The 68,544-nt window shown below is 33.3% G+C and overlaps 9 protein-coding genes, 1 non-coding gene and 1 pseudogene across 13 annotated transcripts; 3 read left to right on the top strand and 8 right to left on the bottom strand.

Annotated features, from left to right (window-relative positions):
• The first annotated feature begins 8,114 nt into the window (after positions 1-8,114).
• On the top strand, positions 8,115-9,195 carry LOC110229031 (annotated as a pseudogene).
• Positions 9,196-9,310: 115 nt separating this feature from the next.
• LOC9314694 (glycine-rich domain-containing protein 1) lies at positions 9,311-13,091 on the bottom strand. The gene is made up of 9 exons (XM_021028325.1): positions 12,975-13,091; positions 12,547-12,713; positions 12,344-12,464; positions 12,001-12,255; positions 11,455-11,910; positions 10,828-11,372; positions 10,517-10,709; positions 10,262-10,417; positions 9,311-10,178 (listed from the first exon to the last, which is right to left on the bottom strand). The coding sequence occupies exons 2-9, from the start codon at positions 12,708-12,710 to the stop codon at positions 9,531-9,533; spliced, it is 2,538 nt and encodes an 845-aa protein (XP_020883984.1). The 5' UTR covers positions 12,711-12,713; positions 12,975-13,091; the 3' UTR covers positions 9,311-9,530.
• Positions 13,092-14,148: 1,057 nt separating this feature from the next.
• On the bottom strand, positions 14,149-15,304 carry LOC110229561 (protein BRICK 1). Its single transcript, XM_021030117.1, has 2 exons — positions 14,952-15,304; positions 14,149-14,515 (listed from the first exon to the last, which is right to left on the bottom strand). Exons 1-2 carry the CDS (start codon positions 15,082-15,084, stop codon positions 14,391-14,393), a joined length of 258 nt encoding a protein of 85 aa, XP_020885776.1. The 5' UTR covers positions 15,085-15,304; the 3' UTR covers positions 14,149-14,390.
• Positions 15,305-16,730: 1,426 nt separating this feature from the next.
• On the bottom strand, positions 16,731-25,867 carry LOC9316521 (agamous-like MADS-box protein AGL17). Its single transcript, XM_002878580.2, has 8 exons — positions 25,428-25,867; positions 24,180-24,258; positions 23,970-24,031; positions 18,130-18,229; positions 17,969-18,010; positions 17,559-17,642; positions 17,040-17,197; positions 16,731-16,937 (listed from the first exon to the last, which is right to left on the bottom strand). Exons 1-7 carry the CDS (start codon positions 25,607-25,609, stop codon positions 17,063-17,065), a joined length of 684 nt encoding a protein of 227 aa, XP_002878626.1. The 5' UTR covers positions 25,610-25,867; the 3' UTR covers positions 16,731-16,937; positions 17,040-17,062.
• Positions 25,868-40,182: 14,315 nt separating this feature from the next.
• Positions 40,183-46,297, top strand: LOC9314693 (probable rhamnogalacturonate lyase B). 3 transcript variants are annotated; one of them, XM_021028581.1, is made up of 16 exons: positions 40,183-40,259; positions 40,441-40,568; positions 42,219-42,300; positions 42,380-42,495; positions 42,648-42,698; positions 42,949-43,068; positions 43,174-43,293; positions 43,394-43,529; positions 43,808-43,978; positions 44,152-44,307; positions 44,423-44,529; positions 44,631-44,721; positions 44,834-44,975; positions 45,271-45,430; positions 45,604-45,720; positions 45,816-46,297. In XM_021028581.1, exons 2-16 carry the CDS (start codon positions 40,456-40,458, stop codon positions 46,177-46,179), a joined length of 2,046 nt encoding a protein of 681 aa, XP_020884240.1. In that variant the 5' UTR covers positions 40,183-40,259; positions 40,441-40,455; the 3' UTR covers positions 46,180-46,297. The 3 variants fall into 3 exon arrangements, with proteins under 3 accessions (XP_020884240.1, XP_020884241.1, XP_020884242.1); XM_021028582.1 differs by having other exon boundaries at positions 40,436-40,568; XM_021028583.1 differs by lacking the exons at positions 40,183-40,259; positions 40,441-40,568; positions 42,219-42,300 and having other exon boundaries at positions 42,404-42,495; positions 42,954-43,068.
• Positions 46,288-51,513, bottom strand: LOC110229181 (kinesin-like protein KIN-14R). 2 transcript variants are annotated; one of them, XM_021028578.1, is made up of 19 exons: positions 51,163-51,513; positions 50,709-51,007; positions 50,439-50,610; positions 50,277-50,347; positions 49,997-50,180; positions 49,747-49,856; positions 49,556-49,655; positions 49,379-49,465; positions 49,113-49,289; positions 48,755-49,028; positions 48,506-48,667; positions 48,199-48,414; positions 48,087-48,124; positions 47,832-47,995; positions 47,492-47,734; positions 47,343-47,408; positions 47,136-47,261; positions 46,985-47,050; positions 46,288-46,909 (listed from the first exon to the last, which is right to left on the bottom strand). In XM_021028578.1, exons 1-19 carry the CDS (start codon positions 51,383-51,385, stop codon positions 46,436-46,438), a joined length of 3,252 nt encoding a protein of 1,083 aa, XP_020884237.1. In that variant the 5' UTR covers positions 51,386-51,513; the 3' UTR covers positions 46,288-46,435. The 2 variants fall into 2 exon arrangements, with proteins under 2 accessions (XP_020884237.1, XP_020884238.1); XM_021028579.1 differs by having other exon boundaries at positions 47,199-47,261.
• Positions 51,514-51,821: 308 nt separating this feature from the next.
• Positions 51,822-54,974, bottom strand: LOC9314692 (KH domain-containing protein HEN4). Its single transcript, XM_021028577.1, has 7 exons — positions 53,939-54,974; positions 53,344-53,763; positions 52,988-53,254; positions 52,714-52,881; positions 52,407-52,642; positions 52,208-52,316; positions 51,822-52,125 (listed from the first exon to the last, which is right to left on the bottom strand). Exons 1-7 carry the CDS (start codon positions 54,506-54,508, stop codon positions 51,997-51,999), a joined length of 1,899 nt encoding a protein of 632 aa, XP_020884236.1. The 5' UTR covers positions 54,509-54,974; the 3' UTR covers positions 51,822-51,996.
• Positions 54,975-57,555: 2,581 nt separating this feature from the next.
• Positions 57,556-59,542, bottom strand: LOC9316520 (UDP-glycosyltransferase 91A1). Its single transcript, XM_021029238.1, is given in 4 exon segments — positions 57,556-58,422; positions 58,424-58,602; positions 58,605-58,972; positions 59,227-59,542. Coding segments are annotated over 4 exon segments (1,407 nt in total). The 5' UTR covers positions 59,360-59,542; the 3' UTR covers positions 57,556-57,695.
• Positions 59,543-60,657: 1,115 nt separating this feature from the next.
• TRNAA-CGC lies at positions 60,658-60,730 on the bottom strand. Its single transcript has one exon. It is a non-coding gene; the product is annotated as a tRNA-Ala (tRNA).
• Positions 60,731-60,816: 86 nt separating this feature from the next.
• LOC9314691 (nicotinamidase 1) lies at positions 60,817-62,305 on the top strand. Its single transcript, XM_002880406.2, has 5 exons — positions 60,817-61,027; positions 61,245-61,428; positions 61,520-61,653; positions 61,765-61,950; positions 62,051-62,305. The coding sequence occupies exons 1-5, from the start codon at positions 60,878-60,880 to the stop codon at positions 62,129-62,131; spliced, it is 735 nt and encodes a 244-aa protein (XP_002880452.1). The 5' UTR covers positions 60,817-60,877; the 3' UTR covers positions 62,132-62,305.
• Positions 62,306-62,568: 263 nt separating this feature from the next.
• LOC9316519 (protein NETWORKED 2D) lies at positions 62,569-66,403 on the bottom strand. The gene is made up of 3 exons (XM_021028538.1): positions 65,776-66,403; positions 62,926-65,642; positions 62,569-62,855 (listed from the first exon to the last, which is right to left on the bottom strand). The coding sequence occupies exons 1-2, from the start codon at positions 65,867-65,869 to the stop codon at positions 62,926-62,928; spliced, it is 2,811 nt and encodes a 936-aa protein (XP_020884197.1). The 5' UTR covers positions 65,870-66,403; the 3' UTR covers positions 62,569-62,855.
• Positions 66,404-68,544: the final 2,141 nt, after the last annotated feature.

Here is a 68,544-nt window from a genome sequence, read left to right as displayed (position 1 = left end):
GGTATATGATTTTGATATTTTGTTGTTAAAATGATTTAAATAGAAATGGGACCATCCAATATTTAAGAGGCTGAGTGGTCTAAAATACCTATTAAATTTAATACTTTTTCCATTATAATCAGAGTTTCAATAGTTATGGGACCACGTATCAGTTTAAATTTTGTCCGTCTAAAAATATGCATATCTCCAATGAAAATTGCCAAGGGAAAAAAAAAGTAAGACAGAGCATTTAACAAGTGGTAAGAAATGAAAAATTACGATAAAGTTAAAGAGTAAATTACTACTCTTTCGGTTTCATATTATACATGTTTTAGACTTTTTTTTTTTTGTTTCATAATGATGTTTTGAAGAAACAATTCAAATTTTTATGCAAACATTAAATTAAACAGTTTTTTGACTATTTATATTCTACAGTAAATTATATCATTGGTCAAATTATTTTTAATAGGTATTAATTTATATTTTTAATATAAAAAATTCAAAATTAATTACTTTTTTAAACTTTATGCTTTATCTAAAATATCTAATATTGCAAAACAGAGAAAGTAGTAATTAAGTAATTAAGGGATTTATAATTAAGTAATGAGCTGAGAAATTAGAAAAGGGGTGTGAGGAAAGCAGAGACAAGAAATCAGCAATTTATATATTCTCTTCGTATTCTGAATAATCAAATAAGACCAACATATTTTTCATTTATATTATCTTCCCTATGTTTTAAATGAAATATTAGTCTACTTATGGATTAACGGGTGATCAATTTTAGAAGGTTTAGTTAGATTTTTTTTGGCAGTTATATAGAAGACAATGTGGTTAGATATGGTCATATGGACATATGGTAAATTAAGGGATAAATCTTTTATAAATAAAATTGATTATAATGTATTTAAATAATAAAACTAAAAAAAGCTATTATTAAATGCACTAAAAGAAAAACAAGTTCATTTTAAGACGGTACACTCGTCTTTGTGTGTATTTATTTGCTACTATATGAATTCATCCAATAAGATGAGTTCTAATAAAAAAATGAGTCGAACTAGATAATTTGAGTAAAATGTTCATCCAAATCATTTTCGTAACCTAAAACTTTGTAGTTCATCATGTCAATAGTATATTTTGGTTTTTGTTTGTTATATATTGTTTACATATATTTCTAAAATTTACGAAGATTGATTGAAATACCCAAAATTTATTTTTACAAAATCTGTGAATATGTAACTTCGTTTCTTAAAAATAATAAGATATTAACAGTGTAAAATCTGTGAATATGTAACTTAATTTTTCGTTTCTTAAAAATAATAACATATTAACAATGTGATAGTTATGAAATGCACAATAATAGATACAATAATTTATGTAGACTACAAGTCTACAACAAAAACCAAAAATATAATTTTTTTTTATCAACATCAAAATATAATTATTTAGTTAAACACTTAAACTAGTGAGGCGATTGCACGAGGAACAAAATTCTAAGAACACAATCAATGTGAAAATGAGAGCAATAGTATTTGTTTTATAAGAAAAAACAAGTGAAGTAGTGTAGTTTGAAGAAGAAGGTCATGATCAAAGAGACACGTTGGAAGCACGCTTAAAGAGAAGGGAAACAAACAAATCAGGCTTTGCAGCTTCACTGTTGACATGCCTGTCACCTAATTCCATCATCACCCGCTCTCCTCTCCTCTCTTCCTTTCTTTCACATCATACGTCACCGTCCCGTTGCTATACCATTTATCACCCCTTGTCTCCCACTCTTTTCTTGTTTTTTTTTTTTTTTTGTATGTTCATTACTCCAAGTTTTTTTTTTTTGTCTCAATGAACAAAAATTAATAAATTATTCTTTCCTTGCATAATGACTCCGATCGGTAACAGGTATAATGACAAAATAAAATGTTTTCTAATGTAATTACGCAAAAAAAATTATCAATCAAGAAAGTCTATTAACAAACGAAAGATTTGTATTTCGCCTTAAAATTACAAGTAAAAACTGATAGATGCAAATATTTGGATATATAATTGTTTATGCTAAAAACTTATTATGTTATTCTGTAAATCTATCTAATTGGCACAAAATTTTATTTTACAAATTTTCGTTCTGCAAAATTGGAGAGGGTGGGATATTCTTTTCATTTAAAACATTCACGTCATAATTGAAATCATGATAGAAATTTAAACTTTAGTTCTCCACAGCCATGATAAATGATTCAACTACTATAATACGTATAATATACTATCATGAATTAAATTATTCAAATTTAATGACTTTATAAAAATATGAATCCAATAACTCAAGATTTATGAAGATTTTAGATTACTTTTTACAAATCTTAAACTAATAACACCAAACTTTAACAAATTTTTAAAAAATTTTGATTGAATAACAACAGATTCTACCTAACATTTAAAGTCACTAAAATTCTATTTAAATCACAAACCAATAACATTCTCTAAGAAGACTCCATGCATTTTTTTCATTCGTTATCAATTAATTAGTGTATATTGATCGTACACAATATAATGCGGGCTTTCATGATCATATCTTTTACACATTATGCTCTAAAAGAAAGACGTGGCCAACAAAAAGCTAAGCTACGCATGACTTTTTCATCCTGTTTATAGCTAAATTTAAGGACTACGATTTTGCCATTTGAGTATATATAGTAAGTTTATACAGTATAGGTTACGGATTTTTCGTTCGTAAATAAGAAAATAACTGCGAATAAATATTAGAAGTCATGATAAATCAATGAATAAACTTTATAAAATGTGATTGTGTATCTCTTGTTGAGATTGTTTAATCTTATTAATAACTAAAAGAGTAAATTCTTTTTCAAAAAAAAAAAAAAAACTAAAAGAGTAAATATAATATACATTGATTTACGGTATTTTTAAATTTATATTGAAATTTTAGTGCTAATTTTAAATTTTTATTATAAGTGTATTTAACAAAAAAAAATTGAAAATTATCTTTATCTCTTTTTTGGCTAAAGATATACAAACCTTGAAAAGAACATATATAACATTAACACAATCAAAATGAATCAGCATCGTAATAATTCAAGATGATTAAAAAAGATACCCGATGATCAGTGATCAGCATCTCCAATGGTGAATACTCTTTATGGATATTAAAATTCTACTTCCATTGGTGAGATATCTTTATGGATATCTCATTAATATAATATTTATACTTTTATATTAAATTTAATTTTTCAATAATATTTTGAGACATATCAAATTACATTTTAAATATAGTCATTCAAACTAAATAATTTTATTTATTTATAGAAATAAATAATATAATGAATATTAATAATTTTAAAAGCAACAATTAATAGTACTATTAATTATAAATAATATATTAAAGAGATTATTATTTTTAAAACCACAATTAAACATAAATTGAACTTTAAACTACATATAAAACCATAATAAAGATAGATAAATTAAAGAGGCAATTAGCTGTATGCTAGTTTTTTGAGAAATAATTAGCTCTCACATACACAAGTTTTTTTCTTTGCAAAACAAGAGAGAGAAAGTGCTATAGTAACAAATTCTGGACGAAAATACCCTCCAAAATATAAAGGAGATAATTTCATAAGAGACAGATACGACATGGACTCTATAGTGGACCACCACTTATTAAATGTCTGCATCAATAGTATATTCTGCTATGCAATTATGTATCGTGATATCTTGTTTTTTATCGAATACATGGATATATATCTTACATCGTAATATTTCAATAATGCTTATGGTGGATGTGGAGGATGAGTGAAGTAAATAAGACATTGTAGTTGATTGTATCTTAGTGAAGATTGATGGTGATGTGAGCGGAGAATATGTTAGCGGTGGAGAAGGAGGATGTGGTGGTGGGATGTGAAAGAGAGTATAGTGAGACAACATAAGTGGAATACGGTGACAACAAACGAATTGTGAGGTAAATATGTTTATCCATCACTGGTCGATGATAGCATCGCCGGTTTGATGGTGTCCTATATCATTTCTGATATATGTCCATCGATAACATGAACGACATCAAATTCGCGACGTCTTTGTACCGAGAATTTTCTAAGGTTTATTGAGTGCATTCTGATCAGAAAAATACAACGAATTTAATGAATTAAAAATATCATAATTTTATATGCAATCAGTTTCACAATTAAGAAGAATCATTTGTTTGGGGTTTTCATAAAGTAAAAAGAAAAGAAAAAAAAAGAAATAATAAAAGGAAAGAGAAACGAAGAAAGAAGGAAGAAGGAATGAATCGTTTGGTTTTGGGGGCATTTCTGTCTTTTTGTCATGTTTTCAAAGGATCACTTATTTACAAGTTTGCCACTGATCCTTTGACTTAAATACTTCTCGGTCTTAGGGTATGCAGTGTAATTACTCTAAATTAAACATAAAATTACATAGAAAACCATGATAACATAAATTAAAATGCAAATAAAAACATACAAAACCAAAATAGATAATACAAGTTTTACTCTTCACTTGATGATGCGCCAAACTTTTGCCATATATGCTCAACTAAGTCGGATTTTAGTTGTTGGTGTATATCTCTATCACGAACTCGAATTCGATTGCCGAGAATGTTGCCCAAATTAGTAGGTGAGATTGGAAATTTACAGAAATGCTTATGTAAGCTTGAAGATAGTTTTGCATTATTTCATGAGATTAAATTTTAAATACATATATCTGAAATCACAATTATATATTAATTTAAAAATTATTGGAAAATATAAATTTTAATTTTTAAATTTGATTTTATAATATAATACTATTTTATTAATTAAAGCAATATGAATTTAATATTATGTATTAAGTTTAACTAACACCAATTTAAAATAATATTATTATATAATTTAAAGTTATACATAATGGAGCTTGTAATATAGATAATTTTATTTTATAATTTTTAAAAAAAGTTAAATTAAAAAATAACAAACATATAAAGTATTTAGTTAATGTTATAAACTACAAATTATTTGATTTGTTACAAAGAAAACTAAACTAATAAGAAAGTGACATGTAGAAGAAAGAAAGAGAGAGTTACTCATGGTTTCTCAAATGAGAAATGTTTCTAAACAAAATTGACTGAAATAATATTATTTAAATGTTTTTTATTTAATTTTAATGAGAGAAACTTGGTGAGACACTACCAATGGAGATGGTCTAACAGAATCATTATACTCGTGAAGAGATTATTAAAAACTTATAAATCCGTAATGAGTAGCAAAAAAAAAGTAATTACTCCTTCCGTTTCAATTTAGTTGTCGTTTTAGGATTTAAATTTTGTTTTATAATAGTTGTCGTTTTAGGTTTTCAATGCAAATGTTTGGTGAAAATTCCAGTTTTATCCCTACTATTTTAATGTTTTGGCCAATGAAATTTTTTATAAAATATATTAATAAAGGGTAAAACAGAAAATTTAATGTTTTTCTTAATTTGTGTGTAAAAACCTTAAACGATAACTAAAACGAAACGGAAGAAGTAAATAAATAGAGAAAACCTTTGCTTTGAGCCACAGGTTTTGCGGGGCAGTGCGACGACAATTGGACCCACTGCTTCCGCTTATGCCGGTCACACCTTTGTTATTCATCTTTGATTTAGTAATTAAATTAATGACAAATTAACAACAAAGTTAAGCCATAGCCGTAGGATTAAGTAATTTGCTTAATCAAGACGAACAAATAACCGACAAGTGTCCACATGTAAAACGTCTCTCTCTAATGAGCATGTGTCTACTGGATAAAGGAAAAATAAGTCAAAGATCCTGTGTGCGATCATCACGTGTGAGTATCCTATGTATCCAGGACACGTGTTGAGTACCATATAAGCACTTGCATGAGGTTGAAATCTGATTTTTAGGTTGTATTGTATCGTGAAATGAAATGTGTAGGTTCAAAAACCGGTACTTCTAACAATATTTACCAATTAAAATCCAAAACAAAATGTGTGATTGATTAATTTAATAAAATTGTTTGGACGAAAAATAAACGATTTGTCTAGAATCTACGACAAACTCAAAGAAATATGCAAGAGCAAGAGAGACGCGTGAATCAATTAATTCTTTGTCATCTAACATAATTCATAAATTGATTTATTGGATCTTGGCATCTGTTAGAGATTCTTGGAATGGTAATGGGTTCTTTTATGATGACATATTCTTCTTTTTTACCGTAATCATTTATAAGCATAAGATCAGTTTCTTGAGGATTGTTGAATTCTCAAGTAAGTAACTCACTAGTTTCCAGAGCTGGCCATGAGGCCAAGCAAGCTAAGCATGGGCTTGCGGCCTTCGAAAATATTATATAGTTTTCCGGCCTCTTACTTACCAAAAATTCTCGTTAGTGTAGTGCTTATGTCTCATTTTAGGGTAGATGAGGGCAGAGTTCGAGTACCCTTATTACAAATCTTTTTCTTATTTGTAAACACACTATTAGAGGCCCATATATTTTTTTGGGCTTATGGCTTTTATTTTGTTAGGAACGGTTCTGTAGTTTCATCTTCAGTGTGCCTCCTTTCAATTGCCTATCTATCTCATCAACATACTCGAGATGATATAAAATGTTTAGACAGGGCCGGCCCAAAGTATTTACTTGTTTAAAGCAGATTTTTTTTTAGTCTAATTAACACAAATGTAAAAAATCACAAAAAAAAACCATCAATATATGAAAGCTCCATCTTAAGACATGTTGCTTACTGAAAATCAAACACTGCCACTACACTACATGTATTTTTCTGTAAATGATGCCTTAAAAATAATGATATACTTTTGGTGCCTAAAGCACCAGCTTCATTTGCATTAGTTCATGGTCAAGCATGTGCTTAGGTCCGGACACAATATTAATTCCCATACTCTCCAGACATGTAGTAGATCCCTGCTTGTAAGAAACACAAGTTCAACATATGATACTTTCACCATTTGATCAAAGAAACATAAGTGCAATGGTTTAAGAAACAAAAACTCAAATAGTATTTGCATCATATAAAGCCATTTCACCAATAAGAAGTTAGCATTTGTTGTTCATGAAAAAGCAACATATATGAATTGAGTTTTAGCAATGCAAAAGACTAATAAAAATAATAATAAACGCTTGGGACGAAACTAATATTACATAATGTGGTTTCGGGCCTGTGGGGATTACGGGCTTTGATCCAGAACCTCCAAGTATAAAAAAAAAAAAAAAACTAATAATAACATTTCGTATCAAATGACTTGTTTTCTTTTGTATAGCAAAACTTGGGGCTTACAATATTGCTTAAAAAGACACGGAAGAAATTTTGACGTCTAAAAAATCCCATTAGCCCATTATTAGCCCAATTACGTGATCAACAATTGCATGCAAAAATCATGCAACGATGACGTTTTGGGTTTCTAAAGACGGATAACCGAATCGAAATAAACCGGGTTTTACTCTTGAGAAGCCCTCGTTTTGATTTTTCGTTTCCATTATTCTTCGACTCTACATTTTGCGTCGGCAAAATTTCATGGACAAAGCTGGAGCAAAACGACGATTGGTTGATAAAGTTGATAGGATAAGCAATTTGCCAGAATCATTACTATGTAAGATACTCTTGAATCTTCCCACTAAGGTTGTGGTGAAGACTAGCCTTTTATCTTCTAGTTGGAGACATCTCTGTAAATGCGTACCTTGATTGGATTTGGCTAGTTCTCATCATTTCAAAGAAAACTACTCCATATTCGTGATCTTTGTCGATAGATTCCTGGCTTTTAATACTGACTTCTGCTTGGAAAGTTTCAAGTTAAGATATGGTGATGAGAAACGTGAGCGTGATTTTCATCTTCTCATCCGTTGTTTCAACACTGTCTTTAACCTCAATGTTAAAATTGTAGATTTTACCGACTGTTCATCGAGGCGTGGCGCGTTTCATGTACCACAAGCTATTTACACTTGTGAGAAATTGGTATCCTTAAAGCTCTGTATGGTACCGGCTCACCCATAAAGCAGCCAAAGCATCTGCTTTAGGCCACAAAATATAACAAAGATTTTAGACCCATATTATTAAGAAACTTCTTTAGTCTAGTGGTTATGTAGTCTCTAAAGTAGTGTCTTGGGAATTTACTATTGAAGTATGCTTTAGGCCCCTAATATCCAAGGACCGGGCCTAGTCTCAAGTTTGTTTCTTTACCTCTTCTGAGAAGTATCATACTAGCTTTAGTTAAGTTTGTCGACAATTCGGATTTAGAGACACTTATCTCCGGTTGTGTTTCTCTCGAAACATAATTGGTTTTGAGGACATATATATGTCATCGTGTACCAGTTCTACGAGTGTGTTCTCAGTCTCTGTTGAGCTTCACTCATGACGTGTGCACAGGTTTGGTTGACAATGATCTAATAGTTGAAATTGATGCTCCCAAGCTTGAGCATCTGAGGCTCAGTGATCATCGAACTGCAAGTTTCATATTGAAAAATCATGGTTCCCTTGTTACGGTAGATATCGATGTTGGGTTTAACTTGTTTATCCGTAGGAGGTCGAGATTTGACCCGAGTGATCTACCAAAGAGAAATATGATTCGTAAGTTTTTCGTTGGGATCTCTCGCGTCAAAAATATGACCATCACTTCACGTACTCTTGAGGTAATCTATGTTTGAAATCGATATTTGAAATGCTTCACTTTATCCTATTAAGTTTTTTTTTTGCTTTCTTGCAGGTCATCTATGATTACTCAAGATGTGAACCATTACCCTTATTCTGTAACCTATCTTTCTTGCGTGTTCTGTTCTACGACTACAGGTGGGAAATGTTGCCAACCTTTCTTGAGAGCTGCCCAAATCTAAAATCCTGCGTCTTGGTTAGGATTTTTTACTGACCTTTGTTTATAATGCAAATGGTGAACTTAACTTGTTTCCTTCACTCGAATGTACTTGCAGGGATCTACTAAAAAACTGAGGAAAGGATTTAATGTTTTTCCCGGACCTCGAGGTTTCCTACCATCACTTGAGTATGTTGAGATAAAGAGGCCATTGAAATTGAAAGGGGAGGTGATGGAGATGAAACTAGTGAGTTACTTTCTTGAGAAATCAACAATCCTTAAGAAACTAACCCTATGCTTGGATGATTCCATAAAGAAGGAAGAATCTGTCATTCTTAAGGAACTCCTTGCCATTCCAAGAGTCTCTACCTCATGCCAAGTTGTGGTTCTCTGATCCTTCTAGTCGTTGGTGACGATGACACAAGCTTGTCTTTTGATTAATGTGAACTCTCTATGTTTCTTCTTTGTTTCTGTTTTCATGATAATTGTAGCTTATAAGAGAATCTCAAGTTTGGTACTTGACAACTCAAGTTTACATAAACAAACCATTCATTGCATAAACAAACAACAAGTACAAACTTTATTTGTAATTTACAGTTTTGCTATTAAGCCACAAAAAGCGTCTTTAGGGCGTTTGCTTTACCACTTTCACTAGTCAAGCAAACTCATGCCACCGCAACCGCCTCCATTGCACCGTCACTGTTCACCACATTTCTGCGTTCTCTACTAGGTCACCACCACAACTACCAGATTAGGCTGCTTTCACCATGTTTCCGCATTCACCATTACAACCACCGCCGCAGCCGCTAGCATTTGCTGCTTTCACCATGTCTCCGCATCCACCGCCACAACCACCGCCGCAACCACTAGCTTTGGCTGCTTTCACCATGTCTCCGCATCCACCGCCACAACCACCACCACAACCACTGCCGCAACCGCTAGCTTTCGCTGCTTTCACCATGTCTCCGCATTCTCCACTGCAACCACTGCCGCAACCGCTAGCGTTTTCTGCTTTCACCATATTTCCACATTCACCGCTACAGCCACTACCACAGCCACTAGCAGTTGCATCTGATTTCACCATGTCTCCGCATTCTCCACTACAACTACTCCCACAACCGCTAGCATTAGCTGCTTTTACCATGTTTCCGCATTCACCACTACAGCCACCACCGCAACCGCTGCCTTTTTTAGGAGCTGTGATAGCAGCTGCAGTCTCCACATTCGTAGAGTATGCATTCAATTTATTTTCTGTCGCAGCAACAAGTTTAGTCGGTTTGCTTTCCTCTTTTATTTCTTTGGTTGTGACATTGAAGCCATCAAAAACTCCTTTCTTCAGAACAGTATGGAGTATGAAAGCAGATACGATTCCGGGCAAAACCAACCAATTCTCTTTCACCTACATATCGAATAACAGAGTCAAAATGAGCATGGTGAAGATAAGAAGTAACATTCTAGGTTAAATCAAGCTTTCACACTTGCCTCAATGGAACCAAATCTCATATCAACCAATCCCACAGCTTTCCCATATGGATGTTGCTTGGAAAATTCCACAAGCGTCATGAAATCTTGATCACTTCTAAGGTTTGCGCAGTGTTTTGGTTCATAATCCAGCTTCCTCCCCGAGAAAATGTTCACCTGCAAATTAATAAAAAGCATTGCATCATTGAAGTGCATTACGTTGTCAAAAACAAGAAGATTAATCTCTTTTTAATGGAGTGAAATGGTGGAATATACCACTCGAGGACCCAAAAGCTCAAAGAGAGGATTATCTGCAGTAGAGGCATTTGTTTGCTTAAGTGACCATTTCGAGTCCAATAAAGACCAGAAACTACCAGCATAATCCGCAAGCACTCGAGTTTCACCAGAGTCTATCACACCAATAACTTGTCTTTGATCATCTTTAAGTTTTGCTCCATCAATGGAGTTCCTAAAACACGACAAAGCAAGAATGTAAAATCATGTATATAACTGGTTTGAGTTTTATCAGAACAGAATCAATGAATGCGTTTATATATCGAGAGAGAATTTTGTTTAGATTGTCATACCTAATTTGAAGTGTGATCACCTCTGTTTGGGTTTCATCAACAATGTGTGTTGAACTCTTAGCAAGACGGGACTTTCCCATAATTGGAAAGAAGCAAGAGCCTTTCCACAATGGTCTTGATTGAACCATGTGTAAGACTGATGGACTGCGTATTGGTGGAGTAAACGAGACAGCGACTCGCAGGCTTATAGGTTTTTGATCTGCTTTGCTACCTTTACTGGGTGTTAACTCCAACCACTTCTCAACAGAGAGTTGAGTAATAACTGGAAATAGAAACTCCTTTAGTGATAAAGAAGCAAAACCCAAGTTTTTAGGCTCTCTTGAAACTGGTATCTTAGACGGTGAAGAGGAAATAAGTTTGAAAACAAGCTCTCCTGTAGGTTCACACTGGAAAGTAGCTACTTGCTTTTCCCCAACCTCGGATAAAATGGTCAGTCTACGTTCAGCATTGAAAAGAGAATCAGGCCGAGTTTTACTGAACATAACCGAGATCTTTCCCTTATGTCCATCCGGTAAGTTTCTAATCCCGATAATCTCCAAGAGAACCTGAAGGATACAAAAGGATCACATAACTGTAATTACCTCAATATGGAAGAGACAACCACGGAGAAAGGACAAAAAGAATTACCTCAACAACTTCCACCTCTGGAAATTGGATTAAATTCTGGATATCCTCTTTTGCAGTTGGTACTTTGACCAAAACATCAGAAGCATCAGGAGAAGTTGTGACAGGTGCAGGTGTCTTGCCTCTATGCATTGCACCGGCTTTCCAGTACCTTGTACCAAACATCCCCTCCCATTGTGCAGTAGTCTTAGAAAAACCGGTATCGAGTTTCTTACCTTTGCCTCGGTCAGAATCTGTGTCATCATGCTCCAACACCTTACCAATGAGCTTCTCCATATCATCACAGTAAGAAACTGGATGCAGCTGATGTGTGTGCCAGATAAGGTCAACATCATAAGTCGGAACACAAAACCGTTTTAAAGACCTTTCTCTGTTCGTCTTAATCAGATAGAGAAACCCCTTATATCTAGCAACAGCTTCTTGTAGAAAAACTTCATTGTTTACATGGGATCTCGAAACCTGTAGCAACGAACACACAGAAATAGAATCAGGACGAAAAATCCGTATTTGCCGTTATGATGATTCAATGAAAAATCATTCTGAAGTTACCTGGTAGTAAAATGGACTCTGCCTCTTAACAGCTGAAACTAGATCATAATTGGTGCATTTCTCAAGAGCTGAAGATTTCTTAGAGATGTCCTCCGAGTCTACCTTATTCAAGTCTAGCTCATAAGGTTCCTCAGGATACAATCTTTTCCACAAATCTTCAGTTTTCAATTTGCAGTTCCCATTAACAGAAGATAAAACTCCAGAATTGTCGAGAACTCTCCCGTAAAATTGCTCACAGTCAGACTTATACCTCACCTGGATTTAAACATCATGAAGAAATCACTCAAAACATCTAACAACAAAGTCAAAGTTTTTCCTATCGATAATTCCGTTTTTAACTTACCGGATTAAGCCTGTGGCAATGCCAAATCCATTCAGAATCAAGAGGAGGGACCAAAGACCTTTCACTAACAGATGATGACTCAGAGTATTTGGCAAGCAAAGGAAGCCAACAAGCATTGTACCTGAGATCACCAAAATCAACTCATCAAGCTGTGCAAAAGATTCACTTATATAAAAGCAAACAAAGAATCTAGTTATATTAACCTGTAGATAGCTTTTTCGAGTGCAGGACCATCGTAGAGCCATCGATTTCTATCAACAGTAGCGAGGAACAGAAGCTGTTGTTTGGCTGCAGCTAATAAGTCAACGCTTATCTCTATCTTCTGAGCTTCAAGCCACTCCACTTCATGATCTTTCTCCTTATCCATGACCTTCAATTTCACCATCCAAAACGATCAAAAACCTTATCACTTTGTAAACAACTAAGCAAATCAATCTGTGATTACGATCAGATTTTGACCTAATTTGAAACCTAAAATATGATCCCTATCAAATCAATTGCACAAAACATATGAATTTTGGAAGATCGTGTGCACGAGAAAAATCAAACCCGATTTTTTCTGTTCAGATCAAAATTAATCAACGAATTCACACAAACGGCAAGTAGAATAACGATCTAACGGAGAACTCACCTCCGATCGCCGGAAACTTCACTTCTTCGCCGTGAATTTTATCCGATCACTGAAAGAAAAGCTTGCTTAGAGAGATGACAACACTTTTTTTTTTTTTTTTTCTTTTTTTTTTTTTGAACAAGATGACAACACTTTTCAAGGATGCTACTTATAGCAGCGACTTCGAAATCAACGATCAGAAGGGAGATGTTAAATGACAAAAATGCCCCTCAATCATATATCCGTTTTTAAATATATTTTGTACTTTATTTTATTTTTTTGTCGCCAAATATATTTTCTACTTTTAACGTTTGCGAAAAAGGATAAAACTAAAACGCCAACAATAATGAAAAGCTGAGTCTAAAATAAACTAATTGGAGAAAGGCCGAATAAACCAACTACTACTTTTAACGTGTAATATACGCATCTGATAATCGAATCCAATGTACTAAACCGGCTTTAACCATACCGGTTTTCATCATTATTGGAATTTTTTTTTTAATTTCATAGTCTCAAATGTGCTTGGTGATCAACAGTCTTTCACCTTCAGAATCCAATTTAGAAAATTTTATTTGTACCGATCTAAACCGATCTTTGTCCCTGAGAAGAAGACCCTCTACATGAATCAGAGGATCCTTTAGACCATAGGTAGGTAGCCAGTCTTTGACAGACTTGTTTGCAGCTTCAAGATTGGTTTTGATCTATTCATTGTCTTCTCCAGCTATTGTTCAGACACAGCAAATTCATTTCAGGCAAAACAATAACTGAGTTCAGAATATGTTTTAAAAAATGGTCAATGATCCATAGTCTACAGAACTTTGTGGTTTAGGTACCGGAAAACAGCATAATTGTCAACAACAATGGCTTGGTCTGCAACCCCTTGATACCGAAGGCATTCCCCGGGGTGATCTCAAGGTGCGTACGGGGTGGAGTCGATAGGGTCGGTCTCGATGAATCAGAGTTTAACACAAGAAACAATGCGGGTCACAAATGCAAACAGAATCTAATGGAGCAAAAGAGATTGATACTTGGCTTTTTGGGTTCCTTCTTCCTCCATCCATGAAAAAGTAAAAAAAGGGCAACAAGAGGGGTTTACATGTGCTCCACTTTAAGAGAAAAGACGAATATACTAATCTGATCCATAGAAGATGAAAAGGGTACCTCACTCACAAAGCCTATAAATCAACAGCAGAAGGAAGCAAAACTCCAAGAGTTAAATGAAATGATTTTGTCATTCAAAAGAGATCTTAATGGACTGATAAAAGATACACAGATTTTATGAATGTGGCTCATATTTTAAGCTACCAGTTTACTTACTACAGCTATGGGGAAGAAAGAAAGAATCATTCAATGGTACACATTCAACAAAAGACGCTTCTTCCGATTAAGCCAACCGCTCAGACTCGGTTTCGAATTTGGATATCGGCTATGCGTGTTTTACGTAGCGAACAAAGACGGATTTGCTGTCGCGGTACTCACTTGCACTTCCAGCATCTCCAAGCGACGTTCCAACAGATCTAACTTCTCATTCAAAGACGCCAACTTGCTCTTTGTGGTCGATTCTGAAACACACAGATAAATTACATCAACTCACAGACATTAATGACTTCGATACTCAATTCAGCTCAAAAAAAGAAAGTTTCATAAACACATTGAGAAGATCAAAGAGATCATTACAAAGACCTCTTACTCTCTCTCAGCCCATGGATCTAAGAGCATAAAAGTCAAAGGATCACAAGAAGATAACGCCCAAAACGAAATTGTATCAAATCTGATAATCTCAAAATAAAAAGCTGAAACTTTTCAACTAACCCACCACCAAAATCAAATCTCCAAATCATCAAAAACCTTTCTTTGACAAAACCCTAAAAAAAAGTTTCTAATTTTAGGATAGACCAAATCGAAAAAAGTCAAAAACTCCCAAATTGGACGAAGAATTCGAAACCCAAAACAGAGAAATCAGCGAGAGAGAGAGAGAGAGAGAGAGTGAGGTTTTACCAAATTGGACAAGGAATTCGAAGAGACGACGAACATTAAGAGAAATATGTGAAATGAATTCTCGATTCTCCCAATCAGCTTGAACAGCGATTCCTACGTTCACTGCGTTCGTGATCCCTCCTGCTTTCGCCATTATTAAACCCCCAAAACTCAGAGATTTCAAATTCTTCAGCTTTTTTTTAGTTAACCCTTTTTTTCGATTCAATCCAACTGTGAAAAATGATTGAGCAATCGATTAGAGAACGAGGGTCACCTTCCTTTTTTGGGTTTCTCAGAGAGAAAGATTCTTCTGAATTTTATCGTCCTTTTTTACTCGTAGGATGTTTTCTTTTAGATGATATGTGTGATTGATGAAGAAGATAAAGAAAGAAGTACAGATTAGAAGAAGAAACGGGTGGGTGTTTTATGAGAGAAAGACAAAATAAAGGGGCTAAGTTGTAATTTCTGATATTTGATGTTATATTGTTTTTGTTGATTGCGTAGTTAGTTAGTGTCCAATCTTTATCATTCTATTCAAATGTCACTATCAATTAAAGATGGAGCAATTTTTTGGTTCTTCGTACATATATATACTATTACAACCGAAAAAGAAGAAAAAGAAATACTATTACAACCAATCTTTAATCTTTGAATTCAAGTCTTTGGTTTGCTCATTGTTTGTACATTATATTTCTCCCTTAGTTTTAAGTTGTGACTATTACCGATCATGAGGCATAACTCATTGTCTATACAACAAATCAAACTTTAAATGGTTAATGTTCAATTAGCGGTAAATGGTTAATATACACCAACATTTTTGTACGGTATGCAGAAAATTGGACAATAGTATATAACAGAATAGAGTGGACTATGTTTATAATCAAGTTTGAATCCTAAACCAAACCACTAATTAAAAAATCTAAATATATTATTCAACCCGAGAAACTTAGAAAAAAACTAAATTCTAGACTAAAAATTTGAACCATATAAAATCATGTGTATGTACAACCGGTGAGAGATTTACATACATCTTCTTTAAGAACATCCGATGTAGAGGGAAGAACATAACCATAAGGAAATTAGGGTTTCTTTTTTACTTCTCCTTCTCTTAGATTGATTTCTTCGGACTCTTTTTACTTAGTTTTTGTATTTTAATACGACCAAAAATATCTTTGAAAGGGATATGTTAAACGATGCATTTTGCATATATATGTTTAGTCATGTAACATCGTTAATTTGTAGGATATTTTTTACCATCGTTTTGATATATTAGAATTTCATACACATCTCTTTTTTTTTTTTTTTTGTTCTTACCTGAAACGACAATATCTTTTTTTTGGCAAATTTTCCTTAAACTAAAGAACCAACAATCTGAAATGAATCTCCCTTTGTTAAAAATCTTGATGAATAATGTCTTCTATGTTTACTAAAAATATTGATGAATCTTCCTTTAGAGCACACATATAATAACAATGATAACTAAATCCGTTATGTGTAGCTTTTCCTTAGTGGTTTAATTGCACATGAGTTAAAAAAAAAAGATAGAGCGCTAATTCAATTTATACTTCTATTTCCCAAAAACAAAACCAAGTGAAACACAAAAAAAATTTGAACTTTTTAACAATTATATAAATTTGATTATCGAAATTAATCTATATCAAACCGACCATGACATGTAGACTAATGATTTATGTTAGTGTTGTTATTGTTGTGTCACCACCCATATTCAAATCCGTATAATGTGAATTGCTGACAAACAAACAAAAAACTCATATCATACTGACCTATGTCATCAAATTAAATTCAATTTTACTTTAGTTATATAATATTATCTTTACTTATTTCATATATATCTTAATTATATACTTTAAACCAAATGCGAAAGCTAAAAAGAATATAATTAAGAAGCTGTTCCATTGCTTTCACTGAGACCATATATATCGTACAAAATCAAACCTTTGGTTTGCTCTCCGATCCGACTTGATTACACCCGCACTTAGCTTTCTCCTACATGAAAACATATATTGACATCGTTACACAAGTTGTCCCTCTAATTCTATATAATATGTATGTATATTTGAAAGGGTTTTGAGATAATCAAGAACGAACAAGTTGTTATATCTTTTGTGATCTTAGCTGTTTGAAGAAGTCTCATAATGGGACTGCTCAGGCTGGCTTAGCTGCAGCCTAACCTCTACAAGGGATTCATTGGCTCCATCCACTAGCTCATGGTGTCCCAATCCGTTTGTGTTTGACGTTGCATAAACCTGCAAGATCATTCCACAGTACAACTTTTGTAACTACTCTTTACTCTCTCTACTTCATGATATAAGTTGTTTTAGGTAAAAACACGCCGATTAATAAGATCTACTCTTCATAGTACTTTTTAAAAGTTCAACCAATCATAAAAGAGACTGCATAATATAAATAATCATAAAATATTAAAATAATATATAATTTGTATTGAAACTCGAAAACGGCTTATATTGTGAAACAAAAAACGTTATCCAAAACGCCTTATATTATGAAACGGAGAGAGTATAATTTATCTACTTTCAACTAGGAGATTTTGTTTAAAGGATTAATTAGCTGGAACTTGAAGTAATAAAGTTTGTGTTTCTTTGTTACCTGCTTGTATAGTTCGACATTTTCTTGATGAATCCTTTGCACTTTTCTCGATATCTCGAGGTTTTCATGATGAAGAAGACTCCTCTGCAAAAGATAAAACACTTATAAAAAAGCCTGAAAAATTAGAATTGATAACACTGATTATGCGTTTTACATTTACATGTGCATTCAAAGTTAATACACAACATCTTTAGTATTTTTTCTCAAAGAACAGATTTTTCGTAAATTGCAAATGCAATCACGAACCGAAGAAGAAAGAAGACATGATTATCATTTCCATTTCACATATGTAAGGAATTCTTTTTATGAAAGAAAAAATAAATTTTAATGTGTTTGATTTTATCATGTAAACACAAACAAAAACATTTGAGTTTGATTATTCATAATCATGTGTATATCATATAGTTTACCTTTCTGGTTAGTTCTTTGATTTCATTGGTCAAAATATGTTCCTGCAAGGTGCAAAAAAAAGTTATTAGTTTAAATTTCATTGCTCTATAATCAATCTTTAAGCATCATGCTCCAAGACGAACGAGCTAGATTAGAGTATTCATATATGTATCAATATTACTCTTTTCATACGAATTCCACGTAAACTCATTTCAAGTTGGCTCTCGAGATTGCGTAACTCCTTAACGCTCAAACCATTTAATTGCTCTCCCGTTAGGTGCCTGCTTTATTACATAAGATTACTGCAGTTAATATATATACATAGAACAAACATGGTCAAGTACAACCAGTTTAATCCACCCGACTAATCCCATAAGTGACCCATGCCGACAGAAAAAGCATTTTCTCCAATCTATCCAATAAGATATCTCAATTGCAAAGGTGTAATCTCAATGGTGCAGTCTTACGAAGATTAATGATCCGTATTAGAGTGTATATAGTTTCCATACTATAGTCTATACTTGTATATAATAGGCTTGGTTAAGGGCTCTGTATAGTCCGGTTTATTCATCTAATTAAGGTGAATCTCTTTGGTTATTTCTGGTTTAGTTGAGTCTGTTGACTATAATTGTTGTAACAGAACAATCAGATCATTAATGAGAAATTGAGTTTTTCACCATGTTTTCTCTCTCGATCATGGTTCCTATTATGGTATCAGAGCATTTTTTGCTCGTGCTTCTCTGATTTCTCTTCGATTTCTCATTGATTTCTTCGTTTTTCTTCGTTTTCCACCGTTTAATCACTGAATCGATTCCAGATATGCGTTGATTTGAACTTGAACGGATCAGAATCACCTTCTGAAGCTTCGATTTCACTTTCAATCACGCATTTGAGCTTCGATCTCACTTCCGATGGCGAAACAGAAGAAGAAAACGCAGAATCGGAGTAATTCTCCAACATCGGAGTATTCACCGATGAAGACTCGAGCTGGATCTTCATTTCCAGTTGCCGATGACGTCGATGAGACTCCGCCTCTCAAGATTACGGCTAATCGCGATCGTTATCAGTCAAATTCCGCACCGATTGAAGCATACGACAACGCGCATAGTCCGTTCTTCCTTCACTCATCAGATCATCCAGGTCTGAGCATTGTTTCTCACACTCTTGATGGATCGAATTATAACAATTGGTCGATAGCTATGCGAATGAGTTAGATGCAAAGAATAAGTTGAGCTTTGTAGATGGAACTCTTCCTAGGCCTGATGTTAATGATCAAATGTTCAAGATATGGAGTAGATGCAATAGCATGGTTAAAGCTTGGTTGTTGAATGTAGTGAGTAAGGAGATTTATGATAGCATCTTGTACTATGAGGATGCGGTTGAAATGTGGAATGATCTATTCTTGAGGTTCAGAGTGAGCAATCTTCCAAGGAAGTATCAGCTTGAACAATCCATTCACACTCTGAAGCAAGGAAACTTAGATTTATCCACTTATTACACGAAGAAGAAGACACTTTGGGAACAGCTAGCTAATACTAGACTTCTCACTGTGAAGAAGTGTAATTGTGAGCATGTCAAGGAGTTGATGGAGGAGGCTGAGACTAGTCGTATTATCCAATTCCTTATGGGATTAAATGATAATTTTGCTCACATTAGGGGTCAAATTCTGAATATGAAGCCACGTCCAGGCTTGACTGAGATTTATAATATGCTGGATCAAGATGAGAGCCAACGTCTTGTTGGGAGTTCTGCTTTGTCTAATCCTACTGCTGCATTCCAGATCCAAGCTTCCCCTGTTAATCAATCTCAAGTCAATCTGGCTCATGGTTCTTATCAGAAACCTAAGTGCTCTAACTGTCATAAACTTGGTCATATGGCTGACAAGTGTTATAAACTGCATGGGTATCCACCTGGTTCAAAGTGGAAGAAGGCACAGACCATTGGTACTACTAATCTTGCAGTAACACAGCCTGTGAATGATTCACCAAGTGAGAAGACAGATTATTGTGAGGAATTCTCGACTGATCAGATTCAGACTATGATTTCTTATCTTAGTACCAAGCTTCACACTCCATCTTCCACATCACTGCCGACTACATCTTCTGCTTCGACTTCTGCAACACCCTCTGTACCTATGATCTCACAGATCTCAGGTACATTTCTGGCACTTTACTCTAATGCTTATTATGACATGCTCGTTTCATCTATATCTCGAGAACCAGCTGTGTCTCCTAGAGCTTGGGTAATAGATTCAGGAGCCACTCACCATGTTACACACAATAGAGACCTTTACTTAGAATTTAGGTCCCTAGAAAATACCTTTGTTAAACTTCCCAATGATTGTACAGTTAAGATAGTAGGCATAGGATTCATTCAACTGTCTGATGCAATCTCTCTCCACAATGTGCTTTTTATTCCTGAATTCAAATTCAACTTGATCAGTGTTAGTGTTCTTACAAAGACTTTAAAATCAAAAGTAAGTTTTACATCTGATGCATGTTTTGTTCAGGAACTTACAAAGGAGTTGATGATTGGTAAAGGTAGTCAAGTTGGGAATCTTTATGTTCTGGATTTCAATGAAAATAATCATTCTGTGTCTTTAAAAGGTACCAATTCTATGTGTCCTGAATTTTCTACTTGTTCTTCTGTTGTTGTTGATTCTATTACATGGCATAAGAGATTAGGTCATCCTGCTTATTCTAAAATCGATTTGTTGTCTGATGTGTTGAATATTAAAGATAAGAAGATAAATAAAGAACATTCTCATGTTTGTCATGTTGGTCATTTATCAAAACAAAAGCATTTATCCTTTCAATCTAGACAGAATATGTGTAATGCTGCATTTGATTTAGTTCATATAGATACTTGGGGTCCATTCTCTGTTCCTACTAAAGATGGTTTTCAATATTTCCTCACTATTGTTGATGATTTTAGTAGAGCCACTTGGATTTATCTATTAAAGAACAAATAAGATGTTTCACATGTTTTTCCTACTTTTGTTAATATGGTTCATACACAATATCAGACCAAATTAAAATCGGTTAGATCAGACAATGCACATGAATTAAAATTTAAAGATTTTTTTGCTGAACATGGCATTGTTGCATATCATTCATGTCCTGAAACTCCTGAACAGAATTCCGTGGTTGAGAGAAAGCATCAGCACATCTTGAATGTTGCTAGAGCCTTGTTATTTCAGTCCAATATACCTTTAGAATTCTGGGGAGATTGTGTTTTAACAGCAGTATTTTTGATAAATAGATTGCCTACCCCTGTTTTAGATAATAAGTCTCCTTATGAGAAGCTTAAAAACACTCCTCCTACCTATGAGTCTTTAAAGACTTTTGGATGTTTGTGTTATAGTTCTACTTCTCCTAAGCATAGACATAAATTTGAACCTAGGGCTAGAGCATGTGTGTTTCTAGGATATCCTCTAGGTTACAAAGGGTACAAGCTATTAAATATAGAGACACATGCTGTTTCTATTTCAAGACATGTCATTTTTCATGAGGATATTTTTCCTTTCATATCATCTACTATCAAGGATGATATCAAAGATTTCTTTCCTCTATTACAGTTGCTTGCCCTAACCGATGATTTGCCTCTTGAGCAAACATCAATTCCTGATGCACATCCACCTCAAGATGTGTCATCTTCTCAGGCTCTGGTTCCTTCTGAACCAAAGTCTAAACGCCAAAAGAAACCCCCAAAACACATGCAGGATTTTCATTGTTATACTATTACTAGTAATATCTTATACCCTATGAACAATTATATCTCTTATTCATATATAGCTGAGCCTTTTCGTGCCTTTGTTAATAATATCACAAATGCTGTTATCCCACAAAGATATTCAGAAGCTAAAGATTTTAAGGCATGGTGTGATGCGATGAAAGAGGAGATTGGTGCTATGACTAGGACTCGGACCTGGAGTATATGCAGTCTTCCCCCAAATAAAAAGGCTATCGGTTGTAAGTGGGTTTTCACAATCAAACATAATGCGGATGGAAGTATTGAGAGATTTAAGTCACGTCTGGTAGCTAAGGGCTATACTCAAGAAGAAGGTTTGGATTATGAAGAAACTTTTTCCCCTGTTGCTAAGTTGACTTCTGTCAGAATGATGTTGTTGCTTGCTGCTAAATTGAAGTGGTCAGTTCATCAACTAGATATTTCTAATGCATTCTTGAATGGAGACTTGGATGAGGAGATATATATGAAGATTCCTCAAGGTTATGCTGAGCTAAGTGGAGAAATTTTGCCTCCTAATGCTGTTTGTAGGTTACATAAGTCCATATATGGCCTAAAACAAGCATCTAGGCAATGGTACATTAAGCTCTCTAATACTCTGAAGGGAATGGGTTTTAAGAAGTCTAATGCAGATCATACTCTGTTTCTTAAATATGCTAATGGAGTGTTTCTTGGAGTTTTGGTGTATGTAGATGACATCATGATAGTGAGTAATAGTGATGATGCTGTGGCAAGGTTCACTGATGAGTTGAAATCTTATTTCAAGTTGAGAGATTTGGGAGCAGCTAAATATTTTCTTGGTATAGAAATTGCAAGATCTGCTAAGGGAATCTCCATTTGTCAGAGAAAGTATATTCTGGAGTTATTGTCTACTACTGGTTTTCTTGGTAGTAAACCATCATCTATACCTTTGGACCCGAGTGTAAAACTGAACAAGGAAGATGGTGTTCCTCTGAAAGATTCAACTCAATATCGCAAGCTTGTTGGGAAATTGATGTATTTGCAGATTACAAGACCTGACATTGCTTATGCAGTTAATACTCTATGTCAGTTTTCTCATGATCCAAGGGATATACATTTGAATGCAGCCCATAAGGTTCTGAGATACTTGAAGGGTACTGCAGGTCAAGGACTTTTTTATCCTGCAGATGGTAACTTTGACTTGCGAGGTTATACAGATTCAGATTGGGGTTCATGTACTGATTCTCGACGTTGTGTTGCTGCTTACTGTATGTTTATTGGAGATTCTTTAGTTTCTTGGAAATCAAAGAAGCAAGAAACCGTCTCTATGAGCACAGCAGAAGCAGAATTTCGTGCTATGTCTCAGGGCACTAAGGAAATGATTTGGCTATCACGGCTTCTTGATGACTTCATGGTACCATTCACTCCTCCAGCTTATCTCTATTGTGACAACACTGCAGCTTTGCACATTGCAAACAATTCAGTATTCCATGAGCGTACTAAGCATGTGGAGCTTGATTGTTACAAGACGAGGGAGGCGATTGAATCAGGTTTTCTTAAAACCATGTATGTGGCTACTGAAGATCAATTAGCTGATGCTTTGACAAAGCCTATCTATCCTGCTCAGTTTCATGCACTAACAGGCAAGATGGGAGTGTGCAACATCTTTGCCCCACTGCCATCTTGAGGGAGGCTATTAGAGTGTATATAGTTTCCATACTATAGTCTATACTTGTATATAATAGGCTTGGTTAAGGGCTCTGTATAGTCCGGTTTATTCATCTAATTAAGGTGAATCTCTTTGGTTATTTCTGGTTTAGTTGAGTCTGTTGACTATAATTGTTGTAACAATCAGATCATTAATGAGAAATTGAGTTTTTCACCATGTTTTCTCTCTCGATCATGGTTCCTATTAATCCGTTTTCTCCAATCTAGCTGATAAGATATATATGCATTTCTAAGAAAATAGTAATTTATTAGTAGCATATATAACATCCATTTTGTTACCTGTATATGTAACTGGCTGTTTTTGTCTAAATGTATATAAGAATATTAATTATCACAAACAAGTAACTCTAAGAAGAAGAATATATATATATATATATATATATATATATGTTAATTAATCCGCAAAATTTTAGCCGAACATTAGTTTTAAGCAAAAATAATTAAAGAGAGAAAAGTTTTAGCTAGAAATCAAGTGAGAAAAGATCAACAATAGTATATAAGATACAATTAATTCACTAAGTATTTCCTAGTTTTGAATTAACGCATGATTATTAACAGTTTTTTAGTTTGTAAGCAAATACGTACCGATGATTTTCTTGCAGCGAGTGCAATTCTTGCCTTAGAGTTTCAGCCTCTCTCTGCCAAAACTACAATAAGCAACACAATCTAACTCATCAACTCTCGAAATCAAGTAATTAAATAATACAAACATGATTAATTAAAATCTTAATTAGTATATATAATTGCCTTCTCCTGTTTTATATGTGATGTGTGATTTCTGTTATACGTACGTACCTTAACTTCTGATGCAGGGTTGAGTAGTTGTTGCTGCTCCATCTTGGTCGTATTGAATCGTTCAATAGTAGATTTCACACTGTTCATTTCAAGATTTTTAACTTACCAATAGTTCATAGTGCAGTTTGTTTCCTTGTAGGAAAATAATATTTCTATTTCCATTGCTAATAAAAAAAAAATCCTTCACTTCCTCGATAAATTTTCACAATCTCTAAAATTATCTAAAAAGGTTTAAGATTTTATTACATAAGAAAAAAATGATATTCATGATAATTTAAAAAGGTCAGGCATTTATCATTCATAAATGGTATTCACGATCATTTAAGTTCCATATATATATATATATACCATATTCTTTTACATACGAGAAAATTTGATCTTCAAAAATAAATATGAATATATGATTCACATGTGGAAAATCCGAAACCTGTAAATAATGAGTTTGTTTTCTTATAAATGAAATTTTTTTTGATAAATTTTACAATCAGATAAGATTAGAAATACAGAGTCATCTAGTCGTTCTGGTGTAGTTTGATATACACAAAATATTGAGATTTATATTCATATATACATGTACATGAGTAATAAATTATCATTTTACATATCATCTCCAAATGGATTTTTGTTTTACAAACTATTGAGATTTATACTCTCCATCTATCACTCTTTTAGTTTTCCAACGTTTTATTTGTTTTTAGCTTTTATTACTATCTCCTCTACTCCTCAAATGTTTCTAAATTTGGCAAAGACACACTGTCAGTCCACATACACAATTTACAACCAATGACACACATGTCCACACACATGTCCACACACACACACACACAATAAACCATGATCCTACTTCAAATTAGTGTTTTCTTCTTCTTTAAAACTAGTCATCGTCTCTAATTACTTTTTATTTTTTTCTTTGGAATCCTAAGCTCAAACTAAGTTTCCTTTGAAAATATTAAGTTTTCTGAGCTACACATACATACACCACCTTGTATATATATAGTGAAATATAAAACGTTATATCGATCGACACAAGATGCAGAAGTATGTATACTATAAATGAGTAATTCACACAACTAAACACAAATCATTGAGTTAATCCAACCCTTCTAAGAAAACCCATACATGATATTATATATAAGTACATACATATACTTCCACTTATTAATAGATATACATATACATAGATACATGTATACCTATAGGTATGTAGATGTTAAAAGATCTAGAGATTTGATAAAGGAAGATAGAAACCTGGAGCTGGCAAAGTCATAGAGCTTGTCGGTACTGGAGAAAATGATGAGACAGACCTCGGCGTCGCAGAGAATAGCGAGTTCTTTAGCTTTCTTGATGAGACCCTTTCTTCTTTTGGAGAAAGTGACTTGCCTACTCGTTGAATCATCGATCTTCTGGATCACAATCTTCCCTCTCCCCATCAATTTTAACCCTATTTTGTTCTTTCTCTAGATCTTGGTGATCTTTCCCGTTCTAGGGTTTTTTAGATCTTTGCAAGACCAAAGGAAGATGAAGAAGAACGAATCAGGAGAAAGAGAAGAGATAGAGAAAAGGAAAAGAAAAAATTAAGAAGGAAGCAAGAGTCAACAATCTATTCGAGGAATATACTAAGGATTTTATCTATTTGAGTCGTGTTGGTCGATACAACTTGAGGGCTATTTAGTAATCGTACCAATTTTATAACCTAAAGATATGTATAGTTCATACTTCATAGAACACATGAGACAGAAGAAAGTCCTTAATTATAAAGTACTTACATGTTAAGCAAATTGACGTAGCTAATTAGTATATTGCGTAAAAAAATATATATATCTATTTGATTAATTAGTATATATATTGATAACAAAGAAATTCATTAAAAAAAAAACACTTGAATCAAAACTGAAACTAAAAACTTATTTGATATCTCCATTTTTACCCAAACCAAAACATGTAATAACGGGAAAAAGCTTAGCTAAGTAAAAAGGTAGATGGCACACACGCTCTCTCTCTCTTAAAAAATCTCTCCGCCTTCTCTCTAAAAACTTTCGCAGCCGCCGCCCTCCATCTAGGGTTACCAGTTCCGGTGGCTTTTTCAGCACCGGAACCGGGGTTTTTCTTTGTTCCATGCTTTAGTTTCGTTTCCCTTTTTCTACCGGCGCATCCAAGCTTCTTTTCTTCCAACGATTTCACATCTAGAATTTCAGATCTAAATTTATAAAGTATAAATCTTCTTCCTTTGGGTTCTCGCGGCTTGTCTTTTGTTCTCCTCCAAGCTCAGCCTCAGATCTGGCCGATCCATCCATGGCAAAGGCGCAGGTTCGATCCGATCCTTCTTCGCCTCAGACTTTGAAATTCCACCTTGAAGATCTCGATCTCCTTCATTCCTACAAGTGACTCTCATTCCATCGAGTTTAGGTTGTGGTAAGGAGAGTCTTCTAGTCTCAGATCTGTTATTTTATTTTTGATTTAGGCTTTGTAAGTTTAATTTGAGTCTTTGGATTATGAATCCGGGAAGTTTTTGTTCGGATGTTATGTATTTAGTTGTTCGGGTTTTTTCCCTAAGGTCAGTACCGTGCTTAATGGGAAGAGAAAAGGGCATTTGCCCAAAGCCACAAAATTTTTTTGAATTTTTTTTAAGGCTTATGTAATTAAGTTGTATAGTGGGTATTTGTTTGAGAAGCCCATGACATTAGAATAATATCAATATGTATACGTTATGTATTAGGAAATTTTTGCACATGCTTTGGATTTTAGTTTATAAATATAGCACTAATGGAAGATAATTTTAATAAAAGATAACTAAGAATAAAAAAAATTTGTTTTGGAATCATCTGCATATTTAAAAGAAAAGGATAATTTGAAAGAAAAAAGGAAATTGATTTTGAGTATTCCTTCTTCAAATAATTATCAATCAACCACTTAAAAATAAAAAATTTAATTAAAAACAAAATTAGTTGAGTTTAATGAATGATTTTTTAGGAAAAAAAGGATAGAAAAATAGTGGTTTAGAAATTTTCTTTTCTTTCATCTTATCACTACTGTGTATGCTTTGAAACAATATATATTTTTGTTATTTTGATTTTTTTTTAGTAATAAAAGCCATGTTTTTTATTCGCCCTAAGCTACAATTAGCCTTAGCATGGCACTGCCTAAGGTTTCTCTTTAGTTTGATCTTTGTCTCTGGGAATCTTCATGTACTCGCCGGCTTAGACTCTGGAAAGGTTTGTCCCTTGCCGGCTTTTGTATTCCATGTTTATCTATAAAATCTATTTTTTTGGTGAAAAAAAAAAGAAAGTAAAAAGGTAGATAGAATTTAGAGAATATATATATTAAAAATTGATGATAGTTTTCTTTAATTAAAATAAATTACAAAAATTGTTGACACATGTCAGACATAAACTAGGAGTTGCGGACATTATATTCTCTATCAACATATTTAGATCTATTGCAAGTTTCCAAAAAGGGCAAGTTATACATATCAGAGAATGAGCAAACTCGTTAATTAGAAGTCAATTTACCTGTACTTAATTAAATTACTTTACTTAATGTACAGTATACATTATATATTGAATTAAATGATCTAAGTTTAATTTACCGTTTTCAATAGGACATTCACAACATATAGACCAAATTTTGATTACCATCTATTCCAAGTAAACCAAACTAGAAATTGATTTATGTCTGCTTTTAAAGTTTCATTTAATGGTCATTGAATTCCAATTAATATCAACAACTAATTATATATATAATTTATGTTAGTAAATACTCACTCCGTCCCACAGAGATGAACTTTTTAGAAAAAAAATTTGTCCCACAAAGATAGAAGTTTTATGTTTCCAATGTCAAATTTAAAACAGTTTACCTATTTTACTCTTATTAAACAACAATAAAAATATACTATTTAAAATGTGTTAAAAAGTTAAAAGGTTAAAATTGTCATTATACATTATTTTTTAAAGAATGTGAAATTTCTAAAAAATCTATCTTTGTTGGACGGAGAGAATAGTTTATATTATATGGTTGAAATGTGGAATATGCAAATGTGTGAGTGTGACAGTCGTACACGTGAGAGTAGCAGAAACAGCTCCTGAGAATGCCAATTAGGAGATGCTTTCCCCCATCAATATCATAAGATTCTAATTCTATACACCTGAACCATTAATTTCTTTTTTTTTTTTTTTTTTTTGTGAACTAACCATTAATTTCTTTATTACAAATTTCTTTTGCTATAATGTTCAGTCTTACAAATAAATTTTGTTAAAAAGAGACTTTCCAAAAGAAATATATGCATCAATATATCGAGTTTTCAAGGTTGAGGACTGAGGAGGATACTAAACTTACTTGCTTTGATTCAGTAGAGAAGCTTTTTGGACCAAAAATGCAGAAACTTATTGTAAAATACAAGAGTTAGAGTGACTCATTACAAATTTGGTTAAAGAAAATATAGTATCTTAAAACCAAAAACAAAACAAAAAAGATAGTATCAAGTTTCTTGATTCTTATATATTTTTTATGTATAGAGTTTTTGAGCTTTCGATCATAGCAAAAAAAAAAAAAAAAAGATTTCGATCATAGTTTTGCCATATAAACGATAAATACAAGTGAAAATGTATCAATCTCTAACTCTAAACTACATATATCAGATTCAGAATTTTTTATTTTTTCTTATAAACTCAGCTTCAGATATTTTTTGAAATAACCTAAGAAACAATAGTTTGATACTTTTTTTTTTGGTAGGCACAATAGTTTGATACTTTGATTCCAAAAAGAAGTGTGAAGATTCATCATTCGTGATTAATATTTATAAAAGTTTATAATAGTTAAAATTCTGATGAGAGATCTCGATCATAGTTTTTCCAAAATATGATCGTTTTTTATTATCATGCATGTGAAAAAATTTATCACTTACAGAGATTAAATTATTACTAATCTATGCTTCAAAGTTTTGAAATCAGTGCTTCAGGTTTTTCCTAATTAAAATTAGTATCCCTACTGTTAATGCTTTTGAAGAGTTTAGGTGGGACCTAAAATGACAACATGGTGACCATGTGGGTTTGTTTTCGACCAATCATATCTCGAGTCTCCAACACAGATAATGTTTATCCTTAAAATGAAACTAAGAAAACAAAAACAAAATCTACCTGCCAGATGTCAACCATCAGCCGTCAGTGTCATTTTGATCCTTCTAAAAGAAAAGATTTTGGTTTTTTTTCAAAACTAATTATAAATAACTGCTTTAACTTTCTTTGGAAAATATGTATGAATTTGATTGGCAAATTGATAATTACTTATTATAGCAGTAATAGTTATTTAATCAAACAAGGAGACAAAAAAAAATCAATCAAAACGATCCAACGAAAATTAAAGTCGTATATTATCATTTTTCTAGTAATTTCATTATCTCTTACCAAAATAACTATATTGTCATTAATTTGTGATTTTTTTTGTTAAACCGTGAGAGTTCCAAATCATTAACCCATAATTTTAGCAATATCCAGAGTCAGTTTTTAGATGTTCCAATTTTTAAAAAATACTTTTCTGTACCAAAGTAAGTTTGAACCCTGAGATACAAAAAAAAACAATCTCCTTTTACTACTAGACACCGGTTCTTTGATGAACTTTTGATTTTTTAAAGGGAAATTTAACCAATGTACTACTGCAGATTTATTAAAAGTTGTTTGCACTTATAGACACTTATTATGGGTAAATAAAATTTTACCAACTAAGCTAGAAACACATTAATACCTTTTATCAGTTTTAAACTTTTAACCATTTACAATTTCTTACTTCTCTTTTTGTACTTTATATCAGAAATTGGACCATTACATTTATCCCTTTTTTTCTTAACCAAACACACACTGACTGACACACACAAATTAATGAAACATATATATATAATGACTATCACTTACCAATGTATGTGTATACATCTACAAAGGATTATTACCGTGATTGATGATATTAATTAATGTAAAACAAAACTTATCAAATGTAAATTTCTTATAAATTTTTTTTTTTTTGCAACATTATCATGCAAATGTTACGTTTTTTTTTTGTTTTTTAAGCAAATCTTACGTTCGTACAAAAATATCGTCGGATCACCGGTTTAGTGAACTATATTCACGTGAACTTCATAAAATAAAGAGTACTCATATATTACCATTATCCATTTGCAAATTTTTAAATCCAAATACTCCATAAAGTTAAAATTACATTTAGTTTCTGACAGGGGCGGATCTACAGTATCAAAGGGTGGGGCACGTGCCCCATGATCTTATTAATATTTGTCTAATTGCTAATGGTATGTCAAAATTTCTTAGTTCAGTTGGCAATGTGTGCCCCATACAAAATGCAAGGTGACGAGTTCGATTCCCTTATTCAGCAGCTTTTATTTTTATTCTTTTTTGACTTTTTTTATTTGTAGCCACTGTCCACGTCCCTTTTTTAAAAAAATTGTCTTCCTACAATTTTATTCTTCATTATAATTGTTTGCAACTTTGCATTTTCGCTATTCCTTTTTTTTTTGGGTGTGATTATTACTTTTTATTATTATCTTATATTAAAATTTTCTCTTTTGGTTCTATTGTTATTATAATTCCAGTTTAAATTTTAACATATTTTAAGACATGTTTCTCTACTATAAAAAATTAACACCTACTTTTTAATTATTTTTTAGTAAATTTAGTAAAGAATACTATCTTTTTGTAGTTTATTTAATATTTAGAGTTTCAATTTGTGTGATATTTTTATATATGTAAATTTTAATGATAAATATATATTTACATTTCTTAAGTTATTTTTAACTGTATTTTCATTATCCAATATGTAATTTAGTATATTTAGAAACCTATAGATATAGTACTTTCAAACATTTTGATTTCTTTTAGGTTTTTAAATTAAAGATTACTAGATCCTGACCCGCACGTACGTGCGGGGTTTCATATTTCAAAAACATTTCTTACAAATTTTCATACAATATAGATTATTTTATTGTTTTTATGATGTATATTTTAGTGTATTAGATCTAGATCCACATGTACGTGCAGAGATATTTTTTTTAGAAATTGTTATATAGATTTTAAAAATATAAAATATTTTGTTGTGTTAGTGAACTTTGTAATAATATAGATATTATAAAGTTAGAGTAATGAACGAAATTTAGTTGCGTTAGTGCATAGTTATATTTTAAGATTCGGACCTACACGTACGTGTGAAATTGTATTTAATATAAAATTAAGATATTATTTAGTTGCAAAAGTTAAGTGATGTTACGTTTTTATTTTCTAAACTATTCAAAACATTTCTAACAGTTTGATTACATGTGTTAAATAGGATACATATGCGGTTTAGTTTGGATTATTTCATGTATATTAGCTAGGCGTAACTATTTTGGAACAGGAAACCTATCCCGTCTTGTATATGTCATAAATATTTCGTCCCATAACCCGTCTCGTATACGTGAAATAAAAATATTACGGTCCCGTATCTGTCATAAATTGTAACTAAAAACGTACGTATAAGGTTATGTGTGTAAACAAATTTATTTTATATAGTGCTCATAACACAAACTCATACCAGTTGAGTATTAAGTTTGATTTTTAATTTATGTTCCCCTGTCATCCCGTCTCGTAATTCTTATTCTCATTTCATTCCATTAAAACCATGTTCCAAATTCTTGTTTAAAATACCATAAAATACATACGGTGAGTTTTGCGGATTAATATGTATGATGTTAAAGTTACAAATATTTTAACAAATTTATTAATGTTTCTTTCCTTAGCTAAATTTTGCATATTCTTCTTTTCATTGTTTAATCATAATTAGTTCAATATTTGGACTAAAAATAAAAGTTTTAGATACATCTATAAAAGGGATATGCTATTGCTGCATAATTTGTGTTGAATGCAAAATATATAATTAGTTTACATAATTTCAAAAACTGTGTGCAATATATTATGGATTTATTTAAGGAAGATCTGAGTTGAAAAGAAAAAAATAAAACACAAAATATTTCAAAATTAATATGTACATTCTATTGTTTAGATTTTTTCAAAAATTGCTCTAAACGAAAACCATTATGATAATTACTTAAAATTTATTATTATTTGAGTTTATTTCATAGTAAAAATAAATATTTGTTAATATTTAATATGGTTTTTTAGAAATTATGAAATAAAATTTCGTTTTATATTTCAAAATTTGTAATAAAAATATTATAACAAAACTGAATATTAAAATATTTGCATTTAATTTTTTTACCAAATTTCAAATTCAATCTTAAAATCTTCCTTAAATAATATTTGCATCTAGTTATTATTTAAGGAAGATCTGAGTTGAATAGAAAAAAATAAAACACAAAATATTTCAAAATTAATATGTACATTCTATTGTTTAGATTTTTTCGAAAATTGCTCTAAACGAAAACCATTATGATAATTACTTAAAATTTATTATTATTTGAGTTTATTTCATAGTAAAAATAAATATTTGTTAATATTTAATATGGTTTTTTAGAAATTATGAAATAAAATTTCGTTTTATATTTCAAAATTTGTAATAAAAATATTATAACAAAACTGAATATTAAAATATTTGCATTTAATTTTTTTTACCAAATTTCAAATTCAATCTTAAAATCCTCCATTGATAAATCTTTTTAAATGATAGTTTTTTTTAATTTTGAATTAAAATGATATTATTTTTATTTTTATTTTTGATATAGAATAGTCTATTAGGATTGGTTTAGAAAAAATCTTAGTTGGATATCAAATCTTAGATTTTCAATTCCTATTGGTTAACAATTTTTAAAAAATTAATTTCAAATTTTCGTTTATAATTAATAAGAGAGAGAAAATTAGTTTATTTTTTTGGAAATTAATAAGTATTTAAAAGAATTAAACTATTTTTTATTTAAATATATTAATTTTGTGATTACTATTGTACCCTTAATGAAGTTATTTAAAAACACTAAAAACCAATGGCATTTTTTGTAATTCTTTACCCTTTATAAGGTTATTTATTATCCAATGCTTCCCAATTAATAATATAGATTAAAGGTAAAAATATATGGTTTTATTTTATTTATTTTCCGTCATGTATGGTTTCATTTTATTATGTAAATTCAATATTGTTAGTTTTTTTTTTACAGCCTTTAATATTGTTAATTATACACATAAGCTGTGCCCCATACAAGTTATTATCCTGGATCCGCCACTGGTTTATGAGGTTTTAGCTAGTTACTTAATTATTGAAGCTTGAAATTTGAGTCCTTGGAACTTGAACTCTGGTTGTAATTGTACTATATGTTCCAAGGTTGTTGGCCATCATGAGTTCATTGTTTAAATTCATTAACAGTTGATCATGTTATTGCCATTTTTATAAAATTACTGATACTTCATTAACTCTTATTATATGGATATAGAATTACGTTAACCAAAAAAGTTAGGGTGTGACTGGTCTGGTTTAAGAAGAAAAGAGAAGAAAAATAAGAGAGGAAATGAGAAGAAAAGAAAAATAAATAGTAGAAGAAATTTGTATACCATGTATTTATGGGAGGAAATTTTTATAGTTGTTTCTACTGAAAAGTAGAAGAATTGAGAAGAATTGGTCGGTGAATAAATTCTTCTTGATTGGAGGAATGACAGAATAATTGAGAAGAATTATTTTTCTTTCCAATTCTTTTCCTCTATTTATAACATCCAGTCACACCCTTAGTTTGTACAAAAACATTTTCTATTTATGGGGAAAAAAAAAAAAAAAATAGTCCGCACTTATACACACCAATTATGGGTAAGTAAACTATACTACAAGTTAGTGAACCACATTCAATTTGACTTTTTATTTCATTTTTCATATTCTTTAAACTGAGAAATACATGCAGTTGTTAAATTTTTGTGAATGGTGGTGACAATTGCTAAGAGTTCCTCAAACCTGAGGACTGCCCCTCAGATGTAATTAACCATAACGTTTCTCCATCATCTTTTTTTTTTTTTTTTTTCTCCATCATCTTTACTTTCATATTAATCCCTTATGATCTCTCTAATCCATAAAATTTATGTTATTCTTCTTTTTTCTTTTTGTGCTCTCTAATTTAGATTAAGATGGTTATGAACTTATGATGACTAGTAGAGAAATTTACGTTGCTTCACTTCTTTAGACGTTGATAATTTATATCAAGCCAACTTGTTTTTGTTATTCTTCTATTTTGAATATTTCTTTTCATTCATCTAGCTAGTCGCATTATAAATTTATCAAATAAAAGTTTTCGTCGTGGTTTAACTTAAAAACATGGAAATGATAATTCAAACATCTCATAAATAAATCATATTAAATTTGCTCTCCCTTTTATTTGATTTAGGACCAATTCTATATGGATTGTGGACTGCAATAAAGAAATGGAGACACTCTCTTGTTGGACTCACGGGCCGGCCGAAGGCCTACTATGAAAAATACTGTTGTGATTAGGCAGTGCCATGGTTAGTCCAAAGAGGCTAGCATATGGTGAAGAAGAAGCCACAAAGACCAGATACTATCTGTTTGGAAGAAAAAAGTTCATATATATATTTTGGAAAATTTACACTCTCTAGTCCAAAATCTTTTTTTTCAGATTAAAATTAATTATTTGGTGATCAACACGACAAAATAACTTTTATATGTAAATAATTACTTTTGTTTATTGCGGATCCACTCAATTTTTTACTAAAGCACATATGATGTTAACCTGAATTTAATACCAAATATGACAATTACTATAAAGACTCCATCAAATTTTCAAATAAGTTGCGTTTTTTTAACTGGCGCTAAAAATATTAGCTTAAAGTTAAATAACAGAGAAAAAAAAAAGTTATAGAAATAGAGACTATGGCAAAAACAAGAGAACGCATGTTATCATTTATGTGGAGAATCTACAAGAGTAGACAGAAACAATTTGGTAAAGGGCAAAAGGGACATAAGCAAGTCTTGTGAATCCTCAACAATGATATCCATGTGACTAATCTTTGTCCTTTTTCTTCTTCACTATAAATCGTTAATTAATTTTCTAGAAGCACAAATCTATTTTTAGTTTTTTTTTTTTAATCCTTCACCGGAGTTAGTCGCAAGAGAGTAGGTCCGGGCATTTGGATTTCAGATCGGATTCGAATTGGATATATTCGGATTTGGATATATTCGGATTTGAGAGTTTATTATCCGTTCGGATTTTATGACTTTTCGGTTCGGTCTCGGTTTGGATATATATTTGGATTCAGATAATTTGGGTAGGAGAGTTTATTATCCATTCGGATTTTATGAGTCATCGGTTTGGTTTCGGTTTGGATAGGTGTTGGATTCGGATCAGTTTTCGGTTTGGTTTCGGTTTGGATAGGTGTCACCTACAAGCGAGTATAGAGGAAACTCAATACAAATAACTAGATCAAATATATATATATATATATTTTTTTTTTGTTAACCAGATCAAATAACTTTTATTTAGGCGAAATTAGTAAAATATAAGCTAACTAAAACAACACTAGACGAATTGACATAATTTATACGTTTGTTCACCAGAAACATGATTAAGTCTTATTTATTAGTTGTGGTCATGATCACGTATTATCTCAAATTTATCCTTTTGTCTGATTTTTATAGTGAGCATTTAAAAAGGAAAAAGATAACATTGCAATTATGTTTGTGTAATGTAGTGGACTGAATTCAACGTCCAATAGCCCTAAAAAGTATCGATGAATTGATGCAGTTTTTAAAGACACTTTCAACTGCATCAGATTTTATTTCCTTTTTAAAAGTCAGAATTATCTACAACAAAGTTGAAAGATTGTTTGTTTTTTAGACTAACTCCAAGCAACGGGTAGATCGCTTTGTTTCTCAATGAAAGGTTTTGTGAACCGCGATATACGGTTTATCATATCCAACTGCCGATAGCACATCACATTGTATCTTATTACCGACAATTTTCTAGCCATAAAACTACACATATTACTGATGTTCATCTCAACCATTTTGCATCATATTATTTTGAGAAAGAGCACCTTTCGTTGAGCCGGAAGACAATGATCACTTACAAATACCAAATGAAGCGACTTTAAGTTCGATCAACAACATATCTGAAGCAACAACAACCCATCACCAATGACGTTTTCCACATATATATATGGACTCTTGAATTTCAAGGCAATTTGGTCACATGCAAAAAGAATTAATTATTTGCTATTTCATTTAATTTTGCCTAAACTTAAATTCCAAAATATGCAAAAAATAATTCATATGTTCTTTTTACTAAAAGCATTATCCAACAATTTGGTTTTATTTTTCAAACAAAATGATCTATAGGTAGAAAAGAAGTCGTTCTTGAAACATAAATTTTTCCCTAAATTGCGATTTGTGAAAGTTGAAATGAAAAAAAAGTACCAGTTTAAATAGGCTTTACTCAAATATATATTCAATCGTTCAAAGAACCATGAATATCAAAATCTTAGCTCAACAATATCAAACCTACTCTATAGTACTAATATGAATATCATTAACGAGAAGAAGAAGAAAACATACTAGATACACAAAGATAATTATGCGTTTCAACAACTTTAACCTTACGATGCGTTGAAAAACACATAAACTTACGGTTACGGGGAAAGAAGAACTCAACCAAATTTGACTTTTGAAATAAGAAAATTAAATGTGAATTTGTTCCTTTTTCAAAAGAGGAAAATTGAAAATTAAATAGTCTCTCTACCATTGTAACTAACCTACTTTGAAAATGTTGTCTTGCACCAACGAAACCACGAAGCTGTAACGCATTTTTGCCGTAATTATTAGATTAATACCCATAATGTAATGTATATATATATCTTTTTCGCTTTTTTATGTTTATCTTCATTTTTAATTATCTTTTGTATCGTGTAACTATTATAGTATCTCTAATTTGCATACAGCCACACATAAGTCTAAATGTGTCTTTGTTTGTTATGTACTTATGTTTATTTAATTATGTTGTATCGTTGCTTGTATATAGTGGTGTGTTTTTGTTTGTTATGTAATTATGTTTATTTAATTATGTTGTATCGTTGTATGTATGTATATAGTGGGTCGGCTTGATGCGCCATCATTTGTTTATAAATGGTTGATGTCTTTAATTAAGTTTTAGGTTTGGCAATTTCTTTTGATTTAATTTATCTACATATGATATAGCAATAGTATTATAAGTACTTTTCCAATGGTTAGATAGTATATCCGTGTGTAGATGGTAAATAAAAGTATCTTATGACTTATATAATCAAGAATTGTATTTGTAATTTGTGTAAGAAAAGTTATTCGCAAAGAAAGTTAGAAACATTCAACTTTCGACTGCATTAAGTACCTCTCTTAATCACTTAAAGTTATCGAAAAGTAATAGAAAAGTAGTAGAGTTAGATCATCTCGTTATTACCTAATTACCAGAGAACTTTTTTTTGTCAACATAGTATGCGATTTTTATATATTCTATAATGTATTCTAAATATTCTTTTGGGGTCGAGAGATACAGTCTCAAATCCTAATGTGTAAGTCAAATTAAGACCGTTATTTCGGTATTATGTCATCATCATCTTCTATTTTGTTTGGCCAATTTGATACCGTACGAACTAACCCATTATATACTCCCTCTGTTCCTAGAAGATTGATTTTCTAGACATTTCACATTTCTTAAGAAACAATCATTGTTTAATTATTTACTTTTATTAAATATTTTTTAATAAACTATGAACCAATAGTAATCTGAAACAGTTAATCATTACACCTTGAAATCTACGATTTACTAAAATCAATTAATTAAAAATAAAAAAAAATCTAGAAAATCAATCTTTGTGGAACAAACTCAAAACACTAGAACATCAAACTTCAAGGAACGGAGGAAGTATTTGTTTACTTTTTTCCAAATAAATTCCTTGTACTCCTACTAATTTATATATCTACTCATGCATATAATGTATGTAGAACCGGGTTATATAATTTTAATTGTATATACTGGTGTCACCATAGTGTTTATAACCTAAATTCAAACCAAAAATTCGGTCGAATTTGTTTTGTTAGAAGGATTGACAGTTCTCAAGTTGTATAATTGAAATCGATCAAAGAAGTGTGCACTTACTTGAAGAAGAAGAAGAAAATTTTTAATTACCCACTAGAGATAATTCTTTATGGATACTTGTTGAGTTTTGACCCGTAGTTTTTTTTTTTTAATGGGTGTTTCACACATAAGTCGTCGTTTTGGTTCACTGACTTTTATATTTTAACAATATACTACTTCCTTCGTTTTAGTTTAGTTGTCGTTTTAGGATTTAAATTTTGTTTCATAATAGTTGTCGTTTTAGGTTTTCAATGCAAATGTTTTGTAAAAATTCCAGTTTTATCCCTATTGTTTTAATGTTTTGACCAATGAAAAAATTATAAAATATCTTAATAAAGGGTAAAACATAACATTTAATGGTTTTCTTAATTTGTGTGAGAAAACCTTAAACGACAGCTAAAACGAAACGGAGGGAGTAATATTTTCTGAATAACTAATATTTTTGAATCCCTCCAAAAGTCGTCGTAAGAGAAATTCTATGTACCATTCGGTAGTTATTACTACTTTTCTTTACAATTTTAATTTGGTACTTCGCCTAAGATACGGAAAGTTGACCGTACTCTGACCGATTGACGAATCTAAGTTCGTAGAGGTTACCCGTATACAAACGGTTTTTAAAAAAAAAAAAATTTAGACGTTAAAGTAATTGTGAGTAAATGAAATGCCAAAACATTTATGTGAAACTTAACAACAAATTATAGGCAGAGGTTCAACAAGTTTCATTACATCATAAAACGACAACAAATAAAACAAAGAAGAAGAAACATTTTTGTCCAAAAAAAAAACGAAGCAGAAACTTTTTGCGCATGGGACAATGAGGTAAGGTTAAATTTGACAAATGAATGTAAATATTTTTCAATGGTAAATGTTATTTAGGATGGACAAAAGTTCTGTCTGGCCTGTCTTGATTTCATCTACCCATGTCCGTTTCATATAGGAGTGTGTTTTCAATCGGGACAAAGTTTGAATGAAGTTGGGATAAAAATTTATATTCTCTCCGTTTCGTAATATAATATGTTTTCAAGTTTCTAAACAAATTATAGATTAGTTTGATATTTTATAATTATTTATATTATGCAGTTGTTTTTATGATTGGTTGAACAATTTTAAAATATATATTTTTTAATCTACGTGTTTTTAGTTATAACATATTATATTTTGAAACGGAAAAAATAACTTCAAATTATTAATTACCTCATTGTTATGAATGTAGTAGTAATACATTTAACTGTTAGACTACTTATAAATTAAATTAGAATTCGTAAACTAAAAAAAATCTTGTTCAGTTTCTTTTTTATCCTGATTTTTCTTCATGTTCGATGTTCCCATTTTCTTAACACAAAAGTCTCATAGTTTCTGTTTTTTTTACTCGTAATATCGATTAACCTAAAGCATACATTTTCTTATTTATTTTATGTGATGAATGTATTAGTTAGAACACAGCAATAATATTTGTTTAGTTGAAAAATAGTATATGATATTTCTCGTTTATTAATTTAATATATATATATATATATATACATATATATTTTTACAGCAAAATAAGATCATCTATTTAATACATTTTTATCTTTTTTATAATAAAAAAAGATGAAAAGGTTAGGCAACAAAAAGTCACACCTGCAACCTTAAGATGGTCTAGATCAATTACGTATGCCCACGAATTTAGATATATATGCAACATATACATACACACATATATTTCTATATACACCTCCCCCACATCTGAATGCAGACTCTGTGAGATATATAAAGCTACTTAAGATTCTAATCCTATAATTATTGTAAGCACTTAAAAAAGAATAATCAGTGAATTTCAGAGAGAAGAGAGAGAAGAGAGAGAAGAGAGAGAGAGAGATTACCTTCTTCATAGGAAAAGATTTCTTTCTTTTTTTTTTTTTTTTTTTTGAACAAAAGGAAAAGATTTCTTTCTTCTTCTGCATTCCTCAAATTTTATCTTACCAAGAAACCCAAAACACAAGAAAATCTTAAAGGTAAACTTAATTACTTTTTCATTGTTGCAGATTTTTTTCCTTGTAATTAATCCTCATTTTTAGTTAAACCTTAAAAAAGGTTTTCTTAATGCTTGTCTATATATTCACACAAACGCCTATTTGTGTGTTGATGATATACGTATCTTTGCCTTAACGGTTGGTTTCTATGTCGGAAGTTTAGTGAATTGTGGTGGAGATGAAAGTTGGAGCTCCGGCGAATAAGCCGGGTCGGATCATTGTGCAAGTTCTTCTTCTACATCTTCTTCTTCTTCTTCTTCTTCTTCAAAGTGTTCATTCTCAGAGATCACAGTACGTTTTCTCTTAACCCATCTCTGTTTGTGTCGGGTCGGGTCTTTTTTACCCATTTAGTTTTTTTGTACCTTATTTTTGTTTTTTTTTTAAACGCAAACATTGATTTCACAAGCTTTAAATTTCCAAGTTCACATGTCAAACTTACTGAAAGGAACAAACAGAGGTTCTTAACTTTTTTCATCAGAATCTGGTGCACTGTTTTGTAGTTTTTCACTTGTCTTTTTTCTTGTGTTCATGAGGAAATTATACAGTATAATTATAAAATTATAAGCCTTAAGACGAATTAAACCATTATATATATAAAAAATCCTTAAGGCGAAAGTATAATTAAAATAAATGTTTAGCTTTAATTTTAGTCAATACGCAATAAACAAAAGAAAAAGCTAAGGTTTCCCTTGATTCCATTTCCATTTTAACTTTTTTTTTTCTGCTGAGTTTTCCATTTTAACTTTTAAAGGTAATTATTGTACTATTAATTTTTTCTTGTTCATGAAATGGTTTTGATTCCCTTGACTATATGACAAATGGTTTACCAAAACATAATTGAAGTTTCGTTGGTAATGACAAATTGACAATGCTTGGCTACTTTCTTTAATTTGGATTTATATCTAAACTACACATGCACACGCATATATATATATATATATATATCAATTGTTAGAAAGACAAAAAAAAACATATACTTTTTTTTTTGTTGTTAAAACATTCAAATTTTATAACGTAAAACATCTAAAGAGGAGAATCTGGAAACCGAGATCGTCACGAGACGAGTGTCAAAAAGTCACTATTTCCGTTAAACGAAAAAAAAAAACGAAGAATACAATGTTTATGGAATTTCTCTTATTAATCTTTCAAATTTCAACCTTCGTTTATTTTTTTTAATTACAACATTGGAAAAATATTGGGTTACTTTTTACCTTTCGGCTCAAAACCTACTTGTCTTTCTTTTTAAACTAGTACTTCTCTTCTTCTCAGTTCTCACACACATATAATACAAAAAATATTTGGTATATTTTCTTTTAACAGATTATTTTATACTATTATTTATTTTTATATAGTACTTTTATGTTCTTTATGCCTTTTAATACCATGATGGATATTTGTGTTCCCTCAATTGGAATTATTCTTTCCGTCTTCAACACTCTTCAACTAATTAATTTGACCGTTCATATTCAAGTGGAGTTCGTACCATATACATTAACTACTACAGTTTTAATGTTGAAGTTCTTAAACCCAAACAAAAATGAAATAACTCGTTTTCAGATCAATGACTCTAATTAGTAGACCAAAAACTATTTTCCTTTGATTGCATGGATATAGGCAACCATTATAATTAATAACTAGCTAGATCACTATGGTTAAAATTTCAAAAAATTGAATAAAAATAAATAAATTTGTTTTCATATCATCTACTCTAATTAGTAGACCCTACCTAGAACTATTGGACCAATAAATTAGTAATTTTAATGCTAAAAACTCTCAAGTGTTTTTTGAAGCTATTTTAAATACTTTTAAGTTTTAACAGTTCGATTAATATTATTGTAACTTAAATGAAAATATGAAATAATGAATAATTCTAATCCAAAAATACCTACTCTCTCTCTCTCTCGGATTTGGTCTAATTTATTTATCTTTTTTTTATTACAGAAACAAACTTAACATCACAAAGCCTGGACAAAACATACCAGCCTTAACAGTTCAGCTAAGGAGAGTTGGTCATGATGACACGGTAAGAATTATTCAATTATTTTTTTCTTTCAAATTTATATATATTCTTACAATATAATAAGAATTTTGTTGGTTTTAAGGTGGTAATTGATAATGGTATTGTTCAAGTTACTTTCTCGAGCCCACAAGGCTTAATTACTGGGATAAAATACCATGGTATCGACAATGTGTTGGACGACGAAATTGAGGATCGTGGGTAAGATTCTTTTATTCTTTTAACATAAGAGTTTGTAACACAACTTCTTTATATGTTTGGAACATGTTACATTAAGAAAATACATACTAATCAAAAGAACTTTTTAATAATGTCTAATTGCAATTTTTTTGGGCGTATTGTTATGGAAATAGGTATTGGGACGTAGTCTGGTATGAACCGGGAAAGAAATCGGAGACTGACAAGTGAGTTTTGCAGACTCTCCTTGTCTTGTTTTGTTATATATCTCGCAGTCAATTTTATAACTTTTTATGCTTACCGTGAAGTATATATTTATTTCAATTTTTCAATCTATGGTGATATAATTTTATACACTAAAAATATTCTTATTCCGTATATATTACAAATAATAATCGAACAATGAAATCGATGTATCTGATGATATTTATACATGTAAAGTTAACAGTTTTATATTTTTGTGTGTGTTTTTCGTAGATTAGAAGGAACTAAATTTGAAATCATAACACAGAACGAAGAACAAATTGAAATTTCATTTACAAGAACGTGGACCATCTCCAAACGAGGCTCCTTGGTCCCCCTAAACGTAGATAAAAGGTACGTAGAGATCATCGTTAATTAAGAGATATTTATGTGTATTTAATAATTATGACCTCCAAAGTAATTAATAATTTAATAATCCAATGTAAATTTTTTCTGAAGATATATTATTCGAAGTGGTGTCTCCGGAATATACATGTACGGTATATTGGAGAGGTTAGGAGGTTGGCCCGACGTGGACATGGACCAAATCAGGATTGTCTTCAAGCTCAACCCGAAAAAGTAACCATACGTTTTTCACTAGTTATATTTATATTTAAATGCCAATTTCAACTAGTTAATTTAGTGAAAAAATTTGTGGCTTTTGGGATATGAATTTCAGATTTGATTTTATGGCGATATCCGATGATCGACAGAGAAGCATGCCATCGATGGCGGATCGAGACAATTCTAAGACATTAGCTTACAAAGAAGCTGTTCTTTTGACAAATCCAAGCAACCCTATGCTCAAAGGAGAGGTATATATATACATGTTTCTAATATACTCCATATCTAATAATATATTGCATTTACATCATTCACTTATATTTGACACGATAAAACTATATATTATATATGAAAGGTTTTTTTTTTGTGTGGATAATTTGTTATGTATTTCGATTGAAAAAAAACAAATTTATACCGTTCCTAAATAGTCACCGTAAATAAATGTCTCTTTTTTCAGGGTAGTTTTGTTTATATCTTTGTTAAAACAACACACAATGGGGAAATGATTTGGTCATTTGGTGTGACGCAGGTGGATGATAAGTATATGTACTCAATGGAAGACAAAGACAACAATGTGCATGGTTGGATCACATCGGACCCACCGGTTGGGTTTTGGATGATAACTCCGAGCGATGAGTTCCGTCTTGGTGGCCCCATCAAGCAAGACCTCACCTCTCATGCTGGACCCATCACACTTTCCGTGAGTCCATTTATCATACGTTTTTTTTTTAAATACACTTAAAACTCCAAAAATCATGATATATATTTAGGTTTTGATTGCTAATTCTCAATGCTCCAAAAATCATGATATTCATACTTTGGAAATTGTTAATAACGTTGTTAATTCCCCTAAAATAATTACGTTTTTTGCAGATGTTTACGAGCACGCATTATGCGGGAAAAGAGATGAGAATGGATTATAGAAATGGAGAGCCATGGAAGAAAGTTTTTGGTCCTGTCTTGGTTTATCTCAACTCTGTCTCTCCCAAAGAATCCACTCTTCGTCTCTGGAGAGATGCTAAACGACAGGTTCCTTTCTCATACTATCATTTAAACTAAATGAATCAATTATATTAACTTATGTTTCTTTTTGAAAACTTAGATTGACACTAATATAAAATGGTGAATTACTAATTTGTCACAGATGGCTGCAGAAGTCAAAAGCTGGCCTTATGATTTTGTAACTTCAGAAGATTATCCTCTTCGTCATCAAAGAGGAACTATCGAAGGTCAATTCTTAATCAAAGACAGGTAAATAAACATCCCTTATTTTTTTGTCAAATATAATTTTTACATATTTACGTTCTTCTAGATTGTAATCTTATTTTGTTTTGGACTATATAATGTTGTAGTTACGTGTCAAGGTTAAAGATATATGGAAAATTTGCGTTTGTTGGTTTGGCACCAATTGGTGAAGCCGGTTCATGGCAAACCGAATCCAAGGTATGATAATAAAACAACTCATACAGTACTTCATACAAATGTATATAAATGATTCTTTTTATTGTAATTAATTGTTATAAGTGTGTTTTAATTTTATTTTTGGGAAAAAAAGGGGTATCAATTTTGGACGAAAGCTGACAGAAAAGGGAGATTCATAATAGAGAATGTGAGGGCAGGCAATTATAGTCTCTACGCATGGGGTATTGGTTTTATTGGAGACTATAAGTATGAGCAAAACATTATCATCACGCCAGGTATATATTTACACACATACACTACGTATAATTATCCATTATAAGCACATTTTGATCATAGCTAGAGAAGCATGCTTGATCATATGTATTCAATTTATTTATTTTCTTGAAAAATATTACGATAATTTGGACATTGACATATAAGTGACATTGAATCAATGTATTAGGTTTGGCTTCAGTTTTGACTTATGTATGTTTAGGTCCATTTTAGACCCACTTAGCTCATATGATTAGAGAACCAGTTGATCAAATCCCGATTATTTGTCTGCGTTAATATTTATTTTGGGGTGTGCAGGTAGCGAGATGAATGTAGGGCCTATAGTGTATGAACCGCCGAGAAACGGTCCAACATTGTGGGAAATCGGTGTACCGGATCGAACCGCGGGTGAATTCTATATACCGGATCCTTATCCTACACTGATGAATAAGCTTTATGTTAACCCACTTCAAGACAGGTTTGTACTATTATCTTCTCATGTAAAACTGTTTTTAATAGATCTACGTATAAGTAATTAAGAGTTCTGAATTTTAATTGGGTTGATTTGTTTGTTACGTTTTTTGTTTTTGTTTTTTCATGTTGACCCAATTCAAAACTCCTAGTATAGGCACTAAATTTAAATGATTGCAGATTTAGGCAATATGGATTATGGGATCGTTACGCAGATTTATACCCTCAAAACGATCTTGTCTACACAATCGGTGTAAGTGATTATAGAAGAGATTGGTTCTTTGCACATGTCACGAGGTAAATACATACTAGTACTACATAAGTATTTAATTCCTTATTTTTGATGCTTCTATTCAAATTATATATAACTATCTTAACGTTTAATCCAATAGAAACTTTGGTAACGATACATACCAACCAACGACATGGCAAATCATATTCAACCTAAAAAACGTGAACCGGATCGGACTCTACACACTCCGACTAGCTCTAGCATCAGCCGCTAGTTCCGAACTACAAATTCGAATCAACGATCCGAAATCCGGTCATATTTTCACAACCGGTTTGATCGGAAAGGACAATGCGATCGCGAGACATGGAATTCATGGGTTATATAGATTGTATAGTATCGACATTGCTGGAAATCTACTAAGTGTTGGTGATAATACAATATATTTAACTCAAACGAGAAGTATAGGAATGTTTCAAGGTGTTATGTATGATTATATTCGTCTTGAAAGTCCTTTTAGAACTTGAAAAAATAAATTGGATAAGAGTTAAAATAATTTAGTGTAGAAGGAGGTTTAAATTTATTTATTTGGATGTAATATGATGGTGAATGAATATAATAAGACCAAATATGTATTAATGTTTATATATGAAGATTGAAATAACAATGTGATCATGGCTTTGAAAAGTGTATGAAAGTATTAATATTCAATTTCATACAGAGAAAATCATATAGAGAAACACAAGAGATTAAGAGTTTCTCTATGCTATTGAGTGATATTATTTATCTTGACCAAATCTTCTTCTTGGAGTCTCTCTCTTTCCCGACCAGAACTTCTTGTTGTTCTCTTTTAATAACTCTCTTATGAGCCACAGGGACTTGGCTTGATGAACCAGAAGCTGGTCTTGTTGGTCTGACTACTCTGGAGATAACTTTTGGTGGGTCTGATTTCCTGATCCTTTTCTCCTTCATTTGAGGATCATCACCATTGTTCTCTGTTTCGCCGCTTCTCGAGGCTCTCTTCTTTCTAGTCATCTCATTGAGATTTAGTGAATCGTGTCTTTTAGTCTTGAGACGGTTTGATGTTCTCAGGATGTTGTTGTTGGATTCCATATTCTCATTGCCAAAGTTATCTTCTTTGAAGCAAGTTTTCACTTCGTTAGGAGTAGCATTCGCAACATCGGGAAATTCTCTAGTTGTTGCCATTTGTTGTATATGCTTCTCTTGCTCCTTTAGCCTCATCTCAAGTTCTTTAATCTGCGAAATAACAAACAATTTTTGATACCGGGAATTCAGAAGCTCGAAAATCCTGAGCCAATCCATGAAACTAACCTTCTGTCGTAGTATCACTGCTTCTTGGCTTTGCTCGTCTTTGTGTTTTGTCTCCAACTCTTTAATCTGGGACACAATATCGAATAGAAGATCGAGATGGTGATATTTTGCAAATGAAAAGTTTGATAAATGGATCTGTCGTTCTCCTAACCTTCTGTTGCCACACAAGAGAGTTGCCTTCAGACTCTTTCAACTTATTCTCATAATCCTTAACCTTCTGTTGCCACACAAGGGAGTTTCCTTCAGATTCTTTCAAGTTATTCTCAAGATCCTTAACCTGCAGGCATCATTTTAACAAGTTTGGTATTCCTCAACAAAACATTATGAGATTTATGTAACAGTATTGAACTAAAGATACCTTCTGGTGGTAAGCTGCAGAATCTGATTGGTGTCTCTCCCGTAGCTTGCACTCTAGCTCCTTGACCTTTAATGGGAAAAATAAATTATGTTAGCCATGAAATGGTGATCGATGAAATGTTAAGCAGAAATGAAAAAAAGAGAAGGAACCTTATGTTGGAGATTGCTACAAATCTCATCTCTGCTCTTTAGTCTTTCTTGGAGCTGTGCGTTTTGTTTTTCTGATTGGTTATGGAGTGAATCAAGTTGGCTTTCGAGTTCTTTGTTCTTTTCCTGGAGACTTCTGTATGAGTGGTCTCTGCCTTTGTTCTTACCTTCCAGGTTCTGTATGTTCTCCTCCAGTTTCTTTATGGATTCATCTTTAGATCGGCTTTCATGCCTTGCTTTCTCCACCTTTAAAAGTTATACAAGAAACAATTAAGGAAAATCTGTTACACAATCTAAAAAGACAAATCCAGGAAGAATAAGAAAAAACTTGCAGAAGTCATACCATTGCTTTCAACTTCTGGATCTCACCGGTATCAACTTGCTTCCTCGCAGGACCCAATTCAACCCCTCTTACACGAGTTGCAAAGTTAAGTGAACTTAGAGTCTCACTTACATCATGCTCAGAGGGACTGATTTGCACAAACATCAGAGTCTTTGAGTCACCTCCTGCATCATTTTCACATACACACTAGATTACCAGAAGAAGCACAGTGTAATCACGGATTGATATTTAAACAAAGGTCATGAAGTTTCTTACCCAGTGAATCTTGAAGCAAATGTGTTAATTTTGAGTTCCTGAAGTTAATAATTGGAAAGTGTTAAAGCAGTCAAGGTATAAAGTGTTAATAATTATGCAAGTTTAAACGAACCTGTATGGAATATGACTACTCTTTGTAGCCAATGCATATATTACATCCCCGAGAGCTGAAAGTGACCTATTGATGTTCTGAGCTTCCTTCAGACGCTCACCTTGCACATCTGTCTTTGCCAATCTCTCACTTCCAGCTAAATCTACAAGCCAAAGCTTGCTTTTTGTGCAATCACCATTCATTAGGTTCTTTGCTTTTACCATTATAGAGAGCATGCTGCAAGGATTAACAATATTAAACAACCCTCATAATGTGACACAAAATGTGAAATAAGCAAACAAGATAGCAAGAGAGGCATATATGGTACCAGTGAGAGCGGCTGCTATGCTCGTTCACATTATTTGATCCAACTGATCTTGCATTGCTCCCAGTCTGAAGCACATTCCAGACTTCATTTATATTATCCACTTTTGCTTCTACTAATCCAGGAACGTGATGAGAGCCATCAGAGGATTGTTTTATCTCCAACCTTGGTAGCAAAATCCAAAAAGAATTAAGATAAACTTCTGTTTCAATCCCTATTTGTTTACGATTTAATTAGGTAGAGAATTCTTACTTCTTTGACCCTGGTGATGTTGCCAACAAGTCTCTTATCTGTTCATTGTAGACCTCAAGGACACTAACCGATATGTTATATGAAATTGTCTCTCTCCTTTCTCTAGCAACTTCAAACAATTGCTCGACGGTTCTATAGTTAACACCCCTGTTCTGTGGAGTACCTTCCATTGTAAACGTCTTTCCTGTTCCTGTTTGTCCGTAGGCAAAAATACAAACATTGTAGCCGTCTAGGACTGAAACAACCATAGGAGAAGCATCGGCAAAAACATCAACTGCGGAATAAAGATAGAAACTTTGTTAATTATTAGTGTTATTTATACTTAATGATCTAACTTGACCATGACATATCACACTACCTTGACCATCTTTCGGTGTATAAACTCTGTCAAACTTGAAACTTTTCTTGGAATTATTTCCTGTAATAACACCAAGCTCTCCATCTTTTGCTCCATCAAAGTCAACAATTGTGGCAGACTTAGTTGATGTCTCCTCCTTATTCAAAGGGCGGCAGCGACAAAAGACCCTAATATTGCCTGATATAAGGATGCATGCTATCAGTAAATTATTAAAGTATGATGTAAAGAAGCTAAAGCAAATCAATAATCTAAATAAGATTCATTGCCTTTAGTCTCTTGTATATGGTTGTACAGCTCCTTTCGCTTTGCTTGCTCTTCACTGTACTTCTGCTTGAGATCTTCGCACTGTGAAACTGTTTTTACGAGTTGATATTGTATTAGTTCATCAAATTTCCCTTTTAAATCCCATCTTCAGACCAAATGAGTGGAGGTAATAAACTCACCTAGTGCCTGAACTCCATCAACCATTTTATACAATTCGGGGATCCCTTCCACGCATTCATGTGCTTCTTGTGATAGCTGAGATTGTTCCCTTTTCATTATCTGCACAGCAACAGTTTCATAAGTTCCAAAAAGAAATCTTTCAAAAACATATATACTGGATACAACAGTACTTGAGGAAATACACAGCTACCTCTATTTTCTCCTGCAGAGTATCAAGTGCTGTGGCCCAATGTCTCTTGTCATTCTCATACTTGCTAGTGATACTCTTCAAACAATCAGCTTGTGTTACCACAGTTTGGTCTGTTTCAAGTAAGCACCGAATCAAGTAAGAAAACCTCCGTCAAAAAAAGACATAATAGTAACAAATTTGGATTGACATTGACATTGATGGGAATTTTTCCCACTTTCACCCACATGTGATATAATGACAAGTTCATTACCTAGAGAGCGTGCCTGGTACATCTTATTGTCGAGTTCCATCATCACTTTCTCTAGTTGCTCATTGGCAGAGGTCAATGACATCCATGCTTCGTGGCATTCATTTGTCTTATGTTCGTATCGTTCAGAAAGCTCTGCTATCTTCTTCTCATACTTGTCATGAGCTTTGGCTCGCATAAGTCTTTTCTGCTCAAATATCAACATAAATAAAGAAGAAGCTCAGGTAATCCATAACACTTATATTTTTAGGAATACGAACCAGCAAAACTAGTTAAACAGTACCCGAGTAGGAGAAATCTCTATTTCGGTAGCACAATTCTCACACTTAATATAATCTTGTGATGTCCTTGGAACTGTAAAGTAATGCAACGAATGAGTTGGAAACTGAAAACTTTGAAGATTCCCTAAACAAGTTAAAAGCAAGCACAAGAGAAGAGCCATTACCTGAAACCTGTGGCGCTTTCCTCAGAAAAATCCCACAAACCACTGGACTTCCATTTATTCCTTCAAACCTTACCCTAATCAATCCATCATCCATTACCATGACCCTTAAGTCAACCAACAGGAGTGGCCTATTTGCGCCAACAACAGAGAATATATCAAACTCAGCTAACACCTGAAACATAACAAAAACACTTCTTTCAGCATTTACACAAATCTCATATTCATAACTACATGAAAAAAAAAAACACCATCTTCAGTTGTTCTACTTGCCTTCTCATCCTGAACATAGACATTGAAAACCCTTATCCCTTTAGGTCCATTGGTATTAATAATCTCCGCGAAATGGAAATCGATCAAGTACTCTCCAGGAAGAAGATTGTTTAACCGGTAACAAAAGTTCCCAACACGTGCTGACTGATAAATGAACGGAAAGTCTCCAGCTTCAACTATAGACTCTTCTGTTCTAAGCACATCCCCTCCTTCGAAATAGGTGTCTCTGAGGATATTCAATTCAGAATCTAATACCTTTGAATCATCTCCTCCAGCATTTATGAACATAATTGTCTCATCTGCTAACACCAATAACAAAAATCAATCCCTCAATGCATAACTCTCATTGAAACCCTAGGGTTTAACACTAAGTAATCGGGTAAAAGAATCAGATCCAAAACCCAAGATCAAACTCGATTTTGTAAAATTGAAATCGAAAGTGAGAGAATTGAACCTGTGTGATTAGGTCTTGTGAAGCCAGTGGGAACCAATCTTGAATTCGGATCACACACCATGGAATCGCCCAAAGAATCATCACAGTCATCAATGGAAGTATCTCCGATCTCTAATTTCTCTGTTTCATCACTAATAAATTCGAAATTAGGAATCTTCGGTGAACAAAGTGACGTGACATTTGGATCCACCGGAACAGTAGCATCGATCTGAACATCTTCCATTATGAAACTTCTCCAAATCCCAAAAGCAAATCGTTTCGTAGATGAATAAATTGAAAAGCTTATGATATGCAGAGAAAGATAAAAGAGAGAGAGAGAGAGAGAGAGAGAGAGAGAGAGAGAGAGAGAGAGAGAGAGAGAGAGAGAGAGAGAGATAAGAGAAAGGCGTGACCGGAGGAATTATTTGATTTTCCTTTTCTGCGTTTTGTGTTTAAATTTTGAAATCTCCGAAGACGACCGTTAAGATTATTTGTGTTACCGTTCCCCGTAAAGTTTACATGGGCCTTCACTTTTTTGTATTGGGCCCATAGTCCATATTAACTTTTAACCAAACCGAACACATCAGACCGGTAAAATGAAACGTAACCCGGTATTGGTATGATTTTAAAATTTTCTTGGCTGTTGTTGTATTGCGGTATTGGTAAACCGACAAAATGAATCGTGAACCGGCATTGGTAAACCGGCAAAATGTTGTATTCTTCTAAGATAACAACACTGCATTAGATTCTAACGAGCAACAAATGCTAGTTTTCAAAAACCAGTCACAAAAAATAAGGCTGGAGTTTTGGGAATAGACAAAACGAAACAAACCAAAAGTAGTTGCATACACACAATCATTGATCATCAAGGATTGACTCGATCAAAGACATCGCTGTGCGGGTTTGCTCAGGATTCCCGGAGATTATTAAGACCGTCGCTTCAATTCCTGTAGGATCCTTCACATCCACTCCGGCTCCTGAAATCTGTAAGTTTGCAAGAACTCTCAATCAACTTCATTGTCTAGCATCTTATGGGATATATTGCAAGAAGGTCTGATTTATGTACCTGTCGTAGATTATCCACACCGGTGCCATCTCTGCCATAGAGTGAACCAAGAGCATCTTTCTCGACGGTTAACTCCAATGTGATTTTTCTCACATATACACCTTTACCTCTGCTTCAAAACAAAAACCAACTCTGTTGTAATATTCATCGAGAATGATTGTTAACAACATGGAACCGTTGTTGTTTGGCAAGAACAGACCGTTGTGGTAAAGAAGAGACGTCTCCATTCCTAGACATCTGAAGCTGTTTCATTTCCTGTGTCAAGTCATCCTCCAGCAAACTTTGTGGAAGTGTAAAGCCTTTGAGTTCATCCACCTCTTTAAGGACCTCGGTGTGCATTACAGAATTCAATTTCATTACTTCTGCACCGCTTCTGACCATCTTAAAGTTTTGTTCACCATCTGATACCGAGAGAGAATCACCTCTGCTTGAGTTCTGCGGTTTTGTTGAATAAAGATTAGATGGAAGCAACTAAACTCTAGCTTGGGGGAAAGAAACACACTTACTTGTTGTGATTGTTTCAGATTATAAATCTGGCTTGTTCCTGCACTTTCATATGGATTACTAACTCTAGCTCTCATTTCTCCGAGGACCTTCTTTGGCAATAGGTTTTCCCGTAATTTGGATGAAACATGAGTCAAGGCCTTCTGTACATGACCATACTCTCCCTTAATCTGAAAACAATAAGCGAATCAAAAGGAGCAAATCTCGGTTAATTGTGCAATGTTCTCATCTCTAAGGGAAAAAGCATACACTGATTACAAGTTAACACGCAGTTACCTCAATCACCACTTCATTTTCTGAGATCCATTCTAAAATCTGGTTGTCTACTGGAATGTGTACATCAGCACCGGTTGCTATGATTGCTTCTCTGTTTCCGTTTCCAACTAAGCTATTAGCAAATTGCGATGGTACCAATAGCTTAGTTTTCACTACAGCACCATTGTGCAATCCCGGACGCAGACCTTTCTCAACATCAATCTCAACAGATCTTGCAAAGACAAGAGCCAGAGCATTTTGTGCATGAGAGTACCGTGACTCGAGGTTCTAAGAAAAAAAACAAAGCGAATGTGATTATGTCAACAAAGAAACTCGGATAAACATATAGCAGCAAGCATGAGAATAGAAACCTATACCTCACGTGCAGAAATAGTAACAACTCGCTCACCGGATACTTTCAATGGAGCTCCAATCGAAATAGAAGCACCTGTTTCATTCTGCAGAGCTCTGATAATTGTTCCTTGTTTCCCAATAATGCCTCCAGCTACAACACTTGTGAAGATTATCTTGAACACAACTTTTCGTTCTGTACCATTTCCTTCATCATACACCGCTGGTAAATGTCTATTCGACGAAGCAGAATCTGAAGCATTAGGCACCGAAGAACGCAGGTTTGGAAAAAACTCAGAATGTGGATCCTCTGAGTTCCCATCAGTAGATGACTCGTAAGCTTTGATGCAAAGCGGCTGTGGATACCCGTTGACAGGTGGATTATCTTGAATACAAGTCGATACCATAACTAGTGCCTTCTTCACAGCCAAGACATCGCCAGTAATCTAATACACACAAAGAAGTGACATTCACAAATCAAAAACCAAAAAAAGAAACAAATTTATCAACTTTTTCGATTTTTACATACATCACCACAATGTTACTGCTTCTACTTCTTCAACACTAAACCCAGAATTTTTCAAAAAGCTAAAGACTTTAAAGTTTTAGTTTTACCCTAACCTGAATGAGTTCATCAGTGTTAGTGCCGCAAATCGGAGGAGGCAAAACCCTAATCATGGCACCAGAACTTCTCCGCATCCACTCCACATTCTTCCCACCCAAACCCAAAACAGCACCAATCTGATTCCGATCAGCCAAAATCCCACAATAAGCTTCTTCATCCTCACCATCAACAACTCCGCCGCCATCCTTCGCCGCTAAAACAACCCATGATCTCTCCAAAACCCTAATCAACGCCGTCTGAGCTGCGGAAACATCACAAGTCACCCAATCTTCGTGTTCACCGCCGGAGAAATCTCCGACTCTATCAGTCAATAGAACACTTTTGTTAACAGCGGTTGAACCAACGATGAAGACAACCCAGTGATCGGAGCCGTTAACCGGAGACTCGCAATGGATTTTTGTACCGGTTTCACGACGGAGTTTGGAAACAACGTAACCATTTGAACCGATGATACCGCCGATTACTGACGCGTGGCAGACTACTCGTATCGCTGTTTCGTCTGGTAACACGTGAATCACCGGACGCCGTTTCGACACGGCGGTTGTTACTCCACGGCGGTTGCTCATGGCGGCGCAATTTAGTGAAACGACTCTTCGTTGAAGTCACGGTGAAGTTAGCGGGAACGAGAAAACGCTAAAGATCTGTTTTTTTATTTTTTTAAAACGCTAAAAGATCAGTTTTTGATTTATAGAGAGAGTTAAAAAGGGTAAAACCACGATTTGATTTTACTTAGGACGCGAGAATCTCTGAAATCACCACGATTTTCGCAGAGATTTTATATCAGTATGATTGTAGAAAAGGAAAGGTTAATAATGGGTGAAGGAAATTGACAATCTTAAGTTTCGATTTTGTCAAACGTTCACTCGGGCGATTACGTTCAGCGTTTCAAAACGCAAACGCTAAATTTTTGTCAAAGGGGTGATTGGATGAGGATTTTAAGACTTTAAAATGTTTTTAAAAGTTACGTGGTATGTCGCAACCGACAAATATCTCTCCCATTTTTGTCTAGTTCCTTTTAAAAGTTTTAAAAGGTATGACTGACGTAAAGTTTTAAAGTCAAAACATTTGTATCTGTTGCAAGTGTGGTGTTTACTGTTTAGGGGTGGGGCGTTTGGTTTTTCGGTTTAGTTTGGTTCGTTTTTTTTTTTTAATTTTACGGTTTTATAGAAACTTATTAGAATCTCTCACATTGCTTGGGATTAAGATCTTTGGAAAGTATATAAAGGATGTGACAATCCTTAACTCTTGAGCTAGCTTTTGGGTTAACTTAGGCCACATTCCTAATATGGTATCAGAGCCCAAGGTTGGCCCAACAAGCAAATTCCCACAAAAATGGTTTCCTACCTATGTGGCCCATATAAGTGGCATGTCTTGTTGTATTTCCGAGATGTTGGGCTTGGGCTGTTTTCCGTTGGACCGTTTCCCACCCACATCTCGAGAAGGCCTATTAGAATCTCCCACATTGCTTGGGATTAAGGTCTTTGGGAAGTATATAAAGGATGTGACAATCCTTAACTCTTGAGCTAACTTTTGGGTTAAGTTAGACCACATTCCTAATAAAACTGAAACCATATAAAAACAATATGTAATTTGGTTTGGTTGCAGTTCTATTTTTACGGTATTACTGTTTTTTGGTTTTATAAAAGTTGAAACCATATAAAAACCATAGTATGTATCAACGGATGATTGCCTGAGAACTTATCAACTTTTAAGTTTTTCCAACGTAATTAGTCCAATATAAATATAATCAACAATAAAAGATTTAACCTAGTAACTTGAACTCATTCAAATTCAATTTGATGTTTTCTTTGAATAACCATTTTCCAAAATTTGAGTTATGGTTTTCCTTCTCTTTTTTTTTTTTTTTTATATATATTAATAAACTTTAGTTCCTCGTTTGTAGAACTCTCTCGCAGTTGCATTAGCTAGAAAAATCCTCAATATTCGTTTTTAATTGATGCGGTCCAGATCACGATCTTAGAAAGATTACAATAATATGTCTTTATACTTCAACATTTTTTTTTTCTTTCTAAAATAGAAACATGGTACATAAAGTGGGAATCATGAATTCCTTACAAACAAAGGAAAGTAGACATTGTCCTCCTAAACAGTAAGCACAAAGAAGATCACTCTTTATTATCAATGATTAACTAAAAGTCAAAGATTACATTAGGCTAGAGAGACTAACTGTAGTAACTTTTGTTAGACTTTAATTTTAAAAATATTAAAACTGATTAGTAAAAATTGTGACTATAAAAATTATAACTTTAAACAATATAAATTATACCGGATTTAAATCCAAACTATGAAACTCTTTTTTCCCTCTTTTACTTTATCATGTATTCTATGTTGTAACAACATATGTGCTGACTGCATTGCAAAATATGTACGATCACGTGGTTCTATATTTTTCCATGTAAGCTCTTCTATTTTGGACTGGTTTTCTATTAAAAAAACTCGTCTGTTTCGAATTTGAATGAATAAATTTATTTTGCCGTAAATAAATCAAAACAAAAATCCAAACGATGACATAACCACAAATTTATGTATGAATATTGCATGTTTATCAAAATTCATCATCATGACATCAAGTTCAATTTTTTTTTTTATGAGAAGTTTATACATTTGGGAAAGAAAAAATGAGAAAAAAAACTGTTAGCTTTTATTTTTTAGATTTCTAAAGTGAGGTTTATGAGGCTTTAAAAATGAAGGAATAAAATGGACTGTGAGAAAAATTAGGAAACTTTTAAATAATTAAAGTGTGATTGGTAAAAATTAAACTTTAAAAACCTTACAGAAAAAAGTTAAAAACTTTTAAAGCCTTCCAATCACCCCCTTAATTGAATATTCTTTGTTCCGTTTATTAGTCGATCCATCCATCTTGTGGTTGTTTGTTGATCCTGTATTTGCACCAATATGTTCGTCTTCTAAAGTACCTTGTCCTCAATGTTCGCTGAAAATCCTAAAAATCTTTTCCACAACACAACAAGAACATGTTCTTCCAAGTGACTTATTCGTTCCAACTGAATCAAAGTTTTGGAGAAGAAAAATTTGAATGTGGAGACGCAATTGAGGATGAACAAAGTTTTCTTCCTCTTTTGTATAGATTATTTGATACCACAATTCATGACTCGGATTAAAGCCAAAATAAAAAGACGAATTACTACACAAGGTGGTCTTTTTTGTTTTTTTTGTGCGGTTTTGATAGCACAAATTATGCTCCATATCAAAATCAAAATGGAAGTTCTGATACCACGAATATGGTTTCAATAACAAGCTTAGAAAATTTAAAACACATGGTTTAACATACAAACATAATTTACCGTTGCTCTCTGGGTTTTCTTCTCTTAAATAGGAAAACATTACAAGAAGTTAGAAACTTAGAATTATGGATTCTACAAACAAGGAAAAAATAGAAAATTGAAGATAGTGCTCCTAATCACAAAGACCATTCTTTGTCTTATATTTGGTTCGGTTTCTTAGTTTCGGTCCGACCATTTTGTTTAGGCCTTAGATTGGTTTCACAATTTTGCTCGATGTTCTTGCTAATACAAGAAGATGAATTGTTACTATAAAAAATGTGCAACACATGAGACGTTAAACTTTTTTTGTACTAAAAAAAACTTGACCATTCCAAAACATCATAATATTATACATTGATCATCGTTGCAACACTTGATCAAATTCCATTATTATAAGTATCACAAGTTCATTCAATTAACCCGCCATTGGATCAAGACTCCATGCTCAAACTTAACGATTAGCAACAAGATAATCCAAGAATGAATCCACATAATGATCTTGTCTATCCATGTCTCCAAACACTCCTTTCATCTCCTTCACATTCTCTCTATAAACCTCTCCTTCGTCTTCCTCCATTACCAATCTTAGTGATTTCGCAACACTTTCTTTAGTAAAGAAACCTTCTGTTTCATCCCGAGGGATCATATAACCAATTTTCTTCTCTTCGATTACTCTCGCATTTAATCCTTGGTCGTACACAAAAACCAGCATTGCCATCGGTTTAGCAAACCGGACAGCTTCAATTATCGTTCCCCAACCGGGATGAGTTAGAACCAAACCGATCGAGTCATGGCTCAATGTTCTCAATTGCTCAACCCAACCTCTCCACACCATACCTCTATCCGCTGTACGCTCCTCGAATCCTTCTAGAAGCTCAACCGGTTCGGTATCCCACGGACCACGCCGATTCTTTAACACCCAGAAGAAAGGTAAACCGGAAAGCTCTAAACCAAGAGCGATCTCATTCAGCTCCGTTTGACTCGGTTTAGCTTCTGAACCAAAAGCTACGTAAACAACGGACTTACTTTTCCGTAAGTCCAACCACTTTTTAACAGTCAGCCACGTGTCGGTATCTTCAAACTTTTCTTCCGGTTTTGGAGGTAAAACTCCCACCGGTATAACCGGTTTCCGGTGAAGATCTTGCATAAGTCCTAACCACTCTGCTTCATACTCGTACGAAGATGACGTCACAGCCGTCAATTACGCCGCCGGCACGGTGGATGTCGGAAATATTCCCTTCGGTGGTTTCCGCCATGAATCCTCTGAATATGTACCGGCATTCGAATAACTTGAAAGCTACCGGAGTTTCGAACGGGACCCACTTAGGCGGCTTCATAAAATCCGCCGGAGAACGGGAGAAGTACGGTACTCTTCGAATCCCGGCGGTTTAAGAATCCCGAGCGTCGCGCCGTTGAAAGCGCTAAAGAATCCGGTTTTGATTCCGAGACGACGAGAGATTGGAGGAAGCCAAAACGCCGCGAAATCTTGAAGAACCCAATCGGGTTTCGAAGATTCAAGAAACTCCGTCACCGGAACTTTTAACCCGTTGAAAGCGATTTTTAAGTAAGGTATGAGTTCGAAAGGCACGTCGGTGGTAGCTTCACCGTCTTCCGGGAGTTTATTGTCGCCGACGGGAAGTGGGAGCTTGACGAAGTTAATGATGGAGGAGAGATTTTCCGGCAACCGTGGGAGGAGACGATCGATGTTACGTGGAGTGGACAGGGCCGGCCCAAAGGATTTGGATGCCTAAAGCCCAAAATGTTTTTGTTACTCATTAACCAACAAAAATACAAAAAAAATGTTAAAAATTCGTCTTAATGTCACTCAAACTCGTCAATTCCAGCAATAAATGAGACATTAACCACTGTACTACAAGATCTTTTCTGAAATTTAATGCCCCTTAAAAACTAAAATATAATATGATGCTTAAAGCACATGTTTGATGGGCTTTAGGTCTGAGCCGGCCCTGAGTAGACATGAAAGAGACTGTGACCCTTTTGAGCTATGAGCTTAGAGAGCTCCAAATATGGAACCATATGACCAAAGGCTAACCATGGAGACATTACCACGTGGAGCTTTGTTTCATCTCCATTGTTGTATTTGAAGTTTGTCATTGTCACTCTGATAATATGTAACTTTTGACTATATTCATTTATAGGCAAGCAGAAAGATATTTACGAAATCTCAGTGGGGACGTGGTTATTTATAATATCATACGATAAAAGTACAGTTTTTTTATTTCATGTGATTGTGGAAGCAGATGTTGTAGGTGAGTCTACAAATGAACGGGTGAGATTAATTTAGGTGGTGTTATTCATGGATTTTAATAGAATTGAAATCCAACACTAATCCAGTGTTATTCAACTAATGATTATAAATCTAACGTTAAAATCTGGTGTTATTAGATCTTATACTTCATTAGATTTTAAAAATTTGGTGTTATTCAATGGTGGAGTTAAAATCAATTCTTTCAGATTTGTAAAATCCAGTGTTATTCAAAACTAAAAGACTTGTAAAATTTTTGTATATTAAGTCATTTCAAATAAAACCTCTTTGGAGTTTTATGAGTAAATTATTAGAATCAAAATCCAAGATATACTGCAGAGATTTTGAAATCCACACAAACAGATTCTTAAAACCAATATCAGAAAACAAATCTAAACCTTAAAGAATTGACTTTAACTCCACCATTGAATAACACCCCCTTAGGTTGGTAAGACGTATGGTAAATCTTGAGTTATCATTATACAGATACAGGCTTCTATTGGTAATTGGGCGGAATAACGTTTTTTAATGTTATTATGCAACAAAGTTTGCCAATAGCATTAGAAACACACAAAAACGCAGAATTTGTGTTTTCGCCTAAAAAATAAAAGTAAAATCTCATTATACAAATAAGTTGAGTATATATAGTTGTTTATTTGCATAAAGGATTTTTATTATTTTATACATACAAAATATTTAGCAATCAGAAAGGTATTTACAATAAACTTATACTATTTTTATGATATTTAAGTTTTTAATATTTATATATTTTTATTTATATATTTTTATTATCAATTATTACTTAAAAATTAGTAAAAACATTATTTTGTTTATTAAATATATGTATATATTAATCAACATATTTTTTTAAAAAGTAATTTCATTATGCCATTTTTCATTCCGTATATTTATGATCAGTTCTGCATAAAAACGAGAAAATTTCCAAAAACATAAAGGTTCATTTTTGATGGATAAAAAACAAAGTTTGAGTTATAAAAGCATTAAAAAAAAAAAAAAACACTGGAAGGGCTTCACGTGTGACTGGGGGAACTGTTTTCATTTTACGGGATAGTTTTGTTAGCCCATAATCTGCTGTCGTCTGAACGAACAAGAGAAACAAATACTATAAAGAAAGAATTTAAAAAAGTGGAGGTGCGGGGAATCGAACCCCGTGCCTCTCGCATGCGAAGCGAGCGCTCTACCATATGAGCTACACCCCCAGTTGTTGACAATGTCATTTTTTGAATTATTAAAACAAAACTTTAGATTTCTGAAAATTGTAACATGACCAGAACTTGCTTCGCATTTCTCCTCTACTTAGAAAATTTTGATCCAGTTTTCTCAATTTCTTCAAATCTCGTATCGATATGGCGAATCATGAAACGATATTCGATCAGCTAAAGAAGCAGATACCAGTGGATGAAGAAGAATCTCTCAATTTGAATCGAGACTCGAGCGTTGGTCTCGTCATCGTTGACGTTGTTAATGGCTTCTGCACAATTGGCTCCGGCAATATGGTTTGGTTCAATTTCTCGAAAAAAATTGGAACTTTGGTTGATTATTTTTCTTTATGTCTTCCAAGTGTTTGTGATATTGCTTCATTCAAACGTTTTTTTTTAACGAATTGATATAATTTCTCGCAAAAATTGCGACTTTGTTTGTTTTTGTTTCTTAATGTCTTCCAAGTGTTTGTGATATTGCCTAAGTGAAGTTGTTTGACTTGTGATTTTGCAGGCTCCAACAAAGCATAATGAACAAATATCGAAGATGGTGGAGGAAAGTGCAAAGCTTGCTAGAGAGTTCTGTGATCGGAAATGGCCGGTTTTGGCCTTTATTGACTCTCATCATCCGGATATTCCGGAGATACCTTATCCTCCTCATTGTATTATAGGAACTGAAGAAGCTGAACTTGTTCCTGGTATTGTAGCTCTGTTAATGTCTTTGTTTGATTTTATAACCAGTGAAGATAGTGTCTTGATTTCTTTCTTCTTTTGATAATAATGAATCAGCTCTGAAATGGCTTGAAAGTGAGAATTGTGCCACTCTTAGGCGAAAGGATTGTATTGATGGGTTTGTGGGTTCGATGGAGAAAGATGGTTCTAATGTTTTTGTGGATTGGATTAAGGAAAAACAGATCAAAGTTGTAAGTTTTCTTTTGATGATATGTATGATCAGTTATGTTAAACAAGTTTACTGCTTTTAGGAATCATATCTTTAACTTCCTTGAACATCCCTATGTTTTGGGGATCTAAAGATTGTGGTTGTAGGTATCTGTACAGACATATGTGTGTTTGATTTTGTGGCTACTGCACTCTCTGCCCGAAACCACGGTGTTCTTTCTCCCCTAGAAGATGTGGTAGTTTACTCGCGTGGCTGCGCTACTTTTGACCTCCCTCTTCATGTTGCGAAAGATATCAAAGGCGCTCAGGCTCATCCTCAGGTGAATAGTTTGATGCTTCTGAAATTAGCATGTTTAGTTTAATTTTTTCTGGTCGAATCGGTTCATCTTCTTATTCTTCTGCTATGTTTCTATGTACCAGGAGTTGATGCACCATGTAGGTCTATATATGGCTAAAGGAAGAGGAGCTAAGGTAGTCTCTAAAATTTATTTTGAGACTTGAAAAACTATCTCGTTTATAAACATAACACTCTTGATATCAAATATTTCAGTAAATTGTTGAGTTTTCCTCTCTTTTCTTTTCGTGTAAATTGTTCATGAATCTTGTTCTCTGAAGATCAACTCTTGTGTAACTGTTTCAGAATGACAAATAAAATGAGTTTCTCATCTGTCTAAATAAAATTTTCAATCTGAATTTACACAATTTTGAGAAATAATGGCTCTAAGATTCTTAGCATAGTCTTATAGCATTGTTGCAGAACTTTTGTCTAATTTTAGCTTGTTCACTGAAAATCAAGCATAACTGTTGCAGAATGACATAATATATGTTCAGTCTGATTTTACACTTCCGAGTTTTTTTGGGGAGATAATGGCTCTTAGTCCTATAGCATAGTCTCACAAGGTTATTGGAGAACTATTGCCTATTTTTGTACCATAATGAAAATACATAAAATCACAAACTCTGTTTCCTGTAATGGTTCTGAACATACAAATTTTGATGAAAACAAAGAAAATGTAAAAAGCCTGAAGACATTCCTCTTGCTTCACCAGTTACAAACTGTGAACAATCTACAATACTCAAAAAGGATATAACCAACACACAAAAGCTATTGTTTCAATCTCGCAAACCGAAAAAAAGAAGAGAGGGAATGGGGGATAAAAACAGGTCAACCTCCCCAGGGAAATACAGGTAAAAAAGACACGAATGAATCAAATCCTCCATGAATCTGATAAATTACAGTATATGAATCAATTAACTCTCTGGATAGTATGTAGTATATAATATGTAAATATTACCTATGTAGAAGTCTTCATCTTTCTATATAGTGAGGGATGCATGCAGGAGAATATGGACGGCTTTGCTCTCTTCTGTTTGGAGCCAAAGATGAATGACCTTAAGGGTACTCTTGAGCGGCTATCTGAATGCTGGAGATCAAGATCAGATTTGTTCTTTGAACCCGAAAGAGCAAACTCCTCTATCAGCTTTCCTAGAGTCTTGTCAACCTCGAGTTGAAGCGTGGTAATGTGATCTAACCCGGCCTGTAACTCGTCTGCCACTTTGTTGTTCTCCTGCTTCATGTTCAACACCTCACCTTGAAATTTAGCAGCTTGATAGCTCGTGAATCTGAAATCATCGTCTTCAGCACTTGACTTCAGGGCTTTTGTTATCTCATCCTGTATGTTACACAGCGACTCAAATCTGGATTTCAGTTCCTCTTTCAAGGAAGCACCTTTCTCCAGCCAGAGCCCCAGGTCTGTGTTTATTTCCCTTAAGTGTACATACAGTGGTCGAACATCTGATCTCAGGGCATATTTGGCTGTGCTGCTTCCATCTTGCTTTCTTCTTTGCTCAAGCTTTGATATCTCGGCTTGTAAATCTTCGATTGAAGTATCGTAGCTCTGTATCTGTCCAAATGCTGTGCTGAACCTTAACCAGAAATCCAAATTCTCTTCTAGAAGCTCATCAATATTCAACCTGAACTGTTCCTCAACCAGGGACATGTTCTGGTTTTCTGCAGCCATGAAACCGATCGAATAGTCGTCGTTTGACAATTGGTTTTCCATCAAGTCATTACTGTCTCCTAGACCCTTCTGCAGGAGGCTCATTTTCTCTCTTAGTAGCTTGATCTCATCATCTTTTGTCGCATTTTCTGTCTTCATCTTTGTCTTGGTTTCATCCAAAGTTTTCTTCATATCCTTGTAGTTTCTGAGAATAGCCGTGTACTCTGTAAGCAAATGCTTTTCCCTGTTTTCCATTCCCTTCATGAACATCTCTTTCCAATCTGGTTCACTTTCTTTCTCCTTTCGATCCTCTTGTTCTTCACTATTGAAAGTGATATCAGATTCTTTAGAAGATATCTCCTTCTCTACAACATTATTCGGCACAGAATCTGTCGTATCAGACGCACCTTGCTTCTCCAAAACATTATCAAGAACAGAATCTGTATTATCAGATGCACCTTGCTTCTCTAAATCAGAATCTACTTTTTCAGTAGATTCCGAAACAGTTTCTGGATTTGTACTTGGGATGATAATATCTTCTGCTTCTATTGTCGCATTGTGGGTCTGCTCGAATTTTACACTCTTCTCAGGTGCTTCTTTCTTCTCCTCACCCATTTCCTTTTGATGTTCCTTTGTCTCTTCACTGATGTCTAAAGTCCTCTTCTCACCTTCCAGATCTTTCTGCGATTCCAGATTCATTGCCAAGTTACCAGACTCGCTCTCTGGCTTCACCTCATGCAGGTTCCCACCAGAGAGGTTATCGAGGTTATGACAAGCGTCATCAAAATGTGTCTGCAGGTTGCTACTCTTGTCCAAAACATTTCTGTCCAAATCCTGCAATGCCTTGAGTTTCTCTTCCATTTCCCTCAGCTTATTCCTCAGATCACTCTTGTCGTCTGCTAACAAAGCCTTATCTGTCTCAAGAGTACTGATCTGTGTCTGAAGACCGTTGGTCTCGTTTCTTAGTCTCTGTATCAAAGCAGTCTGCGAGGAAACCGCGCTCTCCAAGCTAATCACTTTATTCACAAGCTCATCGACTTTCTCAGCCATATCTGTAGCGTTGAGCGATGAATTCGCACCAGACTCAAAATGTTCTCTAATCTTCTCCTTTACAGATTCCAACTCTTTCTTCTTTCTAGACATCTCTTTGATCTCATGCTCCAACTCTTCTGTTCTTCTAACTTCATCACCATCGTCTTTTGCAAAGACACTTTCGTCTCCTAAAAACTGGCTTGCCATAGATCTTAGTTTCTCTTTAGACTCCTTAATCTTCACATGCTCTTCTCTAGCTTCTTCATAAGACTTCTCTTGCTTCTCCTGCAACTCCACTAGCTTCTCCTGACAAGACTTTATCGCAGTCTCGGTCATCAATCTCCGAGCTTCATCGTCTTCAATCGCAACACTCTCACCAAACTCATCCTGCAAACCACAGATCCTCTCTTGTTTCTCCTTAATACCCTTTTCAAACTCCCAATACTTAGACAAACCAATCTCGTAAGAGCTCTTCACAAACTCCTTCTCCGTCTGCAAGGCCAAAATCTCTTTCTGCAACTTATCAATCTCCCCCATGGCCTCAGGCTTACTCAAACCCGAGCTCTTAACAACCACATTCGTAGAACCACCCGTGTACTTCATAGATTTCCTCGGCTGAAGCTTCTTCGTAGCCACTTTAACCGCGCTCTTCAAATCCTTAACAGGCAATTTCGGAACATTAGGGACATTAGCACCAGAAATATTCGATCTTTTGGCGAATCTAGACACATCATCATCATCATCCATGGCAAAGTTTGGGACTTGGTCAGGAAAAACAGAGGCAATCGTGGTGTTAGCATTTTGAAGCTCTGTAGAAATATGATCATAACGTTCAGCTAAAGCTCTATAAGCTCTATAAGATTCTTCAACAAAGCTAATGAGCTCTGGTCTCTTCTTGTAATACATCTCTGCACGTTTCGCAAACGAATCTCCATCTTCTTGTAACAGCTTCAACACATATTGAACCTTCTCTTCAATATCTACAAATTCATATCCAAAACAAAAATCCTTTTAGATCAACCTCAAAGATCTCAACTTTTCTTTTAATCAACACAATCAAACACATATATAGATAGAGAGAGAGAGAGAGAGATGGATGAGAAAAGGAGAGACCTTGAAGGTTTTGTTCGAGCCATTTAGATTGTTTGGTTCGGATATGACTCGCCCACCACCATGAATACGCATTACTCGCAGCTCTCTGCAGCATCGTCGTAAAGTTTTAGTTTTTGTTGATCGGATCCTTCTCATTCAAATTCTCTATGTGTTTGAACCGTTTTTAACAATCTCTCTCTTTCTCTTCGTAATAAGAAACGAAAAAAAGGTAATTTTTCTCGAGAAAGAAAGAGAAAAGTTTCGGTTTTTTGATAGACCCACAAAAGAAACTTAAAGGTCTTTTTTGGTTGTAAATCAAAATCAAATTGAGGAAAGAACGTGCAACAATTGAATCTGTTTTTTTAATTTTCTGAGAGAGAGATAATGGGTGGGAGCAAACTTCGCTCTTCTTCCTCTCTCTACCTTAATATTTTGGTAAAAAAAAAAATTAAATTACTGAATTTGTTTTTTTGTTACAAAAGTTCAATATTTGATTTATACGAATGTTATTACTTATTATATAGTGCCAGCGTCGTGGTCGGAGATGTCGAGAAGCATTCTCTTCCGATTATTCTTCTGTATCAAACGTAACAGAACATGTCAGAAATATAAATTTTATTAAATTAAATTAATCTGACAAAGAATCTTAGTGAATAAAGAAAGAAAAAGGAATGTGAAAATGTCGTTTTGTTTGATAAAAAGTTGTATAGATGTTGAAGCAAATAATTAATCATTAAGTAATTGAATCTTAAATAACTTTTTTCCACTTTCTGACGATTTAACCATAAAACCGGACACGTTATGATGAACCGGTCAAAGGTCGGTGTGTCACGATCCGACCAGAGCCTTCTTTCTTGTCCAAAGTATTTTTTTCCTACACCAAATAAAACGAATTATTAAAAACCTTTCCAAAAATCTATATAAAAAGTAAAGTAATAGTTATGTGGAAGCCCCTTGGCCAATTGGTTGACCAAAGATTAATTAATGCTTCTACACCAAAAGATCTGAGGTTCGAGTCCCAGATATTGCGATTTATTAATAAATTTGCAGACTAAAGGTGGCAAGTGTGCAGGAGATCTCCAGCGAAGTACAATTATAGCCGTTCGCCAGGATTCTACGCAGAGAGAAAAGTGTCGTCAAATCGTGGATCATTGAAGGTGTCCGTCAAGAGCATGGAGAAGGAAGTATCGTCTGTCGTGGATCTAATAAGGGTCGGAAGGAATTATCCGTTGTAGAATCGTCTATGTAACAGTTTTCATAATTTGCAATAAATAATAAATCTAGACGTCAAAAAAAAAAAAAAAAAAAGTAAAGTAATAGTTCATGTTCTAATAAATAACAATTTTTGATATAAATTGCTAATTTGCAAAAATATGAAATTATTGTAAGAGTTTTCTGGAAAACAAAACTATATGAGTCGTCATTTTTTTTACTTTCTCTTTCATTCCTAAAAAATAGAGTTACTTTCGCAAAATCAAAAATAATTCGCATAATAACACTTTTTCATCACCGTCATGTTTATAAATTTTTTGTAAATAATAGATCAAATTGAAGTTCTCACGACGAATAATTCAAATTCATGAACTTGTGGAAGATGTGAACTTGTGGCGTCATTTTCCAGAAGAATACAGTCCCACATTCTCTACAACAAGGACATGGGATCAAATCCGTCTTCAGTATGATGAGGTTGAGTGGTGTAAGGTAATATGGTTCTCTCAAGCAGTCCCTCGGTTTGCGTTTATAACTTGGTTGGCCGTCAAAGATAGGTTATCGACGGGAACTAGAATGCGGCAATGGGGTTGTGTTCAAGTTTGTCTATTCCGTGGAGAGCGAGATGAGTCACGGGATCATCTTTTCTTTGCGTGTCCTTTCTCTTATCTGGTTTGGTTAGATGTGGCTGGAGGTTTGTTGCATTCTGAACCGGACCTGACTGGAACGGCACTCTTCTTTGCTTGTGTGTGCAGCAAAATGAGGGCCACCGTTACATCTTTCTTCGGCTAGCTTTTCAAGCTACAATTTACTGTCTATGGAGGGAACGGAATGATCGGAGGCATAATAAAAGGTTATGTACTCATACCCAGGTTTCAAAAACTATTGAGAAGTTAATTCGTAATCGTATTTCATCGCTACGGTACTACGACTCCAAGAAGCTGCGAGGTCTGCTGCAAGAATGGTTTCGTTCTAGGGAGAATAGATAGTCTCCTATGCCCTGTTTTTTTGTTTTCTAATACTCTGTTTTTGTTCATAACATAGTCTGTAAAACCCCTATTTATTAATCAATTTCACATTTCATAAAAAAAAATAATTCAAAATCATCTTTTAAAAATTTGAAATTGTAGATAAGAGCAAAACATTTTAGAAGATACGTATGAAGGTTATATATTACTCCCTCTGTTCCTATATATTTGATGTTCTAGTGTTTTAGTTTGTTCCACAAAGTTTGATTTTTTAGGTTTTGTTTTATTTTTTATTAATTAAAATTAATATATAGTAAACTTCAAGACGTAATGATTAACTATTTTTTAATACTATTGGTTCAAAGTTATTAAAAATTATTTAGTATAAAAAAAGTAATTGACAAATAATTAAACAATAATTGCTTCTTAATATATATAAAAACTTTATAACATCAACCTTCTAGGAACAGAAGGAGTATGTATTAATTTTTTTATTTCGTATGATTAATCTGTATTTTTTGAAAATATATGGTAAGATTGCAAGTCGACTTGGATTTTTTTTCTTTGTAGAAACACTTTTTAAAGTAATTAATTAATAAATCTTCGCAATTGC

This window comes from Arabidopsis lyrata (genome assembly GCF_000004255.2).
Source record: "Arabidopsis lyrata subsp. lyrata unplaced genomic scaffold ARALYscaffold_4, whole genome shotgun sequence".
NCBI lineage: Eukaryota > Viridiplantae > Streptophyta > Magnoliopsida > Brassicales > Brassicaceae > Arabidopsis > Arabidopsis lyrata.
This window is presented reverse-complemented; position numbering and strand designations above follow the sequence as displayed.

Excerpts from the sequence above, each read along its gene's own strand:
- LOC9314694 (XM_021028325.1), bottom strand. The coding sequence starts at position 12,710 with ATGGATAAGGAGAAAGATCATGAAGTGGAGTGGCTTGAAGCTCAGAAG. Across the intron at positions 12,256-12,343 it reads ATTGCCACAGGCTTAATCCG|GTGAGGTATAAGTCTGACTG; the intron begins GTAAGTTAAAAA and ends GTTTAAATCCAG. Across the intron at positions 11,911-12,000 it reads AGAGTCCATTTTACTACCAG|GTTTCGAGATCCCATGTAAA; the intron begins GTAACTTCAGAA and ends TCGTTGCTACAG.
- LOC110229561 (XM_021030117.1), bottom strand. The coding sequence starts at position 15,084 with ATGGCGAAAGCAGGAGGGATCACGAACGCAGTGAACGTAGGAATCGCT. Across the intron at positions 14,516-14,951 it reads CGAATTCCTTGTCCAATTTG|AATCGACCACAAAGAGCAAG; the intron begins GTAAAACCTCAC and ends TGTGTGTTTCAG.
- LOC9316521 (XM_002878580.2), bottom strand. The coding sequence starts at position 25,609 with ATGGGGAGAGGGAAGATTGTGATCCAGAAGATCGATGATTCAACGAGT. Across the intron at positions 24,259-25,427 it reads TATGACTTTGCCAGCTCCAG|TGTGAAATCTACTATTGAAC; the intron begins GTTTCTATCTTC and ends TGAAATGAACAG. Across the intron at positions 17,198-17,558 it reads ATGTCGAACTATACAAGCAG|GTTTATGCAACGTCAAACAC; the intron begins GTAACAAAGAAA and ends ATGATCTTGCAG.
- LOC9314693 (XM_021028581.1), top strand. The coding sequence starts at position 40,456 with ATGAAAGTTGGAGCTCCGGCGAATAAGCCGGGTCGGATCATTGTGCAA. Across the intron at positions 44,530-44,630 it reads CAATTCTTAATCAAAGACAG|TTACGTGTCAAGGTTAAAGA; the intron begins GTAAATAAACAT and ends ATAATGTTGTAG. Across the intron at positions 45,721-45,815 it reads TTCTTTGCACATGTCACGAG|AAACTTTGGTAACGATACAT; the intron begins GTAAATACATAC and ends TTAATCCAATAG.
- LOC110229181 (XM_021028578.1), bottom strand. The coding sequence starts at position 51,385 with ATGGAAGATGTTCAGATCGATGCTACTGTTCCGGTGGATCCAAATGTC. Across the intron at positions 48,125-48,198 it reads AGTAGTCATATTCCATACAG|GAACTCAAAATTAACACATT; the intron begins GTTCGTTTAAAC and ends TATTAACTTCAG. Across the intron at positions 47,262-47,342 it reads CTGCAGCTTACCACCAGAAG|GTTAAGGATCTTGAGAATAA; the intron begins GTATCTTTAGTT and ends TGATGCCTGCAG.
- LOC9314692 (XM_021028577.1), bottom strand. The coding sequence starts at position 54,508 with ATGAGCAACCGCCGTGGAGTAACAACCGCCGTGTCGAAACGGCGTCCG. Across the intron at positions 52,643-52,713 it reads ATCTGAAACAATCACAACAA|AACTCAAGCAGAGGTGATTC; the intron begins GTAAGTGTGTTT and ends ACAAAACCGCAG. Across the intron at positions 52,126-52,207 it reads GTGTGGATAATCTACGACAG|ATTTCAGGAGCCGGAGTGGA; the intron begins GTACATAAATCA and ends GCAAACTTACAG.
- LOC9314691 (XM_002880406.2), top strand. The coding sequence starts at position 60,878 with ATGGCGAATCATGAAACGATATTCGATCAGCTAAAGAAGCAGATACCA. Across the intron at positions 61,028-61,244 it reads CAATTGGCTCCGGCAATATG|GCTCCAACAAAGCATAATGA; the intron begins GTTTGGTTCAAT and ends GTGATTTTGCAG. Across the intron at positions 61,654-61,764 it reads AGGAAAAACAGATCAAAGTT|ATTGTGGTTGTAGGTATCTG; the intron begins GTAAGTTTTCTT and ends GGGGATCTAAAG.
- LOC9316519 (XM_021028538.1), bottom strand. The coding sequence starts at position 65,869 with ATGCTGCAGAGAGCTGCGAGTAATGCGTATTCATGGTGGTGGGCGAGT. Across the intron at positions 65,643-65,775 it reads GCTCGAACAAAACCTTCAAG|ATATTGAAGAGAAGGTTCAA; the intron begins GTCTCTCCTTTT and ends ATGAATTTGTAG.